The sequence below is a fragment of the Setaria viridis genome, chromosome 6 (assembly GCF_005286985.2).
Source record: "Setaria viridis chromosome 6, Setaria_viridis_v4.0, whole genome shotgun sequence".
In the NCBI taxonomy this organism is placed as follows: domain Eukaryota; kingdom Viridiplantae; phylum Streptophyta; class Magnoliopsida; order Poales; family Poaceae; genus Setaria; species Setaria viridis.
The window spans coordinates 3,767,928-3,828,875 of record NC_048268.2 but is presented as its reverse complement, the minus strand read 5'-3'; the positions used below and the strand labels follow the sequence as shown (position 1 = coordinate 3,828,875).

The 60,948-nt window shown below is 46.3% G+C and overlaps 3 protein-coding genes across 3 annotated transcripts; all 3 read right to left on the bottom strand.

Annotated features, from left to right (window-relative positions):
* Positions 1 to 7,164: 7,164 nt before the first annotated feature.
* Positions 7,165 to 14,267, bottom strand: LOC117859914 (DNA-directed RNA polymerase D subunit 2b). Its single transcript, XM_034743110.2, has 7 exons — positions 13,155 to 14,267; positions 12,349 to 12,555; positions 10,690 to 11,558; positions 10,300 to 10,597; positions 8,819 to 9,763; positions 8,202 to 8,473; positions 7,165 to 7,909 (listed from the first exon to the last, which is right to left on the bottom strand). Exons 1-7 carry the CDS (start codon positions 13,833 to 13,835, stop codon positions 7,408 to 7,410), a joined length of 3,774 nt encoding a protein of 1,257 aa, XP_034599001.1. The 5' UTR covers positions 13,836 to 14,267; the 3' UTR covers positions 7,165 to 7,407.
* Positions 14,268 to 28,232: 13,965 nt separating this feature from the next.
* On the bottom strand, positions 28,233 to 31,128 carry LOC117860794 (protein MIZU-KUSSEI 1). The gene has a single exon (XM_034744173.2). The coding sequence runs from the start codon at positions 29,568 to 29,570 to the stop codon at positions 28,575 to 28,577; it is 996 nt and encodes a 331-aa protein (XP_034600064.1). The 5' UTR covers positions 29,571 to 31,128; the 3' UTR covers positions 28,233 to 28,574.
* A 1,635-nt stretch (positions 31,129 to 32,763) lies between these two features.
* LOC117862256 (protein STRICTOSIDINE SYNTHASE-LIKE 10) lies at positions 32,764 to 34,002 on the bottom strand. Its single transcript, XM_034745789.2, has one exon. The coding sequence runs from the start codon at positions 33,814 to 33,816 to the stop codon at positions 32,764 to 32,766; it is 1,053 nt and encodes a 350-aa protein (XP_034601680.1). The 5' UTR covers positions 33,817 to 34,002.
* Positions 34,003 to 60,948: the final 26,946 nt, after the last annotated feature.

Genomic DNA, 60,948 nt, shown 5'->3' with positions numbered 1-60,948 from the left:
CCCAATCCAAACCTCCGCTGCTCTGCCCCTCGACCACGGAGCTCAACCTGGCGACGCCCTCCTCGCGCTCTTCTCCACTCTCCAACCCTCCAGGCCATGTACAATGCCATCACCGGGATGGGGGTTGGGGAAGAGGGCCACCGCGGCGGCAGCCCATGGAGGCAGCCAAGGAAGGTCGCGACAGATCTCCCCCTCTCCCGTGTAGAACTCGATTTAAACGAAGGGGAACTCGATCTGAGAGAGGTGCGGTGTGGTGCGGGGGGATCTCATCTGTGCAGACTGAGGGGTGGGGGAGGCCCGCAACTGGCGGCGCTTGCGAGAGACGGACGGCGGCGCGGAGTGAGGGAGAAACACGCGGAGAGAGAGGGGAACGGGAGAGGAGACGACTGACCGAGTTCTGGATGTTTTTTATTTGCTGGACCCACCCTTGTTGCCTGCTTCTGAGCTCACCGTTGTGGGCTTAGGAATAGGTATACATCCCACTTTGATATGGCCCACCTTTATAGACCACTTAGACAGTATACATTGCCCTCGCCCTTATAGGCCTTGAGGTACTTGCATACTTTGGCCCATCATGACCCATTGGCCCATGAGTAAAATCATTGTGGATTTGTGAGGTTCAATTCATATGAATGTATCAGAAATTTGAATGAAATTCAGGACTATGACTGGTTCAAAAGAAGATAATATGTGATTAACTCAAAAGATAAAGACACCTGTAGTGATAAAATATTCAATGCAAAGATAATAAAGGATTGTGCTTCTCACCTATCACCTACATTATTCCATCGCCTACTAACTGGTTTGTTATTGTCGTGTTACTGATAAATGTCATTGTGTCATGTATTGAGATCATAGTACTACCATTTAGAGATAAGAGTCATTATCCCACCATTACGCCATGGAAATATGAGAGAGAGAGAGAGGAAGGGTGCACGGGGAGGGGGTGGGGGTCAATGGGATAGGGTACTCGCTCTCTATATAGCCAAAGTAATGCCTCATCTACCTCTATCATGTACCTACCATTAACAGGCGACAATCCAATAGGCAACAAAGAGAAAGTGGAAGTATAGCCTATTTTCTTTCTAACTAGGGGCATGATTAGGACAGCACGTGTAAAAATTGTGGCGTATTAGGGGCAAATCTTAAATTTAGGGAGAGAACGAGAGAGTAAGATGAAAACCATACAAAATATTTTTCCGTGGTGAGCCCTCAAAATCGGTCTCGAGAAAATTTGGTAAGCTTAGCACGTGGCATTTGTTAGGATTGATTTTTAATACGCACGACCTGGATGCCATCTATGGATAAAGGACTTTCAAATCAATCCATATATTCGAGATAACCGTTAAATTTCACGCTCTATGAATACGGGATTTAATCTCGTTAACCGAACAAGTCCTAACGAAGAACTGGAACAAAACCTAAGAGGACAAGCATCAATTCCACGCCTGAGGCACCTTCTTGGCTCTAATTTTACACCCAACTAGAACTGATCACCAACTACGAACAAGCATCCTCGTAAACACTGCAGCAACCTACCATCTCTTTCCGATCATAACACTGCAACCTATGGAAGAACACTAGAACAGTCAATAACAACACACGGGGCAACGGATCAGCCCATTCTCGTTGCAGTCGGGGCACTGCCGGAAGAAGCCGGCGAAGCGGCACCCCTCGTCGTCGACGAAGACCTTGCAGCTGCCGTGGCACGTCCCGCAGGGCACGAACCGCGCCTCGCCGCACGCCGCGCACGCGCCGACGTGCCCGGGCCTGCCCGCCGCCGGCGCGGCGTCGCACCCGGCCAGCGCGCGCGCGAGCTCGCCGGCCTCGTGCAGCGCGCGCACGTCCTCGGCGCCGCCCAGGTCGTGGACCCCGCCGATGAACACGCGCGGGAGCGCGGCGCCCTCGCCGCCGCCGGCGAGGAGGAGGCCGCGCAGCTCGGACTTGAAGGCGGCGTGCATGGACACGTCGCGCTCGTCCAGGCGCACGCGGTAGCAGCGCAGGATGGCGCGCACGGCGCGGCAGTCCTCGAACGTCCGGCGGACGCTGCGGAGGCTGGTGAAGTAGAGCACCACGGGCTTCCCCGCGCGCAGCGGCGGACGGAGCCTTGGCACCGTCAAGTCGTCGCCGTCGCCGAAGAAGCCGGGGGCTTCGTCTGCGGCCGCGGTCGCCGCCTTCTTCTTCTCCATCTTTTCATGGAACTCGTCCACGCGTGCGCGGACAAAGCCGGTGACCTCAGGTATGTCGCGGGCGGGCGGCGTTCCCATGTCGACGTCGCAGGTCTCCTCCGTCGTCTCCTGCGGCGGCGGTGCTGGATTCTCCTGCTCGGGGTAGAGAAGCGCCGGGTGCGAGGGCGACGGCACCACCACCGGCTGCCCGAAGCCAGGCAAGATAGCCGGGTCAAGGTCAAGCGCCGGCGGCAGAGACGGCGCAGGCTCTGCGCTCCATTGCGCCGTCCACGACGACGTCACCGACGCGGCGTCCTCCACGCTGACCATGACCGCCGCCGGCGTGCTGGCCGCGTCGTCCCGCTGGTCCTCCTCCGCCGCCGCCGCACCCTCGCCGGGAAGCGCCTCCTCAGCCGCGGCCGGGTCACTGGCGCCCTTCGCCGCCTCCTCGGACGGCAGCGGGGCGTAGGCACGCACGCCGTCGTGCCCGCCGCGGCACATGCCGACGGCGGTCAGCGCCAAGGCGGCGCGGCTCGTCAGGGAGCGCGAGCGCAGGCCCTGCTGCCGCTCCGCCGGCGCCGCCGTCGGCGACACCACGCCGCCGCGCGCCTCCCTCGAGCTGGAGCACCCCATGGCCGGACGCGAAGCCGACGCACGCGCGCACGCACGTGGTTGGCTCCTCGCCTCGGCACCCAAACCAAACCAACACGTGCACGGGTGAGTTTGTGAAGGAAATGGGTGAGTAAATATAGGAGGTGATGATGATGAACTGGTGAAGGATGGTATGCATGAGATGAATTATGATGAGAATTTGCATGTGTAGAGCTGTTGCTTAATTAGGAGGATGCATTTAATTTTACACTTTTTTGCAGCATAGGAAAACTTGGTAGAAATTTTGTTAGCTCGTTTTGAATGGGAGAAAATGAAAAACACTCCCAAAAGTTTGATCATTTCTTGTGTTTTTAGGAAGAAAAAACATGAAACTGACCTAGCAATTCGAAAGGCGACGATACAACTAACTCATGATAATGACTACATGTTTCATTTACCCTTTTTTGTGAAGGTTTAAAGTGGGAAAAAGTTGTACATGATCTATCAACGAGTTATGAATATGGGACTTGAATTTTACTGGACATGTAGGTCTTCGGACCATATGCTAGTCGGACAAGAGCACATTTAAATTTGAAGCACGTATCCGTAACATCGCCTTAAATACTCAACGCGCGTCCACCCCAATACAAAGACCTTAGACGTCACTTGTGACCACAATTTCAAAAACCAACCACCCCTCCAGATCAAGATAGTCATACATTATTTTGACTCCCCTAAAGTTAAAAAAAGTCAATTCTAAGACTCATAAATGACAAGGAAACAAGCTTTCAGTTCATATTCATGATTTGGAGACGATGTTCATAAAGCTTCAAATTGAGATCTATGTTAGTTGAATCCTAGCAAGTTTTCAGATTTAGTACCTTCAACCCAAAGATTAAAAGCAACTGATTCGTAAACAAAAGCTTCAAATCAGGAAACTCCCTTTCAAAAGAATCATACCATAGTTCCATCATACCTATTTGATGCAAGATCCGACAAATCATAGGCACGAAAATCAATCATGCATAATAGGCGTCCACAAGAATGAAAGTTACTAAAGTCTAGACTCTAAAGGCTAATATTTCCCATATACAAATACATATTATTTGGGTAGAGAGGGAATACAGAAGTAAATTCATCTTTAAGGATGAATAATACGGGACGGATTGTGATAAGGATTTGAACCTAATATTCACCTATATACTTAATTAAGTTGTACATTTCTTTAGAGGAAATGTATAGGGCTGTTCGTTTAGGAGGATGCGTTTAATTTGTATTGATTTTGACAACTAAGAATCGGATAATTTATTATAATGCCTTAGCTAATTTTGAATTGGAGAAATGGAAAATGAAGAGGTTTTATTAACCAAGGTTTAATATATTTATTAATATTTAAACACTGCCAATTTTAGGGATGTTATGTATAGTAGGTCTTCGGTGGAGCAATTCTACAACTCATCTAGAAACCAAAAAGGCAACTATACCATTTAGGAAATGATTATGTAATCACTTTACTCAAGGTGTATAAAAGTCCTACAAGATGTACTTTATTAACGTGTTGAGAACCCATGACTCAAGTCTTACAATGGGGAAATGACAATGTATTTACTTTACCATTTTACAAGGGTGCATAGAGAAAAGAAAAGTAGTCCAAGGTTACGAATTTGAGACTCACTCAAGTCTAGCTGACATCATGTACGTCCTTGGACCATATGTTAGTCCAACAAGAGAGCACTAAATCCTCAATGAGTGCCCACTGCAAACTATAAACATGGATATCACTTATGAGTCAAAGAAAAAAAATCAAAACAACTCATATTCGTGCTATATAGCAAAAGATCCATTTAGAGCTAATTTTTAACACACTTCTAATTTACATCCATGATAATGATACCTTAGTTGAAATCCAAACAAACTTTCAAATTCAGGACATTCAACCTGATTTTTAGATTCAATTGATTCATATACAAAGCTTCAAATTAGGAAAGCTGTTGATTCATATGCAAATGTATCATACTTTAGATCCACCATATCTATTAGGTGTAAGACCCAACAAAGCATATCCCCTTGTAATCGGATATTTATAAGAGGTATCACAAGAAAGGAAATTGAGTTACAAAGTCTAAAGGCCAAAAAATTCCCATATATCATTACATATTATTTGGGAGGAGACAGGAGTATAAGTGGAAATTCATTGAGATTCTTGAATGGTTTTAGAAAACTTGGCCTTTTGAAAAAGCATATGAGGTACTATAGGATGAAGCCATGTAAAATATTTAGGTCTTCAATCTTGTATCCATCACTAAATTCTACAACTTATGAGTAGAAGTTTAGTGATGTTCTAGAATGTATGCAGTTATATTTAACAATATATATATATATATATATATTATTCATGAATATTTAGGTTGAATATTCATGAATGTTTTTCCTTTCTACTTGTTACAGTAATTAGTATATTTGTCTAGTTAACTGTCATGTTTGTTTTCCTTGCATGAGCATTTAGAGACTGACTGTGATCACTTGTGGTATTATTATTTCAGGGGCAACTTGCTTAGTGATGCAGCATCAGTAGCTTATGCTCAGGTGTTTGCTCTTCACCATGGATGGGCTATAAAGCCCATCAAAAGAAGAAAGCGTAGCTTTTCAATGTGTAAGTTAAAGCTAAAATTTTTATCATAATTATCGGCCAGGGTCACATCTAGTGCAATCACTGAAGAGCAATTTGCTTATTTAATAATAGTAGTATATATTTATTACTGTTCTATCGTCATAGTTTTCCATACTCCTTCTGATGTCCTGTTGTCAAATTGAACCAGCAACTTGTTGCAAGAACTGTCTTCTTGCAGGAACTGTCTTTTTTGTTTGGTTTGTTTATTTTTTCTGCTCTGATTGTGACCATATTCTGATCATCGATATGGTAGTTAGACTGTTCCGTCTTTATTTAGACATTTATATTATGATTATTATCATGCATACTCCTTTGTTTGAACTTGTGTTGATCTGGCCGTGCACTTTCTTTATTCAGAATTCAGTGTTTTTACCATTCTAATGCATGCTTCTCTTTGTGAATTTCAGCTTCTTTTTCTGCTGTTTCTGGAACCAAAGTGCTAGCGGGTGTTGTTTCTGGAACCAAAGATGAAGCATGAATGTAATTTGATAATTTGCTATTTCTATTACCATGAATGTAAATCTGAGATTGTATCTAATTTGAAGCTGTAATTCTTGTGATTTGAAGCTGTAATTCTGGTAAAATGGTTGATAAATTTTGAATGTCTTCTGAGCTATATTGGTCAATGGGCTGGAAAATTGGCCTGGAATTGGCTCATCTTAGTGGCTCAGTTCTAAAATGGCCGCGAATGAAACATCATTGTCCACATCAGCACCCACGTCATTGTCCACGTCATTGGCACCTGCCACATCATCAGCCATGTCATTGCCCACGTCATCGTTACCAGCCACGTCATTAGCTATGTCAGCAGCCATATCATCATCATTATCCATGTCACTAGCCATGTCAGTCGCTATGTCCATGTCACTTATGGGTGAATCAACCATCTATGACATTTATTTTCGTCATTAACATTGGGCTTGGGTTGGGCTACGTGGGCCTAAAGGCGTTTTATGATGGTTAACAAACGTCATAGATTGTGACGCTCAATACATGACGTTATCTAAAACCGTCACAGACAATGCTTTATGACGGTTTTTCAGTGATATGTGACAAATTTGTTCCGTCACAGATTAAATAGTTTCTTGTAGTGAATGCAAATGTTAAACAAATATAATCTATAAAAAATACTTTCATATATTGACAAAATTTTTATACATTTTGTAAACATAGGTGAAATAGTGTTCAAAGTTAATATTTTAGTCCAAAATAATACCAAAAGAGGCAAACCATTGCTTGTTTGTGACTAGAATACTGGATATTATTGATAAAAGTAGATTTGCCAATAAGAAGCATCTTCATGTAATAGTGCAAAATTATGGTTCTTATAGATATTTTGCAAGATGTCAAACACAGGCATTCACATAGTCGCTTGCATGTTACTCCTATTTTTCAATGAAAACTCAAAGCTATATTAACAAGCCTACACCTCTTTTGGCAAATTGTCGAAGTTAGGAGAATGCACAGGTAGTGCCAATTTCACTTATACAAGTATGGCTGTGCCCTTGAGTTACTTCTCGGTTCTCATACATCTAAATTGCGGCAACTTCACATACCACAGGAATCAGCACGTTTTCAGACCGCTATTTTTTTTCTTTTTGGCAATGACACATGCAGTCACCTACTGCTATTGCAACATGGATGTGAAAATCAGATAAATGACGCATGGATCTCATGTGAAGCTTCACAGGCTCCAGGCTGCAAGAACAGAAATTCCTGTAGCACATATCCACATCACAAACAAGGATGCCAAATTCCATTTCACGACAGTTCCTGAATCTGGTCTAAATATCACGAAATCGTAACGCGAATCGCAGGTCTCAACATTTTTTTTTTTGAAGAAAGCGCAGGTCTCAACATTAGCCATCCACATACGATCCAACTTCAATCGACTTTAGAATCAACAATATCCTAGGCAACGAAGCTTACATATGCAGTTTTACAGTTTCAAGAGATATGATACTGATCAATGGCGTTCTAGCGGACCTCGGTCTCAAACTTGAGGCAGATTCCCATGCTGAAGAGCTCCTGGTACAGCAGCTTGGCTCCATAAGGCACATTGATTCGGACGATGCGCTCTGCGGACCGGCAGAAGAGGCAGTAGGGGCCGTGCACCTTCTTGCCACAGTCGTCGGGGCGCATGATAACGTTGGCCACGCGCTCGCAGGCCTGGCAGATGTGCATCTGTGAGAAGTCGCTTAGCATGAACAGGCGCTCGTGGAGGCTGGCAGCAGCACCGTGGCCAAGGAGGCAGTCTCGCTCCATCTCCCCAAACTTGACGCCACCGAACCGCTTCTTGTCCTCCACCGGCTGCCGCGTGAGCGGGTGCACAGGTCCTGTGTTGCGGAACTTCACCTTGTCCTCGGACATGTGGATGAGCCTCTGGTAGAACGTCGGCCCGATGAAGACCAGTGATTTCATCCGCTCACCGGTCTGCCCGTTCAGGACGCTCTCTCCACCCCACATTGAAAAACCGGCCCTGAAATACAGCAAGATAAACATGAACAAAACTCAAGAAGAGTGTTCAAATGGCTAACAGTAACAAGCCTCATGTCTGCATTTCTTCTGTCGCGTTCCCTCGATGAATATATCACGGGAATGCATTGCTTGTTCTTATAGTTTGTTGTGAGGGAAAAATAAGGACTTGCAATTATGGTGACACTGAAAATGTCACGCTGCGCAATCAGCTACTAGTATGCTGTCAATTTTCACATGTGCAAGAGCGCAAAACGTGAATTTAAGAAAAGAATCGTGTCTGAAATAAAGCTTACTTGTGTAACTGTTCAGTGATCACGTCCACGGATGGAGTGGTGAACGGTGTCGCATATCTCACCTTCCCACCCAGGGCAATCCCCTTCCCCAAAGCAGCTTCAAGCAACTGGCCAGGAGTTTGACGAGTTGGAAAGCCATGTGGGTTTATGACGATGTCCGGAACTATCCCTTGGCAAGTAAATGGGAAGTTCTCCTGAGAGTCCAATAGGCCAACCACTCCTTTCTGCCCATGCATGCTGGCAAACTTGTCTCCGACGCATGGTGAACGAGACTACAAAAATTATCAGATAAATCACTAGACATGTGGGCATTAAATACAAAGTTTTGTAGCGTAATAGCATAAGCATTATTAAATGGTGCAAAAGAAAAAAGAAATGCTTTATGTAGTATCGACAGCTGAGGTGATATCAGAGCACTAAATAATCCAGACAAAAAAATGTAGACCACCTATAATAAAGATTTTTTCTGAAATTATTGTTTAGATAAGGCAAGCCAGCCAGGTAGCAGAGAATTTCATGCTCTACTGTACTGTAAGTGTAAGGTGAATGCCACTGCATGCAAACAAGGGCCACAAGAAACAATGCAGAATACTTTTGCAAAGATTTATATTACTCACCTGTCTTAGAGTAACAGTTGCAAAGTTCATCCCATCATCATTTGCTGAGAGAAGTACCTTCTCTACCATCCCTTTCTCAGTATGCATCAGTTTAAGACTATGATCTTCACCAGATTCTGTGACCTTCCCAATGACAATGTCACCACTTTGAAGACTTGCTCCAACATATGGTAAACCCTCATTGTCCAGACTGTCAACCTTCCCCCTCTTGCTTTGCACTTTACCAAAACTGATCTTTTCCTTGTGTTTGAGTCGTCTGGTGATCTCTTTGTTTTCGACATGGGCTTTATAGCTCTTGAAATGTAGTGTACGAAACATGCCACGCTCTAGAGAGGCCCTATTCAAAACCAGAGAATCTTCTTGGTTAAATCCCTGATGAACGTTGACGGAGACTATTGCGTTTTGACCATTGAAATATTCTGGTGTAGTAAAGTCACCTTTTCGTCCAAAGCTGTAGTCTGGCTTTCCAAGACAGTCTGCCACCACAGTTTTAAACAAAGGTCTCTGTGGATAGAAGATTTGTGAGAGGGTATCAAATCTAGAGCGTGAGTTTGTAGGCAAGTAGCCAATAGCCTGCTGCGATAATTTTTCTGCTTGCATCAGAACCCTCCTAGCATTATCATGGTTGGCAAAGGGAATGAGACTGCAACTCAACCCCAGCAAGAAAGAAGGATCAAGTTCACAATGAGTATAGTCAGAAGGCCCCTCTTCTTTCTCCCTTGTGAATAGATGCCTAATTCCAGGAGCACATCGGATATCCTCCTCTTCTTCAACACCAATCAGCTCAATTATATTTTGATGCATAAGTTCCTGAAATGAGTACAATCCAGCTTTGGGTCTTGTGATTCTTCTTAGATTTTCAACTACAAGAAGTGGTCTTAGAATTCTCCCGGGATCAGAAAATACACGAATTTCTTTGTGGTGCCTATCCCTTTTGATTTCAACCTAATCAAAGTAAAAAAAAAAAGAAAATAGAAAAAAGAACCATATTAGTATCATCTTGTTGCAACATATGTACTTTTAAGTATTCCACTCAAGTAGAAATAGTACATGTAACAAAACAACCATATGCCAAATGCATAATAAGGAAATAAAGCAAGAGAAGTTCATAATTTCATTAGCATGAAATTTCAGAAGTACCAGGTAAAGGAAAACTAACAAGCAAGAGAAGACTGGAATAGTACCAATGACTCATCACGAGATAGTTAAAATACATACAATTTCAAAGGTTAGCTGTTAATATTCTTCGCAAATTTTAAGTCAGCAGAGATGATGAAGGAGCACAACTATACCGAAGAAATAATTTTCAGTATTCAAGGACTTATTAAGCGGCAAAACCTATCATGGCAGGACTTGTGAGCCATGACAACACAAGGTTTCAGAGAAAGTTTTCAAACATCATGAATGGAAGCAAAACATGATCCGGTATCTGAAAACTGAGATATTGAGAATCAGTTTAGAAGATCTGGAAACTAAGCAACCTGTGGCTCAATTAGTTTGCTACGCCTCAAGCTTCTTAAACGTGAAACCAAATCGCCTGGGTCTGCACACACTCCAAGCAGGTTCCCATTCAAGAAAATCCTGTCTTTCCCAGAAATATCTTGTAGAGGAATTTTATCATCCAGTTTCTTCATTCCACAAGAAACAAATGTATCAATGCACAGTTGTTTCTTCACTGCAGAGCTAACCATAGCAGTAACAGCAAGGTTTTTCACGAATCCACATTTTTCACCATCAGGGGTGGACAAAAAACACAATTTTCCCCAGTAGGATGGATTCCTGCAAAAGGAAAGTCAGTTTGCACGGGGATATTAGGAAAGGTAGAGAGAAGGTATGCATCGAATATTGTAGGAAGGACACAGGAAACTTACGGATATCTCGCATCTCCAGTTGTTCCAGAATATGCAAACCACTGTCGAGTCTTCCTCAAGTCAGACATCATTTGAAGTGGATTTGCTCTCCGAAGGGTTGCTACAACCCCTGAACACCTTTCTGATTTATAAGGATGCCGCCAGGAACCAGTGGAGAAAGCCCGGTTCAAACCATTGGTAACAATTGATGCATCCACATAACGCCTAAGATCTTGTAAGTTCCCATCAGAGCTCAAATCTCTCTGCATGAGCTTAACCATGCGTCTTTGTATAGAATTAATATGCAACCAGATTTCTCTCCGAAGCAACTGGCAGGCAAGATCTAGCCTCTTGTTACGGAAATCATCCTTATTATCACATTTTCGATTGCCAGAGTAAGCCATTAGCAGGCATTTGACCATGTAGCCCAAGAAAATTGCCTTGCTCCTAGTCCCTTTGACATCAGGAAACATATACTTGGAAACATATTCATCAAAGGATTCTTCTGGTGGAAACTTTGTTTTTCTGATCAGCTTATCAACATACTGACGAGCTCTACCGGGAGCGCGAAAGCCTTCACATTCTTCATGAGATTCTTTCACAGTTGATGATATTATGTTGAGCAAAGAAGCATCACAGTCCTGTATATCAATCATATCAAAAGCTTCCTTATCTGATGACACACCTAGTGCAAAAAACACTACCCAGATTGGCATAACCGCACCCAGAAAGGAAATGTTGATGACTTTGCGGTTTTCATTCCTTTTAGACTGAACAAGTTTTACATGGATCTTTTCTCGTTTGATTACACTCAGGTAACTTGCATCCAAGCTGGGTCGATCTGAGATCCAAATCCTGGATAAACATCTCTGCTCTTCAGCAATGAATACCTACAGAATTGGAAGAAATCAAACATAATGAGGTATCAAACATTTTTAATAATTAAAATCACATAGGTAACAACTTTCTAATCTTCAATGCTAATGTCAGTTTCACAATTTCTTGTCAAGTATAATTTCCACGCATAACTATGGTTCATTGATCTACTAGGCTACAACATAAATATTTCAGTTGAACTTCGCGCTATGCTTACAGTATGTATCAACACTTACCAGGAATTCACAAGTTCCATTTAAGTTAAACTGAATTTTTCACGAAACATATGTATGGAATGGGACAGTCTCCACTCATCTATCCCTTCCAGCCTACCTTCCCTTAAGTATTGGGAAAGGTAAGCAAATATACTTAACTTCCCTCTTGGTTAGGTTCACTCAAGCCTATGGTGCGGACTAGATAGAAGTGAGCTGCAGTTACCTTTTGTGAAAATCGCAACAGCCAGGTCTCAAATGCAAGGCCTTTGGCTCTGGCATCATATTAAGTTTCATGCACTAACAAGTTCACGAAAGGCCGAAGCTTAAACTATTCAGGAAAGGTGATCAATGTACTATACATTTAGTGCAATTGCATAGCAACACCATAAAGAGTAGTCGCTCATATTATATGAGTGATAAACTTTTTATGTTCTTCACTCCTTCTAAATATATTTTATATTGCACGTCTCACCTGACATATATTATATTCAAAGTGCCATTGAAATCCATAAGAATGCATAATGTAACGATCTTTGTGAATGCATTTTCTGAGAACTCAACGAACAGAACGGATCATGTGAGGCAGTACCTTTTCCGTCCCTTTGATCAAAAAGTAGCCACCAGAATCAAACTGACACTCACTTTCCTGAAGTTTATGCAGCCAGCACAAATTTGACTTCACCATGACGGGTAACATTCCAATGCTGACCTGTTTAGTTTCTTTCATTATATCTCTTCTAGAAACATGCATAGCATTACCAGTTTTGGCTTTATCAATTTTGTCGACTGTATAAACCTGATAAAGACAAAACACTAACTGATCAGGTGGTAAAATATCAGCTAAAATCTTATTGATACAAATATCAAGGTTATAACTTGAATACATATGAGAGTAATTTTAAATCACATATGCTGCTCAGGACACAAAGAGAGGAAACTAAGTGGTTTTGTTTCCTTAAGTTCAACATGGCCATACTACAAATAGAATGCCAAGATATAGTGCAGTAGCAACACCCAATGCAGAGTCTATATAAGTTTTGCAGGCAAGGTAATGGGGAAATCATAATTGACATTGTTATGGCTGTTGTGCCATTAAAAGCAAAGTTAAACATGAGCTCCAGAAGGAGCTTAGCCTTGCTAACTTCCATGCCATTTGTGAAATTAAAAAAAATGCAATTCCAGAATTGCTGAAATCATTACACTAACATCCATACTAGTGATGAAAATAAGATAGCTATTTGGAATGGCTGGAATGATTTTTTTGAACTTTCTATGACATAATATTTCATTTCCATTTCTTTATAGTGAAGTTCTTTCCAACCAAGTACAATGTACTTCACCCCTACTTTGTTACTTGATATGTAACATGAACAGGGGAACTAGGAGCATCCTGACCTGAACAGTTATTTCTACATTCATCCTGGATGAATATGTCATCTTCTGGAGGAGAGCATGTCTAGGCTTCAACTTGAGATCTTGCACTTCAAGATCACTGTTTTCAACCCTGAACACTGGCTCCTCAAGTTTAACTTTACCAAATTTGATAGTTGCATGTTTCCAAGCACCATCTTTATTTGAAGGTTTATTTGAAGGGTCATAATCAGGCTCTACAGTAACTTCCCCAAAAGAATCAAGGAGATCCTGGAGCCCATGAGAGACAAAATCGTTATACGAATTTATCTGGTGGCTAACCAGTCCAGTCTCACTGAAGAATGATCTTGACGCTTCATTGCAAAATTTCTCCAGGCTTGCAACATTGAAGTCAACTGGGACTAACGTGCTTAGGTCTAGAGAAGACTGCCTTTCATCTTCCACAGGTGGTATTCCTGTTATATCGACATCCATAGCAGCAGACTGCTTTTCTTTCCCTTGATCTTGCACAGATGGCAGTCCTTCCAAATCTACATCCATGGCAAACTGATCCACATCAGCATCGACAGAAGGCTGCCGGTCCCCTTTTGTGCTGTCCTTTCTGGGGGAGTCACCTTCTCCATCGCCATCCAAATTCAGGAAATCCATCATGTCAATATCTGCGACATCAGGTGATTGATCACCATCCGCTTGCAGTTTCCCCATCGCCAAACAACAGGCAGCCGCCACTCACTGTCAACAAAACCCCGGCCTTTACAATGGAAAGGGAAACAGAGTAGTCAGCAAAGTCATAACAGAAATGTGTAATCATAAAATCAGAAGATCAGAAAGCAGAGCATGTTCATCCACATGGCATTCTGCCACAAGCAACAAAATCACAAACAATATTTGAGGCAGACGCAATCCTGCAACAGAACGACCTTCAACAGTTTCTGAGTCAGAGGATAATTTAGTATGAGATGTGCACCCAGGCCTCCACTAGGCATTCAGCAAGAAGCACCCAAATCAGAAATCACATATATTTCTCAGACAACCACGTGCGCAAAAACACAACCTTTAAAGAATCGAAAATGCAATGATATATCGGGCATCCATTTCACAGAATTCCATCGAAACGGAGCACCTTTCTGGCACAGCAATCGAGCAAAAGAATCAACAATTTATTACAACAGTCCCCCACCCCCCCCACCCCCCCGGCAGTCTTTTTCTTATCGCGATTCGTGCAGGCAGGTCCACCACACATCACACAACCCTGCATCACCGTGGGAACCAGAAATAGAAATCCAAACGGGGGATCCCCACCCAAACGAGGCCCCCCAAAACCCACGTCGCAATCCGCGATCACGGCGCCGCCATCAAAACCCCAAGAATTCGCCGCCGCCCGCACCAGTAGAAGCACGAAACCCAACCCTGGACATCAGACGGGCACAAGCACAAGAGCAGGGGCGGAGTGACCCAGCGTCCCCTTTGAGCCCACGACAAGGCTCGCAAAACCAAGAACCACCACGCGCTGATGGCAGCGGGGGCGCACGGGCTCACAAAGCCCTCGCCGCGAACCAAACAAAGAACCCAAAAAAAGGCGGCCTTTTTTTCCGGGAGAAGCGAGCCCCGCCCGCGCGGAGAGGGCGGGCGAGCGTTCCGGGGCCAGGAGCAGAGGAAGCGCCACAATGCCCCTGCCCTGCGCGAATGGCGGCGGCGCGGAACGAGGCGTGACAACGAAGCGCGGAAATGGGGGGCGGAACGGGCCGGGGCGGAGAGAGGCGCGTACCTTGCGCGCCGGTGATCGCCGTCGGCGAGGCGATGGGGGGGGGGGGGGGGACGGAAACCCTACGGCGCGCCGGCGGGGGCGGGGGCGGGGGCGTGGGCGACGGCGCCGGGGGGTTGGGGTTTTCCTCGTTGCGTTGCGGCCGAGGCGAGACCGAAACGCGCAGGGGGCGTGGGGGTTTCTCTCACTCCGCTGCTTTATTGCACTACAAGTCTACAACAAGTGCAGGGGAGGCATCAGCACAGTGGGCTGTGTGTGGGCGGCAGCTCGGAGGTTCGCGCTGTGGCTGCCGGGTGGCGGCCGTGGCTTGGGTTGGTGGGGGGCTTTCCTTCCTCTGCCAGTCCGAACGCCGCTAGGGGCCTGGACGCTTCGTTCCGTGTGTCTGGCTTCTCTCCCCACTTTTTTCTTTCCCTTTTCAAAACTGATGGGATGGGTCCCACTGGTCAGTGTCTGTAACTCTGTATTGCTGATGAGGCCGGGCACGGCCTACGCCCTCCTATCTGCATCGAACGGGCACGGTAATGGTGTGCTTTTTCTTGAGAGGGAAATGCTAAGGGTAGGGTTTGGTGCTAGAGGGGGTGAATTCAGCGGATAGGATGGGGAAAGGAGGGGAAGCGGTAAAAAATGCGTGAGTTGTAACGTAATGCATAGAAAATCATGCAGGTACGTACGTGAAGAGTCTTGCGTGCACATGGGGACAAATATGACCTTTGTCCTTTGATTGTGTGAGGCCATGCAGTACCAATTCCTAGACGCATCGCATTGTCGTGATGCTGCCGGAAGCATGCAACATCAGAAGAAGAGAGGGGTTAGGGTATCCGAGAGGTTGGAGGGTTATAGAGGTTGATTTCGTAGACTAGAGTGGGAGCCTGGGGCGCGGTGGGTGCTGCTGGTGGTGGTGGTGGCAGGTTGCCGGGCGGCAAGGACGCGCCTAGTGGCCTGTGCCAGCGATGGGGGAGGAGGACACTAGAGTAGTTTGGTGGGTGGCGAGGTGCCGAGTTCGGTAGCGGAGGTGCCATTGGTCGTGGGGGTGGCAGAAGTGGTTGGTGGTAGCGCGGTAGATGGCCATGGTGTTGAGGAGCGACAGTGGGCGATGAAGTGGAAAGTGCTCCGACGAATTCATTCATTCGAGGAAAAAATGCTCGAGGAAGGAGAAGGAACAAAATGTAAGGAGGGTACCTTCCTCTCGGTCGTCGCTACGGATTAACGATGTGCGATGGCCGTGTAGTGGCTGATGCAATGCAACTTAGAGAGAAGGTTAGGTAAATATGTGTATCTTCTTCTTTTTGCAGAGATGTGAGGTTTGGTGCTAAACAGGGAGAAACCAAGAACATATGGATGGGAAGGGAAGGGGAAAAAGGTGGTGAAAATGGTGTGCAGTAAACAGAAGATCATGTGACTAAGGTGAAGAGCCTCATCTCTCAGGTGTACGTGAAAGGCATACTACTTGGATGAACTGGATGCTCTAAGTAAAGGTACCCACACCATCTAGAGTTTGAAATGGAGTGGGCATGACATGAGATGGTCCATCTAGCTAGCTAACATGCTCATCACGAGTCTCCAGTTCGATGTTAACTTTCTTCTTCAATTCTTTTTTATTACATATGTGAATGACAGAATGAGAAAGCTTGAACCTTCCAGTCGCGCTAGCAAAGGCTCTGCGTTAGGATTCATCACATTTGAGCATTGGCATGGATTTATTTTGCCTTCAATGGAGAGATCTGGTCGGTCCCGTTATAAATAGGCATTATTCTAGGAATTTGTTGCAACAACCAATTCTTTTTCACTAAGCGTGCAAGCGGCAACTCATTATGACAAGAATGCTACAAAGATACTGTAGTAGTGAGACAATATGTTCACAGCTCTACGTGGTATTAGGAGCTATGCATGGTTAAGTAAATCACAAGATGGAATGTTTTAATTTGTGATATATAGGTCCTGAATTTTGGTTTTCTATCCGAACAAATTTAGTGGTAGCTCTCCAGGACACGAGAATGAAGGCATCTTATTCTTTGTTTAAATAGTGGAGGTATAGCTTGTGGCCTGTGGACGAGCACGACGTCTTTGGCATTGCAAGGAGCAGGCTGTATCTGTTATGTCAACTCATCATCAATTCATCATCCCAAACAAGCGTAACATATTGCATGAAAGAAAAAGAGTAAGGTCTCTATACTGTAAAACTAGAAGCTGCACAACACAGTGGTTCTCTTCTTCCATTTCTGCAGAAGTTTTGAGCGCGGCCGGGGATCAAGTACTTTGTAGCAAAGCAGTAAAGAAAGATGAGCGTAGAGCTTAATTACTACCAAGTTTTTTTTTTGAAACGAGCCAGCAGGAGAGCTCCTGCTATATTAAAAGAGAGGAAAAACCTGATGGGTCGTATACAAACGTACTATACAAGCTGTACACTCGCATCCCCAAAACGGGAAGGCAGAACTCCGCTATGACAACTAGTACAAAACGGACGCCTATCCTGAGAGAAAGTCCCCCAAGTATTTAGCTCCCGCAGCGATCCACATCGCAGCTTGGTTCTTGATGTCGTCGGTTATCTGGGTAACCATCTTGTCTTTATGTTGGAAGACCCTCCGATTTCTCTCTAGCCAGATCTCCCAAAGAACGAGGATAATGAGGGTCCGCAACCCTTTCCCCCCGACCATCGGGCTAGCCAGCGTAGCTCTCCACCAATTATGTATAGAGTCGTGCCTATCCCAACGGCTTGGATCAACGTTAGGGCATTGCGTCCATATGTTAATTTCCGTCCAAATTAGCCGTGTGAAACTGCAATCGGCGAAAAGATGATACCCTGTCTCCTACGCCGTGCTGCAAAGGGCGCAAGTTAGGTTACTGGTCCATCCCCGATGCTGGAGTCTGTCCGCTGTCCAAATTCTATCTTGCACGGCCAACCAGCTGAAGAATTTGCACTTTGGTGGCACCCATATTTTCCAGATTAGATTCTCGAGATTAGTTGTCATGGATCCTATGAATTGTACTCTGTATGCTGATTGTGTGCTATACTTCCCATTAGGCGTGAATTTCCATGTGATGGTGTCTGGGATACCTGGCGTGAGGTGCAGGCGGTTGGTCTCAACCCATAGTCGGTAGTACTCAGTGAAATATGTGGCAGTAAATCCTTGATGAAAAAGGTTTAAATCTCTTATCCACGTGCGATTTGTGACTGCATCATATAGTGTCCTGTTCTTACTTCTGGAGATATGATATAGATTTGGCGCAATGTCCCTTGGTCTTTGTCCACTTACCCAGCCGCTGTCCCAGAAGGAAATCTTGTTGCCGTCTCCCACTATGATCTTGGTTACCGCCACAAAGAGTTTGCGGTCCGTTTGGGAGCAAGGGATGTCCTGGCTCTCCCAGGAAGATCCATCGTTCATCCAGTCCTGCCAGAGCCACCGTAACCGCAAGGCCCTGGAGAATTTTTCGAGGTGTAACACACCTAGCCCTCCTCTCCTCCTAGGCCTTGCAGACCGCGTCCAATTCACTTTGCATTTGCCGCCTGTGAGCGGCTCCGTCCCCGCCCATAGGAATTTTCTTCGCTTAGTATCGATAATCTTTAGTATCTCTTTGGGCGCTTTGAGGGCCGACAATAGGTAAACAGGCTGAGCAGTTAGTACCGATTTGACCAAAGTGAGTCTCCCAGCTGTCGTCATGTTTCTACTACTCCAACTATTTAACTTGGCCACGACCTTATCTAACAAGGGTTGGAAATCTACAACTTTCACTCGCAGTGTGGACAGTGGTAGCCCAAGGTATTTGATCGGGAAGGCTCCCCTCCTCACCGGTAGATTTTCCAGTACCACATTCAATTGCACGCCTTCGCAACAGATGGGGACGATAGTCGATTTGCGGAAGTTTATTTTGAGAAAGTTTATTTTGAGACCTGTTGCTTCCCCAAAATTTTCCAAGATGTTAGTTAGTGCATCAATTTCCTCTTTTCTTGGTGCTATGAATAATGCCGCATCGTCCGCGTACATCGAAATATAGCATGAGGGCGCCCTTCTGCGTAGTCTGGTAAGGATGTTCATATCTGTCGCTAATTGCAGGATTCTTTGTAGGGGATCGATCGCTATAACGAATAGCAGCGGTGATAATGGGTCGCCTTGCCTCAACCCACGACCATGTTTTATTGGTGGGTTCGGGACGCCATTTAGGAGGACGCGTGAGAAAGAAGTAGATAGAATGGTCGCAGTCCAATCGCACCAGCGAGCGGGGAATCCCAAGTGACGCAGAAGTAGGAGAAGGTAGTCCCATCGTATGGAGTCGAAGGCTTTAGCGATGCCCAATTTGAGGAAAATAGCCAACACTTTGTTTCTACGATATCTTCTTGCTGTACTTCGCACTATCATAAAGTTGTCATGGATACTCCGCGTCTTAATGAACGCGCTTTGGCATTTGGAGACAATTGCATTCATGTGGGTTGTAATCTCAGTGCCATAGCCTTCGTGATGATCTTGATGAACGAGTGAATGAGGCTTATAGGCCTGAAGTCCTGCACGACATTCGCCCCCTCTTTCTTCGGGATGAGTATGATGGTAGCTGTGTTAATTAGCTGGAGGCTGTTGCATCGGAGACAGTAGAACGCATTTATTGCTGCCATGACGTCCTGTTTTATGGTGTTCCAGCATGATTTTAGGAATAGCCCCGTAAACCCGTCTGGACCAGGGGCTTTATCCCCTGGCATACTAAGGATTGATTGATTAATTTCCTCTTCGGAGAACGGTGAGTCTAGAGATGACAGATCATGCTGGTTGAGGCAATTTAAAATTGAGATCCACTGTGCGTGGTTGGGGCTGCTGCATGGCTGCTGTAAAAATTTTTTGTATGCAGGTTGCTTTTTCTTCGTGTGTGCACGCCCAGCCATTCTCTCTTTAAAGCTTTGGTATGTAATTTTTGCGCTTCCTGTTAAGAAATGTAATTAGAGGTTGATCATATAGCTAGGTAAGCTGGCCATTAAATCTACCGTCGGAAATATCGCCGTCTCTCTCTCTCCAATCTCTCATAATAAATAGATGTAAAGAAACTTGTTTATCAGTCACAATATTGTACTGAAACACACAAATATAGATTCTTCTCTGCACAAGGCAAAATCCATATATACAATTATAGTTTGTGACGTATTATGCAAAAAAAATTATCTGGTCATTGCCATTTACACATTGTTAGAATTTACACATTCAGTTATGAAATTGTGGCTAATTGGATTATTCAACTGAGGACGGGCAAGCTTGTAATGAACAAAATTACTTGGCCAGTTATCCCATTCCGCCGATTCCGTTAACATGTATCGCTCCACCCATGTCAGATGTGTTGTTCGTTCAAAAATGAAACGCGTCCATCCATGTTGCTTTTTTTTAGAGGAACCGTGTTTTTATTTCACACACACACACAGTTGGATCCCTCACAAAAACACCCTCGAGGAAAATAAAAATTACAATCAGGCTCTTGCAAGAGTCTCCGGTCGTTTTCATCATCGGCGATCGGGTAGGCCACTCGACGAACCACCGCTGCACGAAGTAGCAGAGGAACTCACCAAGTTTGCAGCTTGAAGCCGACACCTTTCTCGACAAAGAAGCTTGCAAAGAAGCTTTGTAGTTTTTAAACGGCACAACAAACAACATATCAAAAACTCGATATGCATTTGAAGCGTTGAACGGACAGGCCCTGCATCGCCGATGGTGATGGAATCTGACACATCAAGCATGCATCGCAAGAACCTCCGACGACGAAACAACCCAAAAGGGGATCGAACCTCCTAAGCGGACAGCAGAACACCACCAACCCGATTCCTTGGATAAGTGGTAGACATACCTCACAGAGGGAACACCAGAGAGCGAGCTGCTGGAGCAGTCGTTGCCGTAGATCACCTGGAGGGAGGATAAAACAATGGACATCTGTGTAGATGCCATCGGACAACTACGATAGCACTAGCTATAATATACTAGCTAATCCACGGAGGAGCCGCCGTCGAGGACCAAGCACACCTTCCCTACGGCGTCAGGACGCCGCCGGAAGGGTAGGCGCCGGCCAGCTCGACGGCGAATCCGGAATTGCCTCGAAGTCGCCCTCCGACTCCTGTAGCTAGCCCCTCTGAATAATTGATCGATATCCATGTTGCTGACTTGCTGCTGCGCAGCAGGCCTGCCATGGCCCATGGGCCGACAAGGCCAGAGGCCTAGATTTCTTTAATAACATTGTTTCGTAACCGCTAAACAATTGCAGAAAGAAACAGGTGCTAATAAAATGTAGAAATTGCAGATCTAGCTAGTAGCAACCACTGAGCCATGACTCTCCACGGAACTTGCCTGTGTTGCGTTGGCATGGCACGAGAGGCAATTGTCGACCCGACAGGCCCACCGATGCTTCGTTGACTGACGACTGTGCCGTAGCCGTGGCCAACAAAGGTGATGGCTGACTGCATGTCAGTTGTATAAGTACGCGAATGCTCACAGACAGTACGGTTCACGCATAAACAATCTAAAAGATCCAAATAAACGATTACAATAAGACGTTCCATATATGTTAAATCTAATTCGAATGTCTAAACATACTAGATTTGGATGTGTGAACCCTGAGCGTATATATCTCAAGCAAATGCCGAAATATCCTATCCTCGATGGTAACCTATGAAAGATCCAACAAATCAATCATGAGTAATAGGCGTCCACAAGAAATGAATCACCATCCATGGGTTGATACTAGCTAGCTTCTCATCTTCCTCCTCTAGATGACATCATCGTTGATGTGACCCTTGGTCCTTGGATCCTCCATGCACGCTGCCTGGAAGAGGACCTCCCCTCGACCTGATCTCAACATGCATGTGCTGAGCCTCTTATCGACCTCCATGTGTCATGTGTGGAATAATGCACGGGCATAATCGATCAATAAGTTCTAGGTGATACCATTATAACAATATTATTTAAAAAACTAAAGATTAATTTTTCCCCTCAGATGCGCTGCAAGTTTTGCCATGCCGGCCTGCAACCAAGCAGGTGCTGAGGTTGGACTTTGGAGCAAAGCAACAAGAGCACTGATGACAGATGAGCTTACTGCTCGCCTGAATCTAGTGCGATACTCCCCACTGGCCACGGACCTCGCATGTATATACTGGCATATACTGCAGCCATAGGTGACCGGAGCATTCACTACTTCAGCGGACCAAGCCTACTGAATATACAAACTCCATGTACAAGCAAGAGTGCGTTGCAGGTAGGCAAAGGCAGGCACTTCTCCAAATTTTGGTTCCAGCAGAACCACAAGATTAATTAGCGAGCCACGCTTAGGACACAAAAGGTGCCTTTCCCTGTCAACTTAATCTTTTGTACTACTTAAATGGTCCATGATGAAACTCGATGTTTGAAATAGGAGAGCCACATGATTACACATGAGGTCTTTCTGTTGGAACATGATGATGTGAGTGTACTGAATTCGATCTAATGATCTGCATGAGGTGTCCTGTCAAAAAGCATATACTCATTCACCTACAACGCTTTCAAGTTCTGTCTTTCTGAGTATATAAAAACCATGGTATGAATCTAACTGTGTCCATGTCTCGTAGTTCAGTCCCTGCTATTTTTTACTAACTTTGTCCTCTATTACTAATTGGAGGCTCCTTTTGAAGCCTCCAGTGAAGCCACCTAGGATTTCTAGGTGGACATTCTAGAAAAAGAGAGAAATCAAATTCTCACAAAAAAGCAAAACATCCGACCATCAATCAATAGATTCAAATCATCATAGCCATTGGATCCATTATGTTTTCTAAAAAATTACCCACCTATACCATTATGAAAATAGCTTAAAGTAACCCCTAAATCTATATATTTATTACCCACATCTGCTATTATATAAAATCAGCTAAAGTAACCCCCTAATCTTCATCAAAATTACCCACTTATGCCATTATAAACAATATTTAAAATAACCCCCTAATTTGCAACCGAATTGCCCACCACTATTATTAACTTAAAGTAACCCGTTAAATTTACATCTATATTACCCACACATGCCATTATTAAAAATAACATGATAACCCTACACTTTGAATCAAATAACCTTAATTAAAAATATATAGCAATATATGATTCTAAATCGTCTATATCTTGCACTATTGGTATATGATATAATAATCAAGTTCTATACGCATGATGTGTGTCACCATTTATACAGATATAGAGGAAGTGATGAGAGTATAGATTTCTATGACAAGTTAGAAAAAAGAGACAAATTCTTATAAAAATTAAAACATCAAATACCAATCCTGTAAACTCTAATAATCATAGCCATTGATCTATTATATTTTTTGAAAAGTTACCCACCACTGTCATTGCGAAAATATTCAAAAATAAGCTCTAAACCTATATCTAAATTACGGAGCTCAGCTACTATAAAAAATATAAAGTAACCCCATAATCTTCATCCAATTTACTAATACATATCATTATAATAATACATATCATTATAATAATACATATCATTATAAATGATAACTTAAAATGTCATTCTAAAATTTTATCTATATTACCCACGTATGTTGTTATTAAAAATAACCTAAATTAAACACCTAAATCTTAATCTAATTATCTTCATGTGCATCATACAAAAATGTCAAAAAGTAAACTAATATATGATTCTAAATTACCTATTTATGTCATTGTTAATATAAAAATACTAAGTTAAAGTATATACACATGATGAGTGTCACCATTTAGACCATTTATACATGTATGTGAGGAATCGATGAAAAATATTGATTTGTTTGCTAAACATAATATATGGAGGATTGGATGTGCGATACAAAATAGAAAAAGTATGAATATGGATGAAAAAGTGCATAGAGTAATTATTAATTAAAAATCAATCACAACTGGATAAAGATAGGTTATATAGTATTATGTTGACGTTTTGAAAAAAATAAGAGAGCAGTAGGTAATCAATTTTGATTATTAGCTAGGAGTTTAATTTCTAAATAATTTTCAAATACAATAGTTTCTAAAAACATTAGCCCGTGCGGCAGCACGGGTTGGTGGACTAGTGTGCCTAATTTGTTGTCAGATCACAGGCAGTACGTTGTAGAAACGTAAGGATCAAAGACATGAATATGAGAACTGACCAGTATCAGTTTCATGTAACACAGTGGTTCAGCACCAACAACAATCAAGCACTTGACTCTACTTGAGACAAGTCTCCAGCAAAGGGAATCTCAAGAAAATAAAAGGAATCTCTTGTGCGACAGATATCAATCTACTAATAATGCATATCACAACGCACCATCCACTGCTTAATTTGCAAAAGACCACACACCATTGACATGATTACATGAAGGACTCAGAGTTACAGTAGTACCATACCACCACGACGCAACATAGCCTGGAACAGATCGAGAGCAGATCAAACACGTACAACTACTAGAAACTGAAAATGATAGCTATTAGTGACACGAAGGACCGACACGACCGAGCAACTGATCGATGATTTGTTACAGGATGCTCGACGCTTGGGAATGAGGAGGAATCACCATCCATGGGCTAGCTGCTACTATACTAGCTAGCTTCTCATCTTCCTCCTCTAGATGTCAACATCGTTGATGCTCTTGGACCCTCCATTCACGCCGCCTGGAGCACCTCCCCTCGACCTGATCTCAACATGCTGCAAAAATGAGCAACAACAATCGTTATATGCATATCAAAAAGCTTAAGCTATCGACGAAATATGAGTTATGTGTGAAGGAAATAAAAAAGAAGAAATGACCAAATCGGTCAGTTAACCCGGCAACATCTCGAGCAAGAGATTAGAGTAGAGATGGACCTGAGATGCCACCGATTTTGGCTCCGCCGCACCAGCTGAAGAAACATAGCAAGAGTGCAAGACACAGATCAGGAAGCATCATCAGCAGATGTGTCCAGTGCGCGCGCGCACACACACACACCCTAGATGTGTTGCCAGTTCAAGGACGGAGTCGGGGCGCTTACCGGCGTCCTTGTGGGCGCGGCCGCAGCTGGTGATGCGGCCGAAGAGGCCGAACAACTTGTCCTTGAGCTGCGCGGCGAGCTTGGCCATGGCGGTCTCACCGGTGGAGAGCTAACTGCCGTAGAAGAAGGGGCTCGGTGTGAGCTACGACTGATGAGCTCACCTGAAATCTTAGCAGTGGTACGGTAGTGGTGCTAGTGCATGAGTCCCCACTCCTCCACACTGGCCAGTGGCCACGGACCTCGTGTCTATATACTGCCGCAACGGGTTGCCACTTGCCAGAGCACCTTTCCCTGCTCCAGTGGAGCGGCTCTGTTGATCACAAGCTTGCCGCGGACAGTTAGGTAGGCACTTGTCCAATTCTTTGGTTCCAGAAGCACCACAGGATAGCAAGTTCTTAGCTAGTACTCCCTCCATTCCAAATTGTAAAGGATTTTAGCTCTTCTAGATACTACCTCTGCATCAAAATATTTGTTATTGTTAACTTTTGATCACAACGTTAAGTTTGACCATTCATCTTATTTAAAAAAATTATGTAAAAAATATTATGTAAGTATCATTTATTTTATTTGTGACGATTAACTTTATCATTATAGGTATTTTAAGCATGACTTATCTTTTTGTATATTTGCAATAAATTTTTTGAATAAGACGAATAGCCAAACGTTGAAAGAAAAAATCAATAACGATAAATATTTTAATACGGAGGGAGTACATAGCAAAACTCCTTATAATTTAGAAATGGAGGGAGTACTTCCAAAATTGAAATGCAATATGTCAATTATTTGCTGCAGGATTAACATCACCATATTTCGATAAACCGTCGGACAAAGTAATCTAGTGAGTGCATGGGAGAAAGTCATGGCAAATAAGCTAGAAGAGAGAATCAACGATATGCCACTCGGCTATAGATATCGGTGACATACTGTGAATAAGATGAAGTTAATCAATGACGAACCACCAGTTTATGCGACAGACATGTAAGCAAGAACGATTTGCTTTTGTTGCAAATTATATGGTGCTCATGATTTATTAGCATATATAATTCGGTATTTTAATTTTGTCTATGTGCTAGAGTGCTGGCCATCCATGGTGTATGTATACCATGGGCAACTGTTACTTGTGGTTATACCTTTGCACTGCACAACCTTGTGGGTCTTAAGAGTGGCTCACAATACTTGTTCCTTGCGTCTAGAAACGCCCCCTACTCGTGGACTCATTTAAAAATAAAAATGTGATACTCAAGAAAATGATAAAAGTTGGAAGAGTAGCATTGAAAAAGTACGAAACATGTCACATAATTTGGACGTTTTTGAGCCCGGACAAACGGACCTAACAAATAAAGGGGCTGTCTAATGCCAAAGTGACTGTAATTTTGCTATGATTTAGTAAGAAACATCGGAGCAGTAGACTGGATGCACACAGATTCAGTGATCTGTAGCTATCGACCTCTCTTCCAAATTGTGCTTTCGATACGACAATCTGTGATGTGATCTAGTGGTCATGCCGCATTGGTCGACCTTCCGAATTGTATTCTTCTTTAATGCGTGTAAAGCAAGCTGGATTAGGATTTTATCGAAAAGGACCTTAGCTAGGTTGGTGCGCATTTTGTTTGCCTATGTGCCATGATCACTACCTTCACTAAGACATAATGCAACGGGACCAAGGCATCGATTTAGACGTTTTGATTGACCATTATCCCTTGATGATGGATACAGCCAAGTGGCAGACAGTTTAGAGAGAGAAGATATTCGCATGTATAACGCCAACTTTGCCAAACATATGTGCCTTTGTAAAATGCTGCGAGCGGTGAAACTGTTGACAATAAGGTGCATATGGTGACTACATGTTGTGCATGTGTGCACATATGTGAATGTCTACATGTGTTTAAGAAAATGCATACATATGCTACACGCGGTGAAGTGATCTTGTCCGGATGTCCCATCCTCTCAACACATCTTCTTGTGTTATACTCCCTCCGTCCCAGAAGGAGTGTTTCTTTATGTTTGTCCTAAATCAAACTATTTTAAGTTTGATCAAGTTTACAATGAAGAATATCAATATTTATAACACTAAAAAGGTATGCTATGAAAATATAATTTATAAAGAATCTAATAAAATTGGCTGGACATCAAAGTATTGATATATTTATATATAAACTTAGTCAAACATAAAATAGTTTGACTTAGGACAGAATTAAAATGACACTCTTTGTCCTCTTTCTCTCTCTTTCCTTATTCTTGAAGTCTCACACCAAAGGCATGATGTGCTGCCAGGAGGAAGCTGACGATGTGGATGTTGGGATGGGGGTAGCTAGCTAGTGCTGTGGCGTGGTGCGTGGAGGCCGACGAAACTCTGGTGGAAAGGTACATACATCACATTTTGGAGGATGGATTGCAATTTTTTTTCAACCATGTGACACATTTTGATTAGGATTCAGTTTTGCTATATATATAACATGTTATTTTCTCAGTTGAATTTTTTGTTTATCAATGTCTTGTAAAGTGTTGGGCGTTAGGTAGGTGGTCAAGCTACGCCTAACATCATGTGTTTGTGGATGTACCTTTCCTAGTCGATTGGATTGATGCATTGTTAAATAGAGGAGATATGATATATCAAAACAAAAGAATTTGACATATCATGCATATATAAGTTCTATGACAGCAGTTCATCTCTTGAGTTTGTCCAATTTTCATACATATACCTGAAGCCCTAAACTTATTTTATTTGAAAATGTTAGCTGGTTCTAGGCGAGATGGTGTTGGTCCGTCTAGCACCGCATGGTATACAAAGTAGATATGTGAGGCGAAGGTTCGGGTCTTTGGGAGGGAAGAAGGGAAGGCTGTAGTGTGCTCACAAAAATTCAGGAGCTTAAAACCTAACACTAACATCTCGTTCCTACTGGTGTTTATATCACTACAGTCTCTTCCAGAGACGACACTGAGGTCACACTTGGCTAGAAATAGAAGTTCCCCGTGCTCTAAGTTGCTAGGAAAGAAAACGGCGTATGCACTTTTAGCCGTATGACTTTTCTAAGCCATTCATTCCTCTCACAAGATATCTATCCAACCGTTAAAATTTTCACATACTCATGATCAGGGGTGGAACTTCCTTATGATTAGAGGGGGCCGTGGTCTAGACTATCAAATGCTCTGAAGGATAAACCTTAATTTCATCAGTTCCCTACTAGACCATGATTCTTCTAATTTGCCCCTCTGAATATCTTGCCAAGCTCCGCTACTGCTTATGATTCTCACACCTACCTATAATTTATTTCACTATTGATTTCAAGACAGATGGTGCGGATAGGCCACGTGGTCGCATGCTCCTGACTAACCCACAATTAGACAAAGAGCAAAAAGGAATTCAGAAAAGAGCAACTTTTTGGACCACAATTCCACCATTCAGTGACTATTTCTGTCGTACTCCACTAGATGATAGATTGTGACAATGATGCACAGGGCACAGATCCAAGAACACCTCACACAACCTATACTGAATCACGTACACCCCACTAGAGCTTAATCAAAGTTAACCGCGCTAATCGCAATTTGGGCGACTCTGTTCTTGGTTCTTAGTCAATCTCAAGGTCATTATGAGGGTGCACGAGTCAATTCTTTACGGGCGCTAAATGGATGGATGCCCTTCGATCTTGCATGTGTGTGGCCATGCAAATGAACGCACGTCCATGGCGGCCGGACCGGGGGTCAGAGCCGGACGAAGAAGACGGCGAGCTCGGGGCCCGTGCCGCCGCCCTGGGGCGCGATCATGTACAGCGACTCCGAGTCCCGGGAGCCGATGAAGTGGTCGAAGCAGCCGCGCATGTACGGCACCTCGTCGTCCGCCGCCGCCGCGTCGGGCGTCGGCGATGAGCACCTCGTCCCGGGGAGCACACCGGCGCCCATGGACACCGCCCGCAGCGTCTCCATCACCGTGAGGTCGTCGTCCGTGGCCTCGCGCCGAACCGCGTACCCGGTCTTCTTGCCGTTGCAGAACATGGTCCACGCCGGCTCGTCCAGCAGCGGCGGCGCGTAGCGCTTCCGCCTCGCGCCGCCGCTGTCGGCGTCCGGCCCCGGGGCCGGGCGGCGCTCGGTCTCCAGGACGATGCGCGCGCCGGCCGGGTTGCCGAGCTCGCGGAGCAGCGCGTGCGTCTGGAGCGCGAGCTCGACGACGAGGCTCGGCAGGCACCGCGGCGTCTCCTGCAGCGCCAGCACGACGCGGCCCCGGCGGTGGCCGTAGAGCGTCCCCGTCACGCGCCGGCACGGCCGCGAGGCCCCCGAGAAGGACGCGCCCTTGGGCACCAGGCGGGAGCAAGAGGATGACGAGGCCGACGACGACGAGGACGCGGCGGCGCCGGCAGCCGCGACCTCGGCCGGCGTCCCGACCTGCAGCCGCCCGCACCGCGGCGTCAGCGTCGTCAGAACGGGGAGCGCGTGCCGCAGTTTCTGGAACAGCCGCGCCGGCCGGGACGCGCCGCCGTGCCGCCCCGCCCTGTGCCGCCGGGACGGCACCTCCAGCGAGTGCCCCGGCGCGCGCGCCGGCGGGTGCTGCTGCTGACCAGCGTCGTAGCTGGCGCGGCCATCGAAGGACGAGGAGGTCCGGGTGCTGTCGGCGGGTGTGGTGGCGCCGGCGGAGGGCGGGAGGCTTCGGGCGTCGTCGGCGGGGCGGCCAGGGGCGGGGTAAATGGCGCCAAAGCCCACCATTGACGCGCGCCCGACGCCGGCGACGCGGGCGAGGTGTCCGACGACCGGTCGACGCGATGGGCAGTCGTGCGAGGCGCGGTCCGGTGCGGGTGGCCCTTAGTTATCCTGTGGCGGGGAGCGCATGAGCTGGAACGGGCGGCGGCGGTTTCGGCGGTTACGCTTGTCGGGTCGTCGTGCTCCCTGGGGGTTGGACGCGCGCCACCTGGTTTCGCGGCTCTGCCATTTTGGGGCTTCTCGTTTCTCTCATGTTGCTGAGCTCAAGGAGCACGAGCTCACGAGGCGTGGGCGCGTGGCCATGGCCGCGTGCTCTGCTCGAGGGGGTGCTCCTCCTGGCTCCTGCTGCGCCGGCAGCTGCAGGCATCATTTGGGCAAGCGAAATGGAAAAATAAATTCGATAGCCATATAGGGTCTGTTTTAGCCAGCTAGAATCTGGAGCCAGGCCAACTCAAGCCTATCTAGTGCAATGCAATTTGCTCGTACTTGGTTGCTCGGTCAAAGAAAGCAAGGTTAGCACAAGATTGTGTTCGGTTGCTGTACAACATTGTTGTGATAACCTTGTGTAGAGCATAGGTGAAGTTACCATCCAGATATTTCCTCTTCTCTAATCTTGTTCAGACCATGTACCGCACCGGTGAGCTTCTCCACCGGCCGTGCGCCACCGCGCCGCGAGCTCCTCCAGCAGGCTCTCGCCGGCCGTACGCCACCGCACCGCGAGCTCCTCCTCCAGCAGGCTCCCATCGCCCGTACGCCACCGTGCCGGGAGCTCCACCAGCGTGGCCCCACCGGCCGCACGGGCGCGCAACGCTGTGCGGGCGACCACCGGCGCTGGGGACTCCGCCGGCCGTACGGACGAGCGCGCGCAGGGTTTCCGCCAGCCGTTCGGGCGCGCACCGTCGCGGGAGCCTCTGCTCGCTGTGCGCCGCCGCGCGGGCCCGGTTGGCTGGGCGAGCAAGCACCACCACGGGGGCTCTGCTGGCCGGGCGGGGGAGCGCCGCCGCGCGGGCCCGACCAGCCGTGGGAGCGAGCGCCGTGGTGCGGGGCCGGGCCGGCTGTTCGGGCGAGCGCCGCCGCGCCGGAGCCTTGGCCGGCCTTGGGGACGAGCGCTGCGGAGCGGGGCCTCCTCCAGCCGTGGGGGTGAGTGCCGGCGTGCGGGGCCCGGCCAGCCGTGCGAGTGAGCACCGTCGCAGGGCCTCCGCCGGCCTTGGGGATGAGCGCCACCGCGCCGGGCCTCGGCCGGCCTTAGGGGCGAGCCTCGCTACGTTCATGGTCGCCGGCACCGCCTCCATACTGCTGGCAAGCGCATCCTCGGCGTCTTCTTTAGCCACCAGGTGCTAATCTCGCCCGCCTCTCCAGCGAATCAGGCTCCATGTGGCCGAATCAAGCTCCGCCGCTACTCTCTTGCCGTCTTGACATTGAGCTCCAGCGAATCGAAGCTCCATGCGGATGAATCGAACTCCCTAGCGTCTATCTCACCGTCTTGACCTCCTGAGCAGAAGTAGATGACCTTGACGGGAAGCATCTTGAGGGGTAGCGGCCTCCAGGCGAGACTCGAGCGGCGCGGGACATGGTGGTGGCGTCGCGCTTCGTGCGGACGGCGGGGCGGGTGGGGGTGTTTGGGAGCACTCCACTCCACGAAAAATTGCTCCACTCCACCAACTTCAAAAATTTCGCAACCAAACACGTCTAGCTCCAGCAACTTCGGTTCCAGAAAAAAGGTGGAGCGGGGGTAGATCCATGTTTTTTTGAGTACCTACATACCTCCTCGTGGGGTTGGTGGGTATTTACCCACCATTACCACTCGTTACACAAGTTACCGGTTCGCGAAACAAAAAAAGCCTCCCGTCGCACCCCGCGCCCGCCCCTGCCTTCCACCGCGCCGCCCCTGCCTGGCGCGCCCGCCGCGCGCCCGCCCCTGCTCGCCGCGCCCCGTGCCCGCCCCTGCCTGCTCGTGGCCTTCCTTTCCCTACCAGCAAAGGAGAAGAAAGGGAGAACTAAAGGAGACTGACAAGTGGGACCCATTCACATGGGTATAATGGACTTTACACAGCAAGATCTTTTGTTTCCGGAGCTGGATCTGTGTATTTTTCCAAACATGTGGACAGCTCTGGTATTTTTTTGAGTTGGTGGAGTGGAGCTGCAATATGGTGGAGTTGGTGGAGTGGAGCTCAAAAATTTGGAGTGGAGTGCTCCCAAACACCCCCTAGGTATTAGGGAAGTGAGGCGACGGTACCTTGGGCGAGTGGCTTGTGCAGGCCTGGCTCCGCTAGTACGCGAGTGTTCTTCCCGTTTATCAGGAGACAGGCTAAGGGGTGGAGATTGCGGGCACATTTGGTTTTAGACAGAGCTTTACCTGACCTCGCTTTGCCAGGCAAGGCTTGCCTTGCCGGCGCCGGAGCGCCGTTCCGGCTCACTTGCTGCTGAAGCAAAAACTTGCTTGCACAGCCCTATACTAGGGAGCACGTCAAGCAAACCAAAATACATTTGCTGCTCCGACTTCTGTGCAAGCAAGGCCAGGTGAGGATTGCCGCTGCATCCAAACGCACCCGGAGGGAGTATTGGTCATGAGCTAGGGAGAAGCTCTGTGAAGCTCTGTGGAGGCGAGATAAAAATTCTTAGTTCGGTTTAGAGTCCTGCAGGGGCAGACCTAGCCCATAACATGAGTGGCGACGGATGGGCCTTTGGAGCTACAAGAAAATGGCTCAAATTCCATTGAAAATTTAGACTCTGAGTGGCGGTCCGTGTCGCCACTGGGTCTACGCTGGGTCTGCTCCTGGTATCCTGTGATAGTGTATAGATACGACAATATGTTCAATTTAGAGTCCAAGCAAAAGAAATCCAATGCAAGCTCGGAAAATGAAGAGGCACGCTGACACGAGGGATACGCAGAAAAGAAGGGACTCTCAGTCCCTTACAATCTCCATAATTAATCTTAGTGACTCATGTATATATATGCCTTGACATTTGGAAGTAATTCACTAGAGGAAATTCAATACGCAATTAAAAGATACGTACAATTCCTAGGGATAATATCCAATTTAAATATGCAAGATAAAATAAGACAAGCTGTAGCTGCATTCAAATTCAAAATCGCAACTAAAATTCTGTAAAACCTAAGCAAACCTTGCCTAATGCATATAGCACTAGTTCTTAACCACTAATAATTATTATCTAATCTTAACCTATAAAGAACTAATTATTTAAAATTAACTAGGCCGGCATGGTCGAGTTCCACTGATCCCAGCCATAACTTACCGTCCTTCTCTGCGATGTCGCTAAGCGTGACACCCTTGGGCGCCGTCATCACCTCTTGCTCCGCGCCCTTGCTGTTGACCCGGACGCCGACGAGGTGCTCCGGAGCCGTCGCGTTGATCTTCTCCCTGTTGAGCGCGAACCAGTAGCCTCCTTTGGTGTCTCGCCTGACGTTGTCCGCGTAGCCCGGCAGGTCGGCGAGGAGCTCGTAGCGGCCAGCCTTGGGCCCCCTGATCCAGTACCTAAACGCCTGGCACGGCCCCGTGTGCGCCACCACGACGTGCGTCCAGTCGGCGCTCAGCGCGACGCCGTTGGGGTACGGCAGGCCGGCCTTGAGCACGGCGACGCGCTTGGCCCGCGCGTCGTACCTGAGCAGCCGCCCCGTAGTGTCGCGGTGGATCATGATCTGCGTGTTGCGCGCGCGCGTGTAGGTGGTGCTGGAGTCGGTGAAGTAGACGTCGCCGGTGGCTTGGTCGACGTCGACGCCGTTGGTGAAGTTGAAGGGCACGCCGCCGGCCTCCGCCGCCAGGACCTCGGCCTCGCCGCCGTCCGGCCCGACCTTCATCAGTCCGAGGTACGCGTCGGCGATGTACAGATCGCCGGTCTTGGCGTGGAACTGCAGACCGAGCGGGCGGCCGCATATGCTCTCCGTGTCTTCCGGCCGCCGTGCGGGCTCCATGCAGATAGGGTTGTTCTTGTAGTTGGCGTTGTACGCGAACGTGGTCCAGACGTTGGCGTCTCCGTCCCACCGGAGAACGCGGCCATCGGAGACGCCGGCGTAGGGCCCCTGGCCTCTACGGTCGAAGGCGAGGCTCTCGGCGCCGGTGATGCCGTGGGGCAGCGGGATGCGCTCGACGGTAAGGCTTTGGATGGCGCCGTCAGGCTTCGGGACGTGGACGGTCCAGGGTGTTTGCTCCGCCGCCTCCACCTGCTTGGAGGCGCAGGACGACGATAGAAGAAGACCGACGATTAGAAGGAAACAGTAGTTGCGCGACATCGTGTCTTGACACAAAATTTTCTCGATGGATGAAGATTGCGGTTTGATGGATGGCTATATATATTGGGCGCGACGAGGCAGTTGTATCGAGTGCGGACACAGTCGCGGTGTTCTTTTTGTGTGTTTATCATGTGTAAGAGTCCATAGCGCCGCCGCCGTCGGTGGTGGTGGTGCCCTAATTGATCAGCAAATCCCCTCGATCGATCGCCCGACGAATCCACGCAACGCAACAGACGATAGAAGAGAAGGCGAGCCGTGTGAAGCACGGAGCATGGCGATCCGCTCTTCTCCTCCGTCGCCCTGCAGGCACACCCCTGCTGCCGGCGTCCAGGCAGGCGGCGGAGTCCATACCGTCACTTCCGGCGACCTTCCTCCTCGTCCGCCGCCAGCGCTGCAGCTCGTAGTAGCCCGATCCCTTACACCTCCTTAATTAGCAATATGGCAGACATCAACTAATCCCTGAAACTAGCAACATCAACCTGGAGCATTAACAATGATTAATAACCTGAGTCATCCTTTTGGCGATGGAACAATATATGCATGATTAGATTACCACCTAGCCTCATCCTTTTGACGATGGCGGGAAAGAAGGAGTTGCTGTAAAAATTGAATAGGAGTCCTCGCTGCCCTGCCCTAACGCGTCAATTAATCTGCTTTAACCAAACCATTGCAAGGAGCTCAGCTCAATAAATCTAGGCTTCTTTTTATACGCTGCTTGATGTGGAAATATTTCTTGAATAAAAATTTGCTGTGAGAATATGGATGCATCGCTAGCTGCTTGTCAGCTTCAGAGCAACATGCTGTAGTAGGTTCTACCGTACCAGCTGTTAAGTTTACCTTATTTGTCTGCAAAATTCAGGGTTACCGCCGCATGTTTTCTGATGGGAGTGCAACTGGAAGGACACAGGTGGGAGGCCACGAACCCATGTTCTTCCTGACTAAAATCTTGAGGGGACAGTTGGAAAGGTGAGTGCAAGTATTTGGAGATTTACAACCCTGTATACCCCAGCAGTTGCCGCTGTTTCTATATCTACATCTATATATGTTTGCTATGCATCCATGTGTTTTTGGTTTCAGTTTGGCCGCTGTTCATGCACTTAGTATTAATTTCCTGTGTGCAGGTTCTGGGCACTAAACCTTCCGGAAAAAGTGACCACAGTGTATAGTCTCTGCATCGTTGCTTGGCTTATCAAGACCTCTTCTGGTATCGAAGCCAAGCTGAACAAACTGGAGGAAGGTGACCGCTTGCGTCAACAGAAAGAAGCAGGAGCATGCTGCTGCCTAATATAATGCGCATCATCAGCTGAAAAATAAATGTTACCCAAGTTCTACATCATGTCTATTTTTTCAGTTATGATATGGCAAAACGTTTTAGCCACTATGTATTGTGTGTGTGTGAGAGAGAGAGAGACTTTGGGCACATGGCAAGACTTTCGCCACTGCTTGTTCGCATAGATATCGTTTGACCATGATGTCGATCTGGTGCTTCATCCATTGCTATCTATGTATTCAGTGTGTGATCGATTAACTTATGTTAAAGGTAATGCTTGCTTCATGGTTTGTATATGAGTTGCCACCTGTGTTTTTTTATATGATACTAGTGTATAGCTTCTCGCCAAAGACCAAACTGACGCAATCGCTGTGCATGTTTTCTCACTATATACACACCAGCCATTGCTGCATTTGATTACCCATGCACATTCGGGAGCTCTGGTGTTTTCCTTGATTTGGGTTCACGATTACTTCTGCGTCTGTCGAGGTGAATCTTGTTCCTTCCAAACAGCATGAAGATCGTCGTGACCCATTTAGTTTCTTTTTATTGTTCCTGGTAACAATTTCACACACAAAAAATTCTGCTCCTGGAAGGTTTGTCTGAATTGAAGGCCAGCAGCCAGTAGGGATGGGAACGGTGGCGCTGACACCAGCGATCAACACAGTTAAAGCTGGAGCGCATCAGCTGATGATCACAGATAAATGTTTACTCAAGTTCAGCTTGCCCATGCAATTATGAGATGGCAAAGTCCTGAAAGTGATTTTTTTAATGCACTGCATATTTCTCTAGAAAATTCACAGCACATAAAAGAGAGAAAAGCTGCTCCGGGCAGGTTTGTTAACGTTCATCATCATCCACATCCAATTGCTGGGGCCTGGCTAATGGGCTTAGCCAGGGAACCAAAAATGGGCTGCCTGGCTCCAGGAGCCTGGCTAGGAGTTAGCCAGGTAAACAACCACACCCATAGCAAAATGTGGGCCTCAATTAGATGGGCCTCCAACCCAGCGCGCAGCTTTGTCAAGTGCACTTGCTTGCTTCTTGCTTCTCTTATGTCAAAGTGCACCAGGAGGCCCATAACCGCGATTTTCACTAATACTAGTATCCTCCCATGTTATGCAGATTCAACTGTGACATGGTGTGTATTTGTCACCGCTAATCCTATATAGCTTCGGTAGCCCATTAGCTCTATGGTTTCCATTATTTGAGATTCGTGCGTATAATATGATTCATTGGATGCATCTCATGCTCCCTCAACCCTTGCTTCCTCGTGACCTCCCACATGTCGCCGCCGCTGCATTTGCTGCCGCTCTACCGCTGCGCCCGCCAGCTCCGCCGCAAGCGCTGCCCCGCCGCAGCGCCTACCGCGGCTGCTGCCGGGCCCGATGCACCAGCCGCGGTTGCTGCCAGCCGCACTGCTGCGCTGCTGCCGGCCCCGCCACGACCGATGCCGACCCCATCGTCACCGGAGAAGATGAAACAGTGGGCATGTTTTTTTTAAAAAATTTGATGTAGGTTTAGAAAAAATGTTGAACTTGTTCTTTCAAGATGTTGAATTCATTTTTTCAAAATGTTGAAACGGGTTGTGAAAAATGTTGAAAATGGTATACATTTTCCAAAAATTTTGAATGTAGTATTTCTAAATGTTGATCTATTTCTAAGAAAATGTTGAATGTAATCTTCCAAAATTTTGAATTTTTACATATCTATAAGTTGGGTCTAATAGGCTTTAAAGACATGTTGCTTATCTAGCACACGGAAAGCTACATAGGAGCCCCATTTATTACCCTCTCCTTTTCTGTATCTCACTAGCTATCAGACAGAAGAAGGATGAAGGGATGAGGGAGAAAGGAAAAAGGAAGAGGGAGATTGGGGATGTTGGGCTGGCCGGACTATTGATGAAATAGAGAAAGGAGAGGGCGGCACATCGTTGTCTAATTTGGGAAAAAAAACGTAACCTAGAGCCAAAACTACGCCATGTTAGCCAAATAACAGTTGTAACCGAATTGTTTCGTGAGTTGAACAAGTCTTGATAGGTTGTGATCGAAATTAGACGGTTTTGGAGCTGAAGGTCAGAAGGTTGACTTTGGAATACGAATACAGTGGTGCTATTTTTAACATAAAACTTAAATACTGTTAGAAAAATCGTGGATAAAAGATCATGAAGTTTAAATCATCAAATGCGATTCCAACGCTATCGGCCAATAGCTTTGAACTAGGACACATGCACGCAACCAGGCTTGCTAACTTTATAGTTCTATCTCAATACTAGCTACTAGCCGGTGAAGGTCAATGCACTAACTACACAGCCAGCTAGGCAGCTGCCTCCCCTGCCATCCGATCCAGCCACTGTTAAGTAGCTCTCCATGCTCTCTCTCTCTCTCTCACAAATTAGAGAGAGAGAGAGAGAGAGAGAGAGAGAGAGAGAGAGAGAGAGAGAGAGAGAGAGAGAGAGAGAGAGAGAGAGAGAGAGAGAGATGGCTTGGTTGCCTCGCGTGTTGGGGAGGCTCTGCTGCTGCTGTTTCCACCGCGAAGAGCCCGTGGTGCTCGGTGGGACGACTGTTCCGGAAAAGCCCAGTAGTACAGCCGAAGGCAACGGCGGTGTCGGCGGGAAACATCATGAGGTTTCAGCGTGAGCGTGGCTAACAGGGTTATGGGCGTGAGCTGTGTGGCAGCGCGCGGGCATGAGAAGATAATGGATCATCGCTTCAGGGGTATACAAATACAACAACCAAGAACTTAGTCCAAAGGCTGGCATCGGTTCTTAGGGTGATGTGGTGAGTATGTGTATGAAACGTTATATTAATTATTACATGAGAATAAATTCATGGCTTTATATTAATTATTACGTTATGTACATGCGTTTTTTCACTTCAAACTGGTGTAGCAATTTCATCAGAAATCGGATAATCATGTTCCAAAAGCTATCGTGTTGACGTTGCATTGTGCCAAGTTAGTGAGCTCCAATCTCTCCTTGTTAACAAGTAAGAACTCGATGGCATATCAGAATTCCAGATCAGTGCCGCTACAGCGAACCCCAACTCACGTCAATTCCCCCGACTTACGATTGTGACAAACATAAAACTGCTTATCAGGTCTAATTTCATATAAAACTGCTGCCCGTAGATGCGCAGCAACCTGCTACCACATGCTGAGGTGGAATTTACACAGTTTGGACTGGTACCTAACGAAACTATGTAGGTAATGGAACTAGCTAACGAAACTATGAAATTGATATGGAGTGCAAAAGAATTAAACCTAATAAGTCGATTGTCAGGGACTGGCGCTGGCATCGTGTTGTTCGACCATATAAAAGTTGATGCAATACAACCTAAACACAAATATAGTTTAGTTTTGTAATCATCAGTCAAATTTCTCGAACTTCCACTACTAGATAACTGACCTTCCATCCAGGTATTTTTGTCCCGGTTGACTTTGGACCCGGGACTAAAAACACTTTAGTCCCAGGTCAAAAATGAGGCACCGACGGGAGGAGCTTTACTCCTGGTTATAAAAATCAACCGGGACGAAAGCCCCGCTTTAGTCCTGGTTGTAACAGCTAAAAAAAATCTGGTACCGACGCCCCCTTGTTGTCCCGATTGGAAATTCCAACCGGGACAAAAGCTCCCCCTTTTGTCCCGGTTGATAATTCCAACCGGAACTAAATCTTTTGAGCCCTTCCCACGTGCCCCCCCTCTCTCAATGTTATCTTTCTCCTCACACTTACCCTTCCACCAGTGCAGCACTCCTCTCCACTCCTTATCCTCAACTCTCCACTCCTACTCTCTGCGCCACCGCTGCCCCCTCCCCTCCCTCTCTTCTCTCCCTCTCCTCCTCTCTCCTCTTTGCGCCGCCAACCCTCCTCCCCCTCTGCTGCCCCTCCCCTTCCCCCCTTCTGCTCGCCTCTCACTAGTAGTGAGGAGCGGCAGCAGGGTGAGGGCGGCTGAGCGAGCGAGCGCGGGCGTGGGCGGAGGCGGAGCCGAGATGGGTGGCGGCGGTGGAGGCGGGCACGGGCGGGCGGCTGGCCAGCGTGGGTGGCCCAATTTTTTTATTTTCTTTAACCTTTTTAGTCCCGGTTGGTTTTACCCAACCAGGATTAAAGGGGTCTTTAGTCCCGGGCTCAGGACTAAAGAGCCCCCTTTTATCTCGAAAATTTGGTCCCGATTGGATTTTCGGGATCTATGATCCTATCCAACCAGGACTAATGCCACATTTTCCAGTAGTGTTCGATCAAGTCCGTAGAAATATATATTGGCATCTAGCCATCTACAAATAAATATATTATAAAGACATATTTCATGGTGGATTTAGTAACACTAACTTAGTATCCTAGACGTGATCACTAGGTTACCCTGGTCAATATGTGTCATTATATATATTGTGTTTGTGTGATTGTGTAAGTTAGGCAGAGTTAGGTGGAAATAAACAAAATATACCACTCTAGTCTACACCGAATTGTATATGTTGCAAAGGACATTGGAACGGAAGCTTGGAAGTTGGAATCATACAAACTATACTCTGGTCTGTTGCACAAAACCCTACCCGACTGCTGGTGACCAAACACTAGGTTAGCTCCGAATGGAAGGTTGGTTGGGGGTGAAGCTGTCTGCGGTCTTATGTGGGCGGCATCTGTGCTGGCGGGCCACCTAATGCACCCGCCAGTACAGATGCATTCCATCTATGCTGGCGGGCGCTCGCCTGGCGGCCCCGTCACCTTTATGCTGGCGGGCGACCTAATTTTGACATGCCAGTACAAATCGTTTCTGACGTAGTGAAAAGAAATAATATTAATGATCACCAGCTTCATCTCAGATTAGATGCATGCACTGCAGGAATAATGGTTGATCCAAGAAAATTAAACAGCATAAAATTGGATCCTCATTTTCTTTTTATTGCTGGTCACTTGTCATCTAGGGTTCATCTCACTTCATCTACTATCACTTCCAGCCTAGGAGAAAAACCAATGGCTGGCGGAAGGTTGAGAGAAAAGAAGCTCAATTGATAATGGGCCATGGCAGTTACGGCACCGTCAATTGATTTCCATGCACAACCAAGTTCAACCCAAGAGCAAAATTAATTTAGGCTCTGTTTGGACACGGTCCACAACAGGCCACACCGCATGTTCGGCACGCCTGACGATTCATGCGCCAGACATTTAGTGAGTAATGCAACGGAGAAGCACAAGAGAGGTGCCAGACTTTCTATGACATGCCGCGTCTTTGTCCAGAATCAAACACAGGCGCATGTTAGCTGCGGCAAGCTGTCCGCTTGTTTTAGTCACGAACCAAATACGCTCTAAGCCCATCAGGACTCAAACTCGAGACCTTTGGCTCTAATACTACTTGAAGATGTATGCACGAACCAGTTCAATAACCAAGAACTTTATCTGATGGGAAAGGTAGGAAATTCACATATACTTCAACAACATTGCTATCTTCACTACTCTCCCTCGTGCTCCACCTCACAGAATGCATGCCATCGTGCTTAAGCATGCTCTCCCACCCCTCTCCGTGGCTCCCTCCACTGGTACACCTCTAGAACCTAACAATACTAGAGAAAATGCTATCACCATCGGTCCATCACCGCCGGTTCTCGACGAGCTGGCAGTGATAAGTCATCACCGCCGGATTTTTACATCAACCGGCGGTGAAAACTAAAACCAACAGTGATAATATCCTATCACCGCCGGTATGTACAAGCCGGTGGTGACAACCATTACCGTCGGTTCCTAATACAAACCGACGGTGATGTCGAACCTGAAATTTTTATACACCTCGGTTGAATTATACAACTCCCCCTCCCCAACCCCACGGGCCTTATCCTCTCCGGCTCATTCCCTCTCCTCTCCAGCTCTCCCTCCCCCACCACGTCGACCCTCTCCCTCCACATTGTGCCGCCCCTCCCCTTGTGGCGAGCCTCTCCCTTCCCCACCACACCGCACCACCCCTCCCCTTCCCTCCTCTCCCCTCCTCTCCTCCCTGGCGCAGCGCTGTTGTGGGGCGCAAGGCGGGCCTCCAGAAGTCGGAGCTCCATGAGCGCGACAGCCGGAGCTCGGCTGGAGGTCCCAGGCGCTGGCGCGGGATGCTGCGGCGCCAAGCGCGAGCGTGAGCTACGGGCCATGGCGGGTGCGGCAGTGAGCAGCCAGCTGCAACGACGGCGGCGGACTGCGGGCCATGACTATGGCGGCGGGAGCAGCGGCGGGCTGCAGGTTTTAGCGGCAATGGCTGGCTGCAGGTCGCAGCCTCACGGGGAGGCATGGCTTGCGGGTCGTGTCCTCGCTGGGGATTTTTAATTTTTTTATTGGTATCACAGCCGGTTTTAGATCTGACGGTGATGGAGCACCCCATCACTGCTGACCTTTATCCGACGAATTCAAAACTGGCTGTGATGGGGGTTGTAGAGCCGGATGTGACGAACACTTCTATAGTAGTGCAAAGAAGTAGGGCAAGACGACCAGAACCCCTTGCGTCTGCATCTACCATTGTGGCCCGGGCCCCAGGGATGGACAGGGCGATGTCCCAGCTACAGATGGCTTCCTCCAAGGGGGCAGTCCGGCAATCTGATACAGCAACCATGGTCAACAACCATGAGCGCACAAGCATCCACGGCCCCACTACTATAGATGTCCAAAGTCCAAACAGACGGCTCGACACAGGCACACGCTATAGGCACGACACGGTTAGTACATCATGCTGGACCATGCCAGCACTACGCCACGAAAACTGTGCTTACGGGTACCGCACCCCTCAACAATCTTAAGCCAGCAAAAATGGCTATTTACGCTGGCGGATCCGCCAGCATAGACGGTTCTATGCTGGCGGGCCTCTTAAGCCACCCGCCAGTACATATGGTATTTTTGCTAGGGGGTGCTTATGCCGCCCACCAGCAAAGATATTTTTAGGAAAACAAAAAAAAGCAGCTGTGCACGGCAAGCTCTGCTTGACTGGCATCGGCAACTGCTCCTCCGTCGGTTGCCCACTGCTCGCCATCGCGCGCACCGACAACTGCTCCTTCGTTGCTCAGCTGATGCTTGCCGCTCCCCCGCGATGGTAGCCGCTCCCCTACCAGCTGGCGCTGCTCACCGCTGCTTAGGTCGGCCGGAGCACAGAGACAAGCGAGAGAGAGAGAGAGAGAGAGAGCGAGAGAGAGAGAGAGGAGAGGAGAGCGTTCATGGCCTGACGCAGTTTGCTTGACCGTTGCAGGCCCTCGTGCCACCCAGGTGCCCACAACTCCATGTGCGTGGCCTCCGGCCGCAGCTTGCTGTTGCCCGCACAGGCCGCTGCTCGCTGTCACCGTGGCCCGCGCGCCTGCACCGGCCGCTGCTCGCCATCGCATGGTGCCGCTGGCCCGCGCGCCTGCACCGGCCGCTGCTGGTTCGCGATGGCCACTGTTCCTTCAGCCCACGCTGGCCCTACCTCTGCTAGCTGTGGCTCCAGCCACCCGCGCCGGTTGCTGCTCGAATCAGCCGCAGCTTCGCGTCCGATTCCACCGCCATGAACGGGAGGAATGAAAGGGATAGGAGAGAGAGAGAGGAAAGAGATGTGGGGATAGGAGAGACTGAGAGCATGCAGATAGAAAGGAGAGAGGGAGTGCGTTTCACTTCGGCTCACTGATGCGAATTTTCGTTTCCCGCGTCATAATTACGCCATTTGCACTGGCGGGCACAAATATGTGCTGGTGGGTGACATACACACCCACACGTGGAACTCGTGCATTCCAACGGAAGCGGGGGCGAGCACAGCTCTGAGTCGCGTACCGCCATTCGGAGTCCCATTGCCGCGGTAGAAGGCGACCTACGATGGGAGCGGTGTCAAGATGTATGACGACGATTACGGCGCAACCGTTGTTGGGCTCCGTAAATAGAAACAAAGCTAAGGATGTGAATGATTAAGTTTAAAGGCTGTATTTTTTTAATACAAACTTTTGCATACGATTGGATGAAACAAACTTTATATCAAAATTGTACAGCTCGATGAGATTTTAAACTTTGTAGTTGACAATTTTTTCATTCGACATCGTTTAGTAGTCCAAAAATATGTTATAAGTTTAGAGAAGAAACATATTTGCCATGTCATCGATCCACAACTCTGAAATCGAGCGTTTCTGTTGGCCAAACTCTCCTTCCACCCTTCCCTCTCAACTAGCCAACCTTATCTCCTCCCTCTCTCTCTTCTCTCCCACCTCTCCTCTCTCTCCTGGCCCTATCTCCTCTCTCTCTCTTCTCTCCCACCTCTCTGGCGCGCCCCCGCGGAGGAGCCCTGGCGGCCAGCGCGGCCACCTCGGTCCGACGCTGGCGGCCACCCCAGCCCCGGCCCCGACGGCGGAGGCGGCTGGTGTGGCCACCAGCGGCGCGGGTGGCCGACCGGTTCTAGCTCCACGACGGCAACAAACGGCACAACCCAAGGGAGGTCGGCCGGCGCGGGCGGCTCGACCCCGGTGCGGGTGGCCTCAACCTTGGCATCAAGGCCGGCCGGCGCCGGCGGCTCCACATCCATAATTGCAGTAAAGTTTGGGAACCTTTTTGCAAAATTATCAAGACATATTCTAAGGACCGCGGGTTGATTAAAAAAGTTTGAGGAACTTTTTTGCAAAACAACCACGACGGTCGGAAGAAACAACCGATTAGGTAGAGATTTAACGTGGCTCTTTTTTTAATGTCTATATATTGGCAACATAACTTATAAAATACTACATAAAAATCATGTCATTTAATTTCGCTAGCACGAAAAAAGGAGAAACATTGGTATCTACATCACTGCAAGTTGACTCGTTGACTTAGTATGTAGTAAAGATGCTTTTTGTCATTTTGTTTCCCAAAATAAAAAATCGTACTATTCCATCATATATATGATTGAATATAACAGATATACGTCATAGGGTTTCTGTCACATCTCGGAGTAGTTGCCCCGATGACTTTTGACGACAACTTAATTTAGGTGTCGATTTCCGTGTGCATGATTGGACTTGGTGCAGGGAACATGGTCTCATTATGCCATTGTTCGTAATTTTGGTGATTGAGTGACAACATAGTCATTGGGACTAATACTTTGTCTATCATGTATCTTATAGATTTTCTAGGTTCCAAGTATGCAAACTAAACCATGGCAAGGTTCAAAATTATGGTATTCAAGTGATCCAAATGACAGTATTCTCCGTATCCAATTGGTAGTATTGAAATGACCAAGCCATGGTATATATCTAGGATTATTATATGGTATTCAAGTGTCCAAATTCCAGAGCATCCAAGTCACGGTATTTTTTTTTGTGCAAATGGTGGTATTCAACTCAGAAAAATCAGTACTACCGGATGTTCCGATGGTCTACTGGAGCAAGCGTCGAAGCAACCATCGGAGCAATTGGTACAACCCGCAGGCAACTATCTGAGTCAAGACCACCGGATGATTTGATGGTGGATATTTTAGTAGCGTCGGAGCAATTCTCAAAGAAAAAAAAACTTATAGCACCGGATGTTCCGATGCCTTGTGGATGTGACCATCGGACGAAGCATATTTTCTTTTCAAAGTTCCAAGAGGTTTTGGCCAGAAGCTCTTTACCACCGGATGTTGAAGCATCGGACAATGTGTCGGATGAATTTGGGCAGGGGGTCCAACGGCTAGTTGCGTCAAGGGGCACCAGATGACTCGATGCCTATCAAAAGTGACCATCGGATCATCCAATGCTCCGTGTTTTTACTAGCCGTTGGAGCAATGACTCTTTGAGGTCCTTGAGCTATTTATACCCCCACCACTCGCTCATTTAGAGTTGCTGGAGTGTCTAGGAGTGCATTCAAGACCAAGACCTATCAAGAACACATCCACACAACTAAAAGTGCAAAAGTGACAATTCAAGGATTAGCACATGCTTAGAGAGTGATTAGTGCTAGGATAGACGTAGAGAGAGTGAGTGCAAGGTGCGGCTACTTTGTGATTGGTTCAAGGAGTGAACCACCATTGTAAGTTTGGTGTGCCGGCGCCTTGGGCCTCGGTGGCTCGCCGGCAAGTCTTCGACCCTCCAGTTTGGTGTGGAAGAGGAGACCCCTTCCTTCGTGGAGAAGCTCCGTAGTGGAGACGACGTCAAGGTGATCGGAAGAGAGGGAGTGGTGAGCCTTGCCTTCGCAGCAAGCTTCTCATCCGGCTTGGCGAGAGTCTTTGTGGCGAGCCCAAGATCTTGACCAGGAGAGACTTGGTGACAGGGAGCATGGTGGAGCTCCAACGTGGATTAGGGGTGGCATTTGCCTACCGATACCATGGGATAAAATCGTCGTGCCGAGTTTGCATCCTTCCTAACCCACTCCTTTACATTTCCGTATTTCCTATTTGCAACTTGTGTGCCTTTACTTCCATAGAGTAGTTCTTGCTAGGATAGGTTGCAAAACTTTTTATGGGTGGGAAGTTTCACTAGATCAACCATAGTTGCACAGCTAGATAGTATGATCTAGTTTATGTTTGATGCTTTGTAGTGGAAGCCATAGGTTAAGGTTTTAAATTTGCCTAATTCACCCCCTTCCCTTCTTAAGCTACGAGCACCGATTCCTTACGCTTGGACGTCTACGAAGAGTCTGAATACTAGTCCTCAAGCTACATCAGTATGTATGGACATTAGTTAAACATGTATTAGCTGCAAACTGCAAGGGTTCACAAAGCTACTTATGCCGTACTCCCTTCGTGAGTTCGTCCCAAATTATTACTGGTTGTTTTAGTTTTTCTGAATTCAAATTTTTACTATGCACTTAGATATATTATATGTTTAAATTCATAGTAAAATCTATAAATTTAGTAAAGTCTAAACGATCCATAATTTGAAATGAAGGAAGTAGCATACTGATATTTTATATAGTAAAATAGTAAATTGATTTCTAACCGAACTCCGAAGACTAGCTCCTTGAGAGCTCCAACATTTTCAAACTATTAGGTCACTTAAGCTTTCGCAATTCATGTGGAATTATTCAACACTAGGCACTCTCGTCACGGTGCAATGACATATGTACAGGCATGACCGGATCAGAATGTTAGAGTTTTGCGGGCCAAGACCCGGTTTGCAGCACCTTCTCTGCCCGGGCTCGGATCTGCCACAAACTGAGAAAAAAAAAGTATGCACCCTCTGTTGTTCAACGCTAGCCTCTAGTTTTGAACGAAACACACGCGTGCAGAAGCTTTGACTTGACCTGGTAGTATGCAACCAAAATAGATACAATTTCTACGTGCTCTAAAGTCTAAAACACGGCCAGCTGTGAGCGAGGTCAAAGTTAAACTCCGCCTATACAACTGCGTGCGTACGTGTGCTCCCCAGCCTCCTCTTGGATTGGTTATAAGTAGAGCTCGATCATCAGCTCACAGCATAACTCCAAAGACCCATCAAGCACGAGATATCCAGTGCTTGATATCGACCGATCACTGAGATCTCAGTAACTAACTGAAAGAGATCAAGAAATCACCCAATAATCTTGATTGAGTGAATCAAGCTTAACTAGTTCGACACTTCTATCGGTTTGAGAGCCAGCCCTTTTCAGCCACGGCCATGGCGTCGCCGTCTACCTCGCCTTCCCTCTCGGGCCAGCTCCTGCTGCAGGTGCCGTCGCCCCGCATGGGCCGCCTGGGTGGCACACACCAGCGCTCTCCGGTCTCCGTGGCAGTGGGAGGACCAGCGCGGCCTGGCCAGCCGCCGGCGCAAGGCAGCGGTGGCGGTGGAGTTCATGCGACACCAAGGGCGGTGCTCATGGCAGTGGGAGGACCAACGATGCCTTATCAGCTGCCTGCGGAAGGCACCGGTGGCGGCGGCGGGAAAGTTCATGCCGCACCGAATGCGGCGATCATGGCAGTGGGAGGACCGACGCCGCCTGGCCAACCGCCGGCGGAAGGCACTGGTGGCAGTGGCGGAAAAGTTCATGGCGCACCGTGGGCGGCGCTCATGACAGCGGGAGGACCAACGCTGTCTGATAAAATGCCGGCGGAAGGCACCGGCGGCGGTGGTGGAAAGATCCATGCCGTTCCGGCTGCTGCACCTGCAACGAAATCCTATTGGAGCTGAGGAGTACAAGAAAAGTAGAAAACGAAGTAATGAGGAGCTAACCGTCTGCTGTTGCGCGTTGGCAACTTTTGATGATCTAAACTGTTGTTCATTAATAGTAGTTTCCTTAGGGTTCGTTTGGTAGGGCGGTGGCTGTGCCTAAAATGCTCTGACTTATTGGTTCGAAAAACGTTTGATAAAATATCTTCTTTGAGTTGGTTAAAATGGATAAAAATATGAAATGATCATAATACCTTCTCTTTTCTCTCTCTTTTTTGTTTTCTTTTTTATTTTCCCTTCCCATTCTATTTTCTCTTTCTTTATTTCTCATCCTTTCTTTCTTATTATCCATTATACCCGGATCTCCCCTTTTTGACTCAAGTTTGTATTTCCCTTTATAACATGATTTCACATGCAACAAAAATAAATAAATAAAATTATTATAGATTAATCCACACCTGTTACCTCTTTTCTTTTTTAATACATACATCTCTTTCTTCTAGTATTATCCGGTTCCGTTCTTTCTTTTTACGCAGCCTATTCTTTTCCGTTCCTTCCTTCTTTTTTTTTCTTTTTTCCTTCTACCCTTTTCTTCCTTCATCAGCTCTTATAGATGATGAGCTTATATAATGACATGTAGCATCTGTTGAATTGTGCATATATCAGTTCTTATGTTATTTCTTAAATATATTATATATTTCACTTGCGTGTGGACCACATATACCTTGCTTTTGTAAAGCTAGCGCCAAAGCCACTGTGCATGGATCGTCGCTAGGAATATTTCTCCTCGCATCACATTCAAATGGTGCAGTGTATAGAAACAAAGGTACAGAGATGGAGAAGGGTTATTAGAAACTACTCCCTCCGTCCTAAATTACTATTTATTTTAACTTTTCTAGATACGTATACTTTGCTATCCATCTAGATATATAGTATGTCTAGATATATAGCAAAAGCTATATGCCTAGAAAAGCTAAAACAAATAGTAATTTGGGACAGAGGGAGTAGATAACTAGTATGTCTTAAATGTACCAACTATAGCTTGCAATTTTTTTGTTATACACAAAAGAAATATTATCAAAGTTAGAGTAAGAAATCATATATTTTTTCCGTATGACCAAGCAGTCTAAAAACGGTGAATTTGTTCTGCTGGTGACCTAATAAGTCTGACATCTCTATGAGAGCTAGCACACTGCATGAATCGATCCCAGGAATCGTTCTCTAGGCATCGCATCATGCTGCAGTGTGTAGAAATAGAAACACTGACGGCTCTCACCGGGACCCAATCAAAATATTACCTGGTAGGCAACTGGCACAACTGGTACGGTGAGGCAGGCAGAACCATGACTTTGAACTACACAACTATTTGTGCGAGTGTGTCTTGGTCGTGAGAAATTTAAACGAATCTAGCAGCAGAAAAATACTTCCAGCTAGTACTACTATACTATGGAGCTCGATCGGATGCTGACAGTGACTGGCTCAACGAACACGATATACAGTGATCGATTGTGATCGACATGACTGTCAGGAGCGAATCTCAATTCCCGTCGGTGACCCGATCAAAATCCAGCCTGTGATTTCGTCGTTTTGAGAACTGTGTGAGCTGAGACACGCACACAGGCTTGACTTGACTTAGCACTACCATTTTCCTCAGTGTCTGAACGCTCGTGTGTCAGTATTCGAAGTCAAGCGCGACCTGTTCCGATCCTCTCGAGATCGTGACGCGACCGCAGCTCGTAACGATGGCTGTAAATAAGCGAGACATCGGCAGCTCATTTGCATCGATCCATCCGATCCCAGGCATCAGCTAGCAGCACAAGCAATAATCCATCATCCAAGCACAAGCTGACTTTTTTGTTTTTTAACCTTTTTGCGAAAGATTCTCACAAATAGATCCATGGTGTAACCAATTTCAAAAATGGACCCTTAGCTTAGCGCCATCCACGCTGGCGCCAAGCTACAACGTCTCGGCGCCAGCCATCCTGGCGCCAAGGTCCATGCGCAGCTGCTGACGCGGGTGCCGATGTGGCGGGGGCTTGGCACCATCCATCATGGCGCCAAGCCTTGGCGCCGTGGATTTTGGCGCCGAGCTATCTACCCCGTACCTCTTCGTGTTTCGAACTAAACAAGTATAATTATTCCAAGGAGTGTGCAACAAACTAAGCTGTGGTTCAACTGGTTAGGAGGTGGGCTTATTATCCTGGAGACCTAAGTTCCAAGCTAAGGGTCTATTTTTGGAATTGGTTCCGCCAGGAGCCTATTTGTGAGAATCTTTCGCAAAAAGGGCTAAAAAATAAAAAAGTCGGCAAGCACAAGCACGCCATGGTAGCCATGACGGCGGCGTCTACACTTAGGTGCCTCCCGCTCCAACTCCGGCGATACGCCGCGTCCTCCCGCATCGTGGGTGCGCTCTACCACCCGTCGCCTTCTGCTCGCCGGCAGCCGAAAGCCGCCGCGACCGCTCGCCGCATGAAGAAGCAGGAGGTCTCACCACGTCCACAACGGCGCCGCTGCTGTGCGACCACTGTGCTGCGGGAGTGGTTGCGGCGGCGGAGCTGCGGGCGGCGCGAAGAGGTGCTCCTACTCTAAAGGGGGACCCTGCCAAGAGGAAGCCGAAGGAAGGCAACTGTGGCGGGAGTGGGAAGCACAGCTAACACCGGTAGAGAAACGACTCTCCATCCAGAAACAAATATCTCAGTTGTTTTTGAACCTGGAACTACTAAAGTACCTTTAGTCCCAAGTCAAACAACCACCACCGACAGCTACATCCGATGGGAGCTTTAGTCCCGGTTACTAATATGAATTGGGACTAAAGCTCCCCCTTTAGTCCTGTTTGTAACGGCTAGGATGGACAAGGGAATCCGGTGGGGCATTTAGTCCCGGTTGGAAAAACCAACTAGGACTAAATGATTAATCCCGGTTGGTAACACCAACGGGACTAAATGAGAGGTCTTTAGTCATCCGGTTGGTTTTTTCAACCGGAACTAAACGCGCACCCTATAAAAATCCCCTTCTTCCTCCCTGAGCCCGAGCCACTCATCGGACCGAGAGCTCGGGCTCTTTCTCCATGGCGAGCAAGCAAGCTTAGGGAGGTACTGCCCGATTTTTTTCCCTTATTTTCATAGGGATTTCACTCATCCAAAGTGTTGTAAATGTTAGATATTTTATCCTCCCTTCATTTATTGTTATTATACTTTGTTTTATGCTTTAGAGATGGAGAAAAATGAGTTTTTTAGAATGAGGGAGAATGGAGAGGATTTTTTATTTATATATATTTTTGAGCTAGAATTTGATGGATAGATAGCTTGCTTGTTATATATGATTCATATTAGATAGAGAACTTGATCAATATTAGGTATGGGAAAAAATATAGTAAATGTGTTTTTAATATTTAGTCCTTACAATAAAAGTAGGTAAATAAATAGTTTGCATGTTAAATTAGAGTGACATGAACCCACACGCCAGTCAACTTAATGCTAGAATTGTGGAATAGGAAAATAAAGATACACTAAAGACTACATACGCTCCATATTGGACTTCAAGAAGTCAATAATTCAAAAATAATTAGAGCAGAAGAACTTCGAGTCCACAAACTCTGGCTGAATACAATAAAAGAATTTTGAAATAGTTTTCCAAATGGCTTTTGAAGCTATATTCTCATAATATAAGTATGGTGGCACAATAGCCTGTTCAGGCAGAGATTTGTTCTCTAACCTTGACCCATCGGCTTTTGGTTGGTTTTGGCTTGCCAAAATAGGCCATGCTCAGTGAACAGATCTTTTACCTAGACAGGCTATTGTGTGCCACCATACTTCTATTATGAAAATGTGGCACTTGCTCCAAAAAAACATTTGGACAATTATTTCAAAATTCCTTTATGATATTCAGCCAAAGTATGTAGACTCGAAGATCTTCTTTTCTACCATTATTTTCTAGTACTGGAGGAGCGGAGGTGACTCTCCATAGACTTCGGAAAAGATTGAGTTATGTGTAGAGATAGCTTGGAGGACGAACATTTTGCTCCATTCTACCATTGGTTTAGGATTCTTGGTTCCGTGAAGTTCATTATGGAGCATCTGTAATCTTTAGTGTGTATATATTTTTATTGTCTTGTCAAGAATTCTAGCATTTTTGTTTTTGTCGACCTAGTGAATGATACGAAGGTTGACTGGTGTAAGTTCCATGTGAATTGTTTTTATATTATGAAGGTTGATTGGTGGAAATTATCAGTAATTATATTTCTTTCATGTTTAGTGCAAGGATTAAATATTATAAACACATTTACTCTATTTTTTCCCTACATAATATTGATCAAGTTCTTTATCTAATACGAAGCGCTATGTCCATTTTTCCGGTAATATGATGTAGATGGACTGGCAATGGATGTACAACACGGACAGACGGGCGGAGGAGTTCGTTGATGGGTTGAATTATTTTCTCGAAGTGGCCAAAGCCAACCTGCTAGAAAAAGGGATTTATATGTTGTCCATGCTTCCAATGCAGTAATAAAGACTATTCTTCCTGACGAACTCTTCAGCCTTAATTTGGAACATGTTTGATTTGATTAGATGACTTGATATTTTGTATGTGACTGAAAACAAGTCAAGTATGATTTTTAAATGCATATTGTCGCTCATGCTTTTTAAATGATATTGTGTAAGTGATGAGCTTCAACTTTCTCATGTTTGCAAAGAATATTCAAATTTATTTCACATAGACTACCACATCGCCTCTTTTCAATGGTGATGGTAGTACTTTTCAACGTCGCCTCTGCATTGCTTAATTAGGGCAGTACGTTGGCAATGCAGACGTACGAGTAGGACATGCAATGTACGAAGCTCGAAGCAGTGCACGGACGACGGGGTGTTTGGGTGGAGTTAAAGTTTAGTTCATATCACATCAAATATTCAGATGCTAATTAGAAGGATTAAGCATGAACTAATTACAAAACTAACTGCATAACGTCTAGGCTAAATCGCGAGACGAATCTATTAAGCCTAATTAATCCATCATTAGCGAATGTTTACTGTAGCACCATATTGTCAAATCATGGACTAATTAGGCTTAATAGATTTGTCTCGTGATTTAGCCTAGGGGTTGTGAAATTGGTTTTGTAATTAGCCTATGTTTAATAGGCCTAATTAATGTCCAAACATTCGATGTGATAGGGGCTAAAATTTAGCCTGGGGATCCGAACACCCCCTGAATCAACACACATACAAAACCAAGTACGAGTAGGACATGCACGAGGGGTGTTTGTTTCTTTAGCACCTCCTAAAATTCCTATCACATCGAATGTTTAGATACTAATTAGGAGTATTAAATATAGGCTAATTACAAAACCAATTTTACAGATGGAGACTAATTTGTGAGATGAATCTATTAAACCTAATTAGTCCATGATTTGACAATGTGATGCTACAGTAAATATGTGCTAATGATGGATTAATTAGGCTTAATAGATTCGTATTGTGAATTAGCCTCCATCTGTATAGTTAGTTTTATAATTAAATCATATTTAGTTCTCCTAATTAATCTTCGAATATTCGATGTGCCATATATTTTAGTTAGAACTAAAGATCCAAACACCCTCAAAGTGACCTGATCAAAAGATTCTCCATGTGTCTGAACATACAAGGAGTATCTTCCAGCTAGCAAGATTCCCTCCCCGCGTGCTGCATGCTACGCTCTGCTCCCATCCAGTGGTGGCGCGCGCGCGGTTGTGCCCCAGGAGGCGGCCGGCGGCGTGGCTTCGGCGGCCGAGCAGCTGCGGGCTGCAAGGAGAGGCGGCGGCGCTCCTCGTGGTGCGCCGCCCCGGCAGCCGATGGGAGGCGGCAGCCGGAATCATAGCGCCGCGCGGGGGGCGAAGTCTCCTGGTGATCCGCCAGCACAGTGCCATGGCTGCGATGGTGGGGACCACCGTGTTATGCTTCCATCATCACTCCATGAATCTTGTGTTGAACATGTGCGTTTGAATCTACCGAATATAAACATGAGGCAAATTACGTAACACTACGGGACACAGGCAAATTGCCGAGTGCCAGGGGCACTCGGCGAAGGGTAGAATACCCTCGGCGAACCGTTTGCCGAGTGTAACACTCGGCAAACGGCACACGACAAATATCGAGTCGGCAAACACTAGTTCGCCGAGTGTTTTGTGTCGGGCACTCGGCAAAGACTTTGCCGAGTGCCCAGAAAACACTCGGCGAATAATTATTGAAAAAATAAAAGAAAAATCACGCACCGCCACTGCTCCGCTGCCGCCGCCGCCACCATCCTCTCCTCTTCTCTTCAGGCCCCGGCACCGGCGGATCCGGTGGAGGGGACGGGCGGGCGGCGGATCCGGGGGCCGGGGCGGCGGGCGGATCCGGGGGCCGGCGGCGGCAGATCCGGGGGCCGGGGCGGCGGGCGGATCCGGGGGCCGGGGCAGCGGCGGCGGATCCGGGGGCCGGGGCGGCGGGCGGCAGCGGATCCGGCGGGCGGCGGCGGCGATCCGGGAGCGCGGGGCGGCGGGCGGCGGGCGGCGGGGCCGGGGCCGCCGGGCGGCGGCGGGGGCCTTCGGGCGGCGGCGGGAGGGAGAGAGGAGGGAGAGAGGAGAGGGAGTGAGGGGAGTGAGAGGGGGGCCGGCCGGGAGTGAGGGGAGTGAGAGGCCAGGGGGCCGGGAGGCACTTATTGAGGGGCCGGGCGGCTGGTTTGCCGAGTGTCCTACGTGGACACTCGGTAAAGAGTTTCTTTGCCGAGTGTCCAACGTAGGACACTCGGCAAACGTTTTTTGAAAAAAATTTAAAAAATATCCAACAGTTTCAAAAAATACCAAATTTTCACACGAACCAATATAGGTTTTCTACTGACTATACAAAAAGTTTTGTAGTCAAACCGAACTCGACCGTCACTTCGACTCTAAATTTTATCGAATCCTTCTTAAAGTTACTATTCTTTTTCTGAGATGCTTCGGTTTGTAATCATCGTACATGATGAAATGTGCAAAACCTTCTCAATTTTTTTCCACAGCCTCCACGTATTATATCATCACATCATGACAAATCTTAAGATTTTCAGACTTTGATTGTTTTTTTACAATTTAAAAATACTACTGCGACACGTTCATGATCGTGTTTCCTGAACAAGATGTTCGAAATTTCTTTTCATTTCATGGGTCAGGTCTCAAATTGATCCAAATAACATGAATATCATTTTTCTACTCATTTTATTCCATAATTTGAATCACTTGCAGTTCAAATTTGACTTATACCAAAAATTCCCTTGAAATGCAATTAATTAATTAAATATAGCAAATAAATTCAAAAATATACCAAATTTTAACATGGAGTACCACATGTTGTATGTGGGGAGTAGAAAAAATTTCATGGTGAAAAGAGAAAAAAAAATTATTTTTTTGCCGAGTGTCAAAAAAAACACTAGGCAAACCCCCCTCTTTGCCGAGTGTTTTTTTTGACACTCGGCAAACCCCCTCTTTGCCGAGTGTTTTTTTTGACACTCGGGAAAGAGGGGGCTTTGCCGAGTGTTTTTTATTTGACACTCGGCAAAGCCACGATTTGCCGAGTGTTTTTTTTTGCCGAGTGTTTTTGGCTTGGCACTCGGCGAAGAGCTTGTTTGCCGAGTGTTTTTGGCTTGGCACTCGGCAAAAAGAAAACACTCGGCAAATTTAAAGTTTCCCGTAGTGTAACCTAGTGCTACTGCTATGTAACCCAATTCTAATTTTAAATAGATAGACGTAACCCGCAACATACTCATGTAAACGGTGTGTAAGTTTTAAATAGATAGACGTAACCCGCAACATACTCATGTAAACGGTGTGTAAAAGCAGCATAAGCAAAGCAGACATAACCATATATAATATCATGTCACCCATGACTAGTAGGCATGAAACCTTCCTGCACATGATGTAACCCATAACTGTAATAGATCCAATCTATGGACTTACAAATCAGTGCTCCGTCCTTGTGTAGACTCGAATGCAGGATTACTCGGTGCAATGCAGATCGTCGATGAGGCAGCGCAGAACGTAGTGGATCGATTCGAGCGGTTGCGCAGTTGCGCTGCCCGGAAACCTTATTGACGCCCCTCATGCATGTTTCCCGACGGCAACAGCTCGGAGATACCGCTCACCCTCCTCTGGTGCACGCCAAGGAGAAGAGCCGGTGAGATCACCCATAATGACCGTTGTCAAAAGATTACACGCAAATGGCAAAAGGTTAATTACACCAACTTGGCTGGACTACTCATTGTGTCGCAAGTCACAAGTCACGCAAGTTATGCGAAAAGAACGCGAATACGCGCACGCGTGCATTGTGTAACCCAAGCCCCATTCTCTCTTTTAATTACGTATTCAGAGAAGTAAGAGAGCTCTCCTAATTAAGTTGGTTTCCACCAACTCAAACTAGCAGTACGAGACTATTGAATGCCACTGCACTCTTGCTTCAGAATTTATTAAATGGGTCTCTCCGTGGGCCATTTTTCCAACATGTTCCTAGTAATATATGATAATGTCAAGGGGGATTAAGCAAACGATAGAATGGAGACTCGTGTGTGAAAACCACTGGACCAGATTAGAATCAGATTCCATGGTGTCGTGCGCTGGCATGACCGTATCTGGCGTTCAGATGTTGAAATGGTATGCTCGACGACGAGGCTTTTCTGTAGTACTGCTCTTGTAGCTGAGGCACTGGGTCCGAACTCACGTGTGAGTGATTCAACTGTAGGTGTAACCACTGCAGAGGATTTGTTTCCGTTCATAATTCTGTACCAAGCTTTGGTTTGATCTGTGAAAACTAGCTCATGCATGTCTTGTATTCCTGTCTGCTTCGGTCTCGTGCTAGTTAAACGACAGCTATTTTCCTTACTCTCACGGTACGGCAGACGGAGGAGACCGGCACACCAGTGACCAGATCAAAGTCAACCTGAATCTTGAATTGACCCGTTCGGAAAGGAAAAGAAAAGAAAAGACAAAATCTTGAATTGGCCTCGTACGTCCTGTTCCCATCGAGTTCTCCGTGTCTGAACACACGTGTGTACTAGCCATTAAAACTGGAAAGTCAAACGCCACCTGTCCGGCTGTCCCTCTCCCGCTGCATCGTCCTCTGCTCCCATCCATCCATTACAAATAGGCGCGCCATCGGCAGCTTCCTGCATCCATCTACCCATCCATCGACAGACCACCGAGAGCTCGGGCCTCTGCAAGCCATGGCGTCGTCTTCGTCCCCTTCGCTCTCCCTCCCGCTCCAGCTCCTGCGGTATGGGACGTCGTCCTCCCGCCTTGGTCTTCGCGCGCTCCACCGGCCTTCTCCGCCTTCCGTCCGCCTTCAGCAGCCGGCAACGAGAGGTCTGAGACCCGTCGCGGCGGCTTCGTACCACGACGAGGCAGCGGCAGGGCGCGGCGACGACGGCATCGCTGCCGCGAGCGGTTTGCTGCTGCGTCAGGTAGTGGACGACGCGGCTGCGACCGAGCTGCGGGCGGCGAGGGCAGGCCGTGGTCCTCAGCCTCCCAAGCGGCCGCCCAAGGAAGGAGGCGGCGGCGGTGGCGGGAAGATTCATCCCGCGCCGACGTTGGCGGCGAAGAGAGTGCCACGAGCCCCGGCGCCGCCCGGCCGTTTGCCGAAGGAAGGACGCGGCGGTCAAGGTGGAAGCATCCATTAAAGACAAGCGAAGCAACCACAATTTTAACGGACAGATTAGTAGCTACTAGCCTAATACCTCTATTGTTTCTTTTCTTTTGTATAAAAGCTGAATTAGATTGCAATAAGATTCCAAGGATACGTGCACAGGCCGTAGTTACATGTATGCATGACATGAAATTCAGAGGTATTCGAATAGAGAATGGAAATAAAAAAAAAGTACAGTAAATAATAATATAGGTGCTGCTACCTATGTGTATCTTTTTAGTCATGAGTTTTTTTTACATTAATACTGTTCCATACATTATTTACAGGAGTTATTCCTCGAATAGAGTAATTACAAGATTATAGGATGGCCGTTTGCTTGATGAACGACAATTGAGCTTTCATCCAAAGGACATATGAAAATTGACTCTTTGTTCACTAAACATACGAAAATTGAGTGTTCATCCGATGGACGGATAAAGATGCAGTGCTTGTCCATTGGGGGCGGAGGGGGGGAGCCTTCAATTTTTATCCCCACATTGGACGAAAACATGCTCGACCAACAGATGGAAACAATGTTTTCATCCACCTATTAAGCAAAAGCTTAGTTTTCGTCAGTCACATCGATTAACACTAAATTTTAACTTCGTCCGCCCTATGCAAGTCGGTACTATACCTGTTATTACCCAAATTCGGATAATAGATTTATAACTTGCATATGGAATATCATTAAAGTAAAAAAAATCATTCAGCCTTCAACATGCTTGATTTTTGTGTAGAAACTCAAACATTATGTATGTGCTACAATCTTGTCTTGTGCTGGCTGAACTTGTGTTTCATCATTAACACAACACTCTTGTACTTCATCATATTTTGTACCACAATGCATGAGTACGGATGCAACCTAAGAAAGGGTTGTTCGTAGACTGCAGTATCAGACCTCTTGGGTTCTGTAGCATGCAATGTTGAAGTCATTGCTTGAAGCCTTGAGCACAAATATGTTTCTAGTATGTTAAAATTGGGGAATTTTCATTCCAAACTATAGATTCTTCACTACTACAAAATAAGGTACTTTTGTTGAACTAGAGAGGATCGGTGGAAACTATAGGGTCTCCAATTTGCCACCAATGCAAACACACATTTACATAATAGTTGACATAGTATAACACTTGTGTGATACTCAGTCCATGCATACGTAATAGTTCTTGTAGTATAAGACCCAATATTAAGTCCATGCACTATACTTGACAATTCCATGAGATAGTGGGCATAGTTTATATCTCTAATTTTTTTATCCTAGCATGTCATTTACATAGACTAGCACATGAATTAACGCACTCTCAATACACAAGTAGACAAACTTCATATGTTTCTCTCTCTAATATCTATATATACACAAATAAGCAAGAGCTCATTACTACTAGTGTGCCAGTGATGTAGTGTTGTCCTGTAAGACTTCAGACATGTAGCTATTTACTTTTACAATAGAGGAAAAACCTTGCATAAGCAGGATGTGGTGCTAGTCTGCTAGATGGGGATAATTAAGGCCAAATAGTTAGTTATTATGTGTCTCAGGGGAGAAAATGTAATTTTAATTTACACCTCCTTAACAACAAAGCGAATGGTGACAAAGATATTTATCTGTTGATTTACAATTTTGTGCATTATCCGATGATCTTATCCATTCACGTGCTTCATCCAAATCCAAGCCAGGTTTGTATTACACCGTCACTGTGACGTTTGCGTCAATTTAGATTTTTTCCAACATTTTTTCTTATTCTATATTTCTTTCACCCATTCTTTTTTTGCAAAACAATGAATAGTTGTTTTTTAATTCCATCAAAATGAAATGTAGATTTCTATATTTCTAGGTTCCTACATTACTAATTCTTATTATCATTTGGTTACGGCTTGATGGTTAATATTTGGAAGAGATTTGCTTATTTTATATGAGTATATGCAGAGGAGATTTGCTTATTTTATATGAATATGTGTTACACATTGTTTTGCAGTGTGTTATCTATTACCGTCAGAGAAATTGTATCACCTTTGTGTGGGTGCATCCAATAGGTACTAGTTGACATACAAGAGTGTCATGTTCGTGTAGTGCGCCTGTCAGCTCCTGCCCCGTACGTCCATGGATCGATCATTTGGACTAGCAGGGCTACTACATCTCCTTCATGGTGTGTAAGTACAACTGATAGATCATGATCTATCAAGATCTTGCTAGGCTTTATTCTAGTTCTTTCGAATCGATCTGATCTACCAACGCAAGGTGTGTGTTCTTTTTTTCTTTCAAAAACCTAATGCAAATCTTTGTCATGCAGGGCATATCAAAAGCACCGCACCTTTTTCAAGAAAATGAAAGCTAGCTTTTCCCAACAAAGATATATACTCCAAGGGAGTTAAAATTGCCATGAGAAAAAAAAATCAAAAAATTTTCTAGAAAGTGTTTTCTGGAGTTTCGTTTTCTGGAAAATTAAGTTGCACGAATATATTTTCAGAAAATTGACCGAAGAACTTTACTTTTGTATTTGTTCTGTGGATGATATATGTATAGACTTATGTCTTTTTGTACCTCAACAGCTAGTTTAATTTGTTCAGAACAAAAAAAAAGAATCCTTGGGAGAAATATATGAAGGGAGTAATTATTGGTTTCATCATCATGTTCATGTTCATGATATGGATTTCAGAATTATTGTTAATGCTAGCTAACTATAACATCCCCAAATACAATCTTCAATTTTATGTAAATATTTAATTGTTTCGTTTATCATATACATAAATAGTTGGATTACACAAAAATTATACCAAACAATCATAAAACATATGTTATATATATTTTTGAACTGGGCATTTTAGTTATCAAAGTGATTTATTACTTGTCATGAAGTATAATAATGCTTGTGTGCTTAAAGAGAGGTTGAAATGTACAATGTAATATATTTTCATGACACGTGTAGTAGTAAAATCACTTAATGCATCGGTTTCACTTTTTAATACAACTAGTCCTAAAGCAAAAGATCATATAGGAATAGTCATTCATATGTTAAGGAAATATCATATGTAGAACAATTTTGTCTCTCAAAATTTTACTCTTGTAAGCAAGTTAAATTAGGATGTAATACGTGAGTGATCTTCTTGTGTCTATTTTTCTTGCTCACTTTACAACAACGACATCAATCAGGATGGAACTTTACTAAGATAATGGTATCTTTCGCTCTTGATTTGGTTTATGCCCTATTCATAGGGATACGAGGGCCAGTTGGTTGTTGGCCAGGTAGTTGAACCTTCAACTACAAAATATCTAATGCTAATGGCCAGACCGGCCAAGCAAATAGTGTCAAAACACACTTGTAATTAATTTAAGTCTCTTAGTAAATTCGCATATCTATTGCTAGACGTTCATGTTTTTTTACAGACATCCATAGTGATATGAAAAAAAAATGCTTCACCTTTGATCTACATATCCCTCTAGAAAAAAATATTAGAAATACTGTTAAAAATTCAAAATGAACTATATGGGAATATTGCATAAGGAATTCTCAACCGAAAACATGCAATAAGTATTTTTAAGGAATAATGTAATTAATTGACATGTGTAAGAGCATATATCAATCTTTAGTTTTGAACCACCACACCAGCATGCATGGGTACAGACTGACCGGACCCATGTGAATGCGATAGAGCAGACTTGAGACCAACGGGCGTACGGCCACAACGCTGACCGGATCAAAACATTTTGTAAGCCGCTAATCCCAGTGACTCAGTCCACGACTACAGCCAGTACGTAGTTTTGAAGTGGTAGCAAACGCGTAAGCTTTGACTTGGACGACTTTTCATACAACTGGCCCTCGTGCTCCGTGCTCTACTCCCCATGCTCTCAGTATAAACCAGAGCTCGACCACGACCTGCAGGCATCCAACGAGGCATCCATCGGCTGATGCATCGGTGCAAGGAATTCATCATCAGATACGAAGCGAGACCAGCGCAAGTGATCGAACACGACCAAGAGATCGTTTCGGTCACCGATCGAGAGCTTGAGCCATCTACTAGCTAGCTCGACGACCGATCCGAGACCGAGCAAAGCCACACGGAAGCCATGTCGTCGCCGTCGTCTGCGCCAACTAGCCCGCTCCCGCGGCAGCTTCCGCGGAACGTGCCGTCCAGCCTCGGCGTCGCTCTCTACCGCCCTGCTGCGCCTCCAGCCATAAGTCTGGCGAGTGTGCCGCGAGG

Excerpts from the sequence above, each read along its gene's own strand:
- LOC117862256 (XM_034745789.2), bottom strand. The coding sequence starts at position 33,816 with ATGTCGCGCAACTACTGTTTCCTTCTAATCGTCGGTCTTCTTCTATCG.
- LOC117860794 (XM_034744173.2), bottom strand. The coding sequence starts at position 29,570 with ATGGTGGGCTTTGGCGCCATTTACCCCGCCCCTGGCCGCCCCGCCGAC.
- LOC117859914 (XM_034743110.2), bottom strand. The coding sequence starts at position 13,835 with ATGGGGAAACTGCAAGCGGATGGTGATCAATCACCTGATGTCGCAGAT. Across the intron at positions 9,764-10,299 it reads GCAAACTAATTGAGCCACAG|GTTGAAATCAAAAGGGATAG; the intron begins GTTGCTTAGTTT and ends TACTTTGATTAG. Across the intron at positions 8,474-8,818 it reads CAACTGTTACTCTAAGACAG|TCTCGTTCACCATGCGTCGG; the intron begins GTGAGTAATATA and ends TAATTTTTGTAG.